At 30.9% G+C, this 60,948-nt stretch overlaps 3 protein-coding genes, 1 long non-coding RNA gene and 1 pseudogene across 7 annotated transcripts; all 5 read left to right on the plus strand.

The window, feature by feature from the left end:
- The first annotated feature begins 7,501 nt into the window (after positions 1-7,501).
- LOC114406881 (ETO1-like protein 1) lies at positions 7,502-15,298 on the plus strand. Of its 3 annotated transcripts, none has more exons than XM_028369727.1 (6): positions 7,503-7,744; positions 7,959-8,200; positions 8,285-10,054; positions 10,599-10,890; positions 14,248-14,557; positions 14,703-15,298. In XM_028369727.1, the coding sequence occupies exons 2-6, from the start codon at positions 8,067-8,069 to the stop codon at positions 14,921-14,923; spliced, it is 2,727 nt and encodes a 908-aa protein (XP_028225528.1). In that variant the 5' UTR covers positions 7,503-7,744; positions 7,959-8,066; the 3' UTR covers positions 14,924-15,298. The 3 variants fall into 3 exon arrangements, with proteins under 3 accessions (XP_028225530.1, XP_028225528.1, XP_028225529.1); XM_028369728.1 differs by having other exon boundaries at positions 7,504-7,744; positions 8,345-10,054; XM_028369729.1 differs by lacking the exon at positions 14,703-15,298 and having other exon boundaries at positions 7,502-7,744; positions 10,599-10,885; positions 14,248-14,391.
- A 6,849-nt stretch (positions 15,299-22,147) lies between these two features.
- On the plus strand, positions 22,148-25,731 carry LOC114406882 (heat stress transcription factor A-7a-like). Of its 2 annotated transcripts, XR_003665527.1 has the most exons (3): positions 22,148-22,956; positions 23,660-24,782; positions 24,939-25,731. XR_003665527.1 is itself a non-coding variant. In XM_028369730.1 (2 exons), the coding sequence occupies exons 1-2, from the start codon at positions 22,633-22,635 to the stop codon at positions 24,494-24,496; spliced, it is 1,161 nt and encodes a 386-aa protein (XP_028225531.1). In that variant the 5' UTR covers positions 22,148-22,632; the 3' UTR covers positions 24,497-24,889. The 2 variants fall into 2 exon arrangements, 1 of the variants encoding a protein (XP_028225531.1); XM_028369730.1 differs by lacking the exon at positions 24,939-25,731 and having other exon boundaries at positions 23,660-24,889.
- An 8,058-nt stretch (positions 25,732-33,789) lies between these two features.
- Positions 33,790-38,438, plus strand: LOC114406883 (protein indeterminate-domain 12-like). Its single transcript, XM_028369731.1, has 3 exons — positions 33,790-34,649; positions 34,962-35,358; positions 37,316-38,438. Exons 1-3 carry the CDS (start codon positions 34,481-34,483, stop codon positions 38,166-38,168), a joined length of 1,419 nt encoding a protein of 472 aa, XP_028225532.1. The 5' UTR covers positions 33,790-34,480; the 3' UTR covers positions 38,169-38,438.
- Positions 38,439-46,078: 7,640 nt separating this feature from the next.
- On the plus strand, positions 46,079-51,472 carry LOC114405258 (annotated as a pseudogene).
- Positions 51,473-55,699: 4,227 nt separating this feature from the next.
- LOC114406884 lies at positions 55,700-57,719 on the plus strand. The gene is made up of 2 exons (XR_003665529.1): positions 55,700-57,134; positions 57,224-57,719. It is a non-coding gene; the product is annotated as an uncharacterized LOC114406884 (long non-coding RNA).
- The last annotated feature ends 3,229 nt before the right edge of the window (positions 57,720-60,948 follow it).

Consider the following 60,948-nt stretch of genomic DNA (forward strand, 5'->3'; position numbering starts at 1 on the left):
TTATTATTATTAATTGTTATTTTGAATTTTGAAGTATAAATGAATTTTTCTTACTCAACTAATGTTAGTTATATATTTATATATAATAGATACATATGTAATTTTAAATTTTTAACGTATATCGAATCAAACTAGACCAATTGTTGACCCATTGGTTGAACCACTAAATTACTATCTCAACTGGGTCAATGATTTCACAACTATGGTTTCGGTCATTGACCCAATTAAGGTAGTGGGGTAGTGGGTTAACCGATGGGTCAGTAATTGACCTGGTTTGATCCGGTATATATTAAAAATTATATATTCATCTATTATATATAAGTATATAACTAACATTATTTGAATAAGAAAAATTCATTTATACTCAAAAAATTCAAAATAACAATTGAAGTATTAAAGTTGATAACACAAGTCCACAAACAATAATTCAAAAACACAATTACACAGTCTCGAGTTTTTTTTGGAGCATCTTTTTTACGCGAAACAAGTTTTAAAAAACGGTTTGAGTCACTAGGTTTATTCCAAACCGGTCAAATCCATTTGCGTCATTCTGAGTCAGATACATAACCGATTCAATAACTAAACCAATCAAATTATACATCCGAATTTCAGTTGGATCGGCCTAACATATCGGGTCGGACCGAATTTTTAATCCCATCACTTTTAGTCGACCACATTTTCACATCTTCTTTGTGCATTTGTCTCTCTCTTTCTGCGTTCTAACATTATACATCCAAATTTCGGTTGGATCGGCCTAACATACCGGGTCGAACCGAATTTTTAATCCCATCACTTTTAGTCGACCACATTTTCACATCTTCTTTGTGCATTTGTCTCTCTCTTTCTGTGTTCTAACATTACACTCCAAAACAAGTGAGAGAAAGTAAGAGTAAAAGAAAATTAATCTAAAGTTTACAATAAATAAGAGTATAAAAAAAATTAACAATCAATACATTTAAAAATCATCATATGTTTCTTATATTTAGGAAAAAAATATTTTCTTATTACATATATGTCCATTCTCTACCTTCCCAGTTTATTAAGTAAAAATCATCAAATCCTTTAATTTGGATGTAACTCAAAATATCTTTTTAACTTTAATTTTATATGAATACATGTGGTCATCAGAAAAATTCTCTGAACCGAATTTATTTAACTTGCAGATTTTATACATGGTTGATTTGTCTAAACTCTAAACCCATAATTTACTCGATTTAAAGCCAATAATCAATTTACAAAAAAAATAAGAGAGCATATAATAATCAGCAATATTAATCCATATGCGGATCCATGTAGTGACCTCTCATCGTAATTTTTCCTTTCATTTTTATTACGGGGACATTTTTTTTTTCTTTCAATCTTTAAATAAAAGAGAGAAGAGAAAGGGAAGAAAGAGCAATTGCATCATCTTAATTTGGGAACGAAACACCCAGAGAAAAAGAATAACGGGAGGATACTTCCTAGAAGATGCAGAAGACCTAGCTTTAAAGGAGTCTACATCATGAAAGCCTTCTTTATCCAAACTTTCTTATTGTGGAATTTGATATCGTATTATTGTTTTGAATCCAAAGAAAAAAAAAAGTTTGTATAGATATGTTGACATATTATTTCCATAAAATTAGCAAAAAAAAAAAGACATTGTTTCCATAAAATTTAGACGGACAAGAGCAAATGTATGATTCAGCAATATCAATAATTTTGTTGCGGGAAGAGATACTATGTTTAATTGTGATATTGATCCCTTTAAATATCAACGGTCACATCCTTTTAGTTAATTTTAACTTTTGGTTTTAGGTTTAATTGTATTTTTTAGTTATTTAAATATTTTAAAGAAAATAAATTTGAATTTGTCATTAATTTTTCATTTAAAACTCTCAAATTATCATTTTTAATTTTTTTTACAAATTACATTAATTAAATTATCTTTAATTTTCTGCAAAAAAAATCACTAATAAAAAAATTAATTTCGCCTGAAATGAAAAACCTTTAAATTTTCCTTTATCAAGCTTATCTATATATCCTATAAAATTTTATAAAACTTTCATTAATTTTTTTACTTTTAAACTTTGAAAACTATTTATATACCAAATTTATCATAAATCCTTCAAATATTAAGATAAAAAAAAATAATCTTTTTAAGTAGAAAATATGATATTGAAATTATTTTTCTTAATTCTAAAATAAAATAACTTAACTATTTTTTAAAAAAAAACTCAAATTGCAAAAAAACCTAAATTAAAATTATCAAAAGTATAAGTAATCAAAATTTGGGAGAAAATAAAAGCAATTTCACCTTCCACGTAAGCCATGCCAATATCATAATATTGTCCTTCTGCTTAATGAAAACTTCTAGGAGCCTAGGAGGTCACAAGTCACAACACAAGAGTGGAAAATATGCTCAAATTTGCTAGCTATGCTTTCTGCTTACTATATATATATATATATATATATATATATATATATATATATATATAAACCACGTGGCTACAATATTTTGGGAACGCATTATCCTCACGGGTGTGCCTCAATTTAGGGTGTATTTGTTGGTAAAAAAAAGAGAATAAAATTAAAAAAGAAAAATAAACAGAAAAATTATATAGATCAATACTTTTACACTATATTTTAATTTAAAACTTTTATCTCAATTCATTTTTTTCATTCTAGCAAATGGATCCTTAATTATATATACCCGTTGTTGTGAAAGGCGAATTGGTATTCAATCGATACAAAGTGATTGAACCTGCGCCTTGTACCCTTCTGTTGCATGCATGTCAATTAAAGGACTATGATCACATGCATGGACATGCTAACTAGATGATGACACGATTGGGGAAATTATATATCAAGGTGTTGTGTTATGTGTAAGAATGGGACAAGTCGTGGCCTAGGAGTAAATGAGAAGAGAAATACGATGGGTGGGTTGATCAATTATTGCCTTCTTGAGGGCTCATTTCAACGTCCTATATGTGGGTGTTAATTAATATTATAAGTTGAGGATGTACCATCATGAACTCTAGCTCTGTGCATGCATGCGCTGGTATATTCATCAAACTAGCTAGGGTATCATTTTTCAAATATGTTTCTCTCACAATTGTTTAGTTGTAATTAGCGTTAAATTTCAACTGAAACTGTTTCTTTAATTGGGATTGTGTTCAGATAGTACGTTGATTTCTGTCTCTAGGTCCAATGAGATGTACAACACAATTCTTAGCAAGTAACAGTGTTAATTAAATTTATATTTATAGTGACTATGAAATTTTGACGAAAATATGAGACTAATAACCAATTACAATATATATATATATATATATATATATATATATATATATATATATATATATATATATATATATATATATATAGACACACGCGTACGTCCTTTCATTTGACTTAAGGATTAGAGAAAGAAAACACAATAGTTCTTATGGCAAAACTAAGGAAATGTTTATATGAGATATTTTTTTCAAAATATGATTAGTTATTTAGCATTACTTTGTTTATACGTTTCTATGATTAATACTTCGTTTCCATGCAAAAAGAAGTAAAATAACGAGAAGAATGAGAGAAGAGGAAATGGGTAAAAATGGATAGATTTTTTGAATCGATTAAGAGAAGAAGAAAAAACTATAATTATCTTCTCACTTATTTGATTAAATAAAAAATAGTAAAAAGAAAATATTTTTTAATTATTGTATTGAAAATATAATTTATCATTCATAATTTTTTAGAACAAAATAGGTGTTTCACTATATATGTGACTTGACCTATGGGATGAATGCTCATCATCCAAACATCTTTTGTTAAGGTCTCCTAGCAAGTTATGTAAAAGGGATTCCTTAAAGAGAAAAGCTATCTATCTAAAGACATTAATAAAGAAAAATGAGAGACAACTTATCACTTCATCATTTTTTTTTGTTTTGTTTATCCTTTATTTATAATTGAAAATAAATAATAAAATAAAATTTATTTGGAGCTTTCAAAGGTGGTATATATAGTCTGCTTGTGTTGTGGCACAAGTCCATAGCTTATGGGTGAGCTAGCTCCTTTTAAAAGGAGATATTTTTAACACGAATTTGTGGTTTTATGTTGTGGCAAGCACCATAATATGTGGTTTTATCTTGATTTTCTCCATCATTTAGTTTCTATGTGTGTGATTTTAAAACTCATTTTGAATACTTCTTAGTTGCTCATTTTGACCCTTGTAAATATGTTTTTTTTCTTGGGATCCTTATTTTAGTTGAATTATATATATATATATATATATATATATATATATATATATTTTTTTTTTTTTTGGTACCTCTTTATAATATTATTTTGACCTTAAGTTTACATCCTTAGGATCTCTATATTTGAGATATTGTCACTTAGATGTTTGGTAGACCGTCTTGATTTTATCCTCAATAAAAGATATCTCAATTGGTTACTTAAAAGGGGAAATGTGTTTATAAATTATCATTGACCTTAAGTGGGAGCAATGATACTAGAAGAAGGACCTAAGTCATTCTTACTCCTTAGTCTCAACTGGAAGGTTTATTTCGATAGTCACAAAATCTTACATCTCTTAAAAATTTAGTCTAATAGTCATTTATAAAGATTATTCTTGTTCATTTCATTGAGATATTTTTTACTAAACACAAAATTATAATGATCCATTAAGTACTAAAGGAGACGATATATATGTCAGAATATGAAAATCCTATTCTTAATTGCCATTTCATTGACTGCTACTTAGCCTTTTATATATCTAATAATTCTAATAATTAAAGGTAAACGGTGATATCGTTTTGTGTAGAAGTATAGCATAGCTTGTGCTTGTATTGGCTAAAATTATATTCCTCTAAAATGTATGTTACTGGTAGAATAAATTCCCAAAATCTGTTTACAGTTGTTTGCCAATAAGAGTAGTCTATGATCATCTTATCTTCATTGCCATAAATATAAGGACAGATTAACTATTAGAGCTTATAAATAATTATAACTAATTGATTTTCTAAGAAAAAAATGTATCTTTAACCGATGATCATCCTAAATTCTAAAGTACAAGCTATATCTTGATCTATAACTTATAATCGATATCATTGAATTTGCACCAATTCTTATTTTAATAATTGTTTTTCTCTAATCATAATTTCCTTTCAACAATATTGACTATTTATATATTGCTTGTTCTAATTTTATAAAAATAATAAATTTAATATGGTTACTGTATATTTGACCTTTATTTCTATTATACTAAATTATTTTATTAAAAAAATACTAAATTATTTTATGAAAGAATAATAATTAAAATTTATTAGTTTAACACCTATTACTTGAGTTTTCTTCATGTAATTTTCTGTTGTGTTGCTTCCGTTTAACTCAATTTAGCAATTGTAATTTGTAAGGTTGAGTCAAATATTGATAAATTTGTAATATTAACTATTGATTAAAAATATCTTAAGCTGCTGTAAAAAAAAATCTTAAGACAGCACTTTTTCACTTCATATTATTTACGTGATTTAGTACCCTTTTCGAGTAGACATTATTAGACTTAAATCTTGAAACTGATTTGGGCTTGGAGTCTTTTTTTCTTTCTTTTCAAGCTTTGAATATTGGGGATTCAAATTAATGAAATTGTAGACACGCATGTAATGATACTATTTAGAAATATATAATGTGAGTTTAATGGTTAAGGGAGAAAAAAAAAGAAAAATCACGAGTTTATTTGTTTCTGTTAATAAAACTAATATTTTAATAAAAATTAAAATTTATAAAAAAGTGATCTAATTGTTCCCAAATGAAAATGGTGTTAAATAATTCTAATCTAAGTAACCCAATAAAATTACATAAAATTTTATCCATAAAAAAATTTAAACAAATATGTGTAATTTTATTGGGCATATGAAATGGGGTTGTTTAATTCCATTTTTAATTGGGATTAGTTACGCAAAGCCCAAAAAAAATTATAATAATGCTATCGAGCATTTGATAATTATCATGGAACTTATGGATTCAAATATATGAAATTGCCTAGTATTAACATTGGTTTCATTTTTATTTTAGTTTTTGTCTTATCACAATCTCACCTTATCAAGTTATCATGCTCTAGTGGTTGTGGGGTGGGGTTCCTTCATTCTATCATTTATGACCATTTCTTCTAGTTGCCTTGTATGAGCTAGTCAATGAATCTCTATATTTGACTTTTTGGCTTGCAAAAGTTGTTTAGGGGGAAGAGGGAGGAGTTACTACTTACTACAACTACTATATGGCCATTGAGATATGGAGGCAGAAAGAGATCGAATGATCGATAAAAAGGATTAATGAAAATGCTAAACCAAAATGACAATATTTTTGTGTAGGGTTAAAAAATATTAAAGTTTCCTTTCAAAAAAATATTAATGTCACTTCTATTAACTATTAAGTAATGTAACAAAATTAATGGAAAAAACTATTACTAAATTAAAAAATAATAATTAATGGAGTAACTATTTAGCACTTTTTCTTTGGGAGTAATTAAAAGTATTTAATAATATTAAAACATATTTTGACTAAAACTTTTCTTACAAAACTTCATCTGTAAGATTCTAAAAATGATTATAAAATGTAAATAAATAAAAGCCGCTATTTTTATAGAATTGAAATATAAATGTATATAAAAAATAATAAAGCAATGAAAAATATGGATAAGCAACTTATTCTTACATATGTGAATATACATAAGTAGCTCTAGTTTATGAACTGCGTCGCATCACAAGTCACAACACGACGCAAAAGTATCAAATCCAGATCGAATAGATATTATGCGGTTGGTGTTCATCTTTTGCACGTTATCATTTTCTATCAATCTTAATTGAGATAATGGTATCTATATAATAAAAATTTACAACATATATAATAATTAAAAATGTAAAAAGAAAAAAATATAAAATAAGATGAGTAATTAATGAAAATTATAAAAAGTATTATAAAATTATGTCATGAATGTAATGTCATTCTTTCTAATCACAGTAGGAAATTCTTAGAATAAAATAAGATAATAAAACTTATTTTCACAATAATAATTGTTTTATTTTTATAATTGGTTTTCTTTTGTAAAAGTACAATGATTAATTGTATGCATTTGTCATATGCAATTATGCATTTCCAAACCACATCATAAGATTTATCCTATAAAAAATTATTTCGTAGAATCACTCTGTTCACATTCTTTTAGAAAACGAAAGGTCCACGATGCTTACACACAATTTTTAATATATAATTTCTAGATTACACTATAAATAATAAAATAAATCATTATAATTTCCCACATGGATTTTTCCATTATTTTTTTTTTCTATTCTTGTTTCAGGTTCCAAGTATAGTTTTTCATGTCACTGTTTTATTTCACTTAATTTGTTTCATATTTTAAATTAAAATACGTTATAATTCAAAACATAGTGAGAAAAGTAAAAAAAAAAACGTTTAAATGTAAAGTAATTATTATTATTATTTAAAAAATAATCAACTCTAGTGCCAGCATTTTCAATTTCAATTTTCAACTCCGAAGGAAAAAGTTTTGAAGTGTGAAGCAACAGTGGCCGTAATTTGTATGCTCTGTCTCCGGGGAAAGGAAAGTGAGATACTTTCCCTAATCACCAAACAAAAAGCACAACATCAAAAAAGTTAGTTAGTTAAAGTCCCAATTTTTCAATTCGATTTTCCTCTTCAGATTCAATTCACAGTTGAACTCTCTCTATCAATTTCTCAGGGTCAGCTGATTCGGGTGAGTTGCATTTTTCTGCTTGAGATCTTTTCCTAGCAATTAAATTATGGAGTTTGCTTTGTTTCATTTTATGCTCAACTCAAGAGACTAAGCATAATAGAATAATAATTAAAATTAAACTTCATTTTATTTTATTGCTTGTTGAATGTTGGTTGGTGCACCAAATCCTTAGCTTGAGAATTGAGATTGATTGTGTTGTTGTGTTTGTTGGCAGTGGAATGTGCCCCCAATCTGTGAAGTTTTGATTTTTTTTTTGAAGTGAAAGGAGGAGGGTGTGGTGCCTGTTGTGGAGATCCGAGATTTGTTTCGTCTCTTACGCCCCATGAGGAGTTTCTTCCCTGCTGAATCCTGTAAAGAGGCTCACCCAAATGCTTTGAATCCTCAGTCATGGCTTCAAATTGAAAGAGGGAAACTTCCCAAGTTGTCATCATCATCACACCCCTCATCTGCCTCAATGTGAGTTTCTCTCTCTGAATTCACACCCTTTTATTTATTTCAAATTTTCAATCTCAAACTTTGCTTTTTGTCAATTTTAATTAGGTGTTGTTTTTTTTTTGTGGGGTTGGGGTGTGGTGTTTGTTTTGCTGTCATCTGCTTTAGTGAATCTCTGATCAAGGTCCCACAGCCAGCTATACTGCCTTTCTTTAAGCCTGTTGATTATGTGGAGGTTTTAGCTCAAATCCATGAAGAACTTGAGTCTTGTCCTCCGCAGGAGAGGTCAAACTTGTTTTTGTTGCAATACCAGGTCTTCAGGGGCCTTGGGGAAGTTAAACTGATGCGTAGAAGCCTCCAGGGAGCATGGCAGAGAGCCCACACTGTTCATGAGAAGATTATATTTGGGGCATGGTTGAAATATGAGAAGCAAGAGGAAGAGCTAATAGCTGACTTGCTTGCAGCTTGTGGTAAATGTGCGAAGGAGTTTGCGCCTGTAGATATAGCGTCTCTTCTTCCATTTGATGTAAATGCAGGTTCCGAGGGGAGAACGACCAATGAGAACTGCATTTCTCAAAATGTTACTTTTACGATTGGAAGTGAAAAGATAATTTGTGAGAGACAAAAAATTTCGGAACTTTCGGCACCATTTCGTGCAATGCTCAAGGGGCATTTCAGTGAATCACTCTCCGAGACTATAGATTTGTCTGAAAATAATATCTCCCCCTCAGGTATGAAGGCAATAAGTGATTTCAGTTTGAATGGCAGTTTAATTGAGGTCCTTCCAAATCTTTTGTTGGAGATATTAGTTTTCGCAAACAAGTATTGTTGTGAAAGACTTAAAGATGCTTGCGATAGAAGACTTGCATCCTTAGTTTCCTCCAAAGAAGATGCTGTGGAGCTCATGGAATATGCTCTTGATGAGCATTCAACTGTCCTTGCTGCATCTTGTTTACAAGTCCTTTTGCGTGATCTTCCAAACTGTTTGAATGACAATCGGGTGGTGGAGATATTTGTTCATGCTAATAAGCAGCAGCTAGCAGTCATGGTTGGGCCAGGTATATTTGCACTTTTCTGTTTCTTAGGTGAAGTTTCTATGAACCTTAATTCTAGTTCAGACACAACAGCTCATATCCTGGAACGGTTAGTTGAGTTTGCTGAGAATGACCAGCAGAGACTACTCGCTTTACATCAATTGGGATGTGTAAGACTCTTAAGGAAAGAGTATGATGAAGCACGTTGTCTTTTTGAAGGGGCTGTAAATGCAGGCCATATATATTCTGTGGCAGGTTTAGCTAGACTGGACTATATAAAGGGTGACAAGCTTTTATCTTATGGGCAGCTCAACTCAGTCATTTCATCTGTTACTCCACTTGGATGGATGTATCAGGAAAGATCACTATACTGTGACGGTGACAAAAGGTGGGAGGACCTTGAGAAAGCAAGTAATCTGGATCCTACTCTTATATATCCTTACACATACAGGGCTGCCTCTTTAATGAGAACTCAGAATGCTCAAGCTGCACTAGCAGAAATCAATCGGATTCTTGGGTTCAAACTTTCACCAGAATGTTTGGAAGTACGATTTTTTATCCACCTTTCTCTTGAGGACTACAAAGCAGCTCTATGTGATGTTCAAACAATTCTTACTTTGCGTTCAGATTATAGAATGTTTGAGGGGCGTGTTGCTGCATCCCAACTCTGTACTCTTGTGCGTGAGCATGTTGAGCGTTGGACAACTGCAGATTGTTGGGCACGGTTATATGATTGTTGGTCTGCAGTTGATGATATTGGATCTCTATCTGTTATCTACCAGATGCTTGAATCTGATGCAGCAAAAGGTATTCTATACTTCAGACAGTCATTGCTTCTCCTAAGGTACGTTGTGAACTTTTGGAAGTCACTAGGAGTGAGTCAGTGATCAAGGACTTAATTTTGCAGGAAGTCATAGTAGGTCCAAACCTCCATATTGTAACCCCCCTCCCCTTCCCCAAACAAAATGTTACAGATATTTGGTAACTGTCATTAATTGTTCAAAGCCTCGAACTTAACATACCATCATGTATATTAGGAATTTAAGTATCTAACATAGTACTTGGTGTTTTATGTTCACATTATTGAATCACATTGTAAGTTTCATAGCTAAGAACAGATCAATGATAGCTACTTTTGATCTGCCAGTTACTTTCACTTGAAATTCTGTTCTTAGAAGTTGCACATCTGTGAGACTGTGACAATAAACTCAACCACAAAGGAGGAAAAATCCACAAAACATAATATTTTTCTTTGAAATACAAGTTACTCCTGTGAAATTGTCTAGAAAGGAAAATTCTCTGCCTTCAGGGTCTTTATTTTTCTAAATATTGACTGAGTTTTATATGATGACTCTATAAAACTGATGTATTTTATTTATTTGACTTAGGTTGAACTGTCCTGAGGCTGCTATGCGGAGTTTACAGTTAGCTCGGCAACATGCATCAAGTGAGCATGAACGTCTTGTATATGAGGGGTGGATCTTATATGATACAGGTCATTATGAGGAAGGGCTCTGGAAAGCTGAAGAGTCTATCAATATCAAAAGATCTTTTGAGGCCTTTTTCCTGAAGGCCTATGCATTGGCTGACTCTAGTATAGATCCATCATGTTCACCAACTGTTATTTCACTTCTGGAAGATGCCTTGAAGTGTCCTTCAGATAATCTGCGCAAAGGTCAGGTATGGTTCTAATGTACTAATTTTGCAAAAATATTTCACTACTTGTTAGGAACTAAGAGTAGAGAAGTGGAAAATTAATAGAAATAATTGAAAAAAAAATGAACAATTTTATAGAGTGATTCAGAATAGGAGAGAGGTCTCTCCAAGGGTTTCCCCTTCATAAATGATTTTTCCTTTAACAGACAAACTATCAGATTCACTTAACGAATCCCTCTAATCTTATTTCTCCTATTTATCAACAACCCCTCATAACTAACTAATGGACTAACTAGCTAACAGCTGCCCTCATTCTGTCCTCTTTATACATCCTAACAATGCTTCCTTTTCATCCGAATTCACATTTTTTGCCAAAAGACTTCCAATGGACTTAGCTATCAACTGAAAGTCTGAAACCCACTTTGGCTATCTATTAGCAGTCCTTTGCCTAATTTTTTTTTGGGCCAAATGTGGCGCGGCTGGTGTCAACGGGGTCTGACCTTGCATTGAGCTGGGTGAAGCTCACCAAGCAAGGGTTGCATGAAACTTGATATTACATTCTGAAGCAAATATCCAATTTGGGTGGTCTTTGATTGAGATAGTCTTCAACAACCAGTTTCTCCTTGATCACAGTCACTTTGACCCCCATCAGGTCTTTGTGTGGGGCATCTTCAACATATAACTCTAGAGTAGTGCCTTCATCATGTGAATTCTAACTATAGCTTCTACAGCTCTCAGCTCCTCCTTAACAGAGGTGTCTTCCTCTAGGACAATTGTGTGTTTGCCGTTAGGTGGTTCTGGAGATGGTGGTGGGCTGACCAGTCTATTCAAAATTCTTAGTTTGATTCTCACTGCTAGGCACTCCTTCCCTTGGATTCTAGCAAGAAGGTGCTTCTTTTTCCTGAAGATATTCCCATAGCAATTTTTGTTCCAGTCTTTCAAAGAGTCCGTGAGTCTATTCATGTTTGTGTTTTAGGAATCACTCAAATGCCAGGCGTTTTGGACTCTAGAAGTCAATTCGGGGTGGTCAAGCCAAGCTCCAAGAAACTTGAAATATCTCTGTTTCTGGCTAGTCTAGCCATTATCCACAAATGATCCAACATATAGACTGGATGCTCCCTTTCCATTGGATGAACTATTTCAATATATGTTTCTCTCATTGATTTTGCTTCATTTTTGGTTTCTTCTCCACCACAAGGATACGGCTTGTTCACTAAACCTTCTTTACTTCTGTTCTGGCTCCAAGAATTGCAACAGGGCACCATCACACTCAAAACCGCTACCATTTGAGTTCTCATCCTCCCTCTTAGTCACATCACTCACATGCTGCATTGCATTCCTTTGTTCATTCATGTGTTCACTCTGAAGATCGATTCCTTGCTTCTTCAGCTACCTACGCATCATCTGGTTCAACTCTTTTATTACTTAAACAATTTTCTTGATCTCCAAAAAACTGATTACTGCAGTCATTGGTTACCAATTTCCATGACTTCTCTGAGCACAGAACTCTACTATGGCCACTGCTGGGTTCTGGTTTAGTTTCTTGCTTTTCATTGACTGCTATAACATTTACCTAAGATCAGAAATTCTAGACCTAGACTTCCTAGAATGAAGCTGCAATTCATAATCGCTGGTTCCCTCCTTGAAGAATACCATGGAATTCTCCATTCTTCTCCTCAACAAGAGTACTGTAGTTTCCTTCTCTCCCGAATATGGATCTGACGGTACTTCCCTTATCCTTGGAATTTGGATCTTGCAGGTTGAACCGATTTGTCAGGAACCAAGACAGAAATGGAAAATTACCTTCTCTGCATCTCCACTAATAGAGCGTTGACCTCTACAATACAATCAGCTATCTTAACCTTGTTGAGAACCAAACCTGTGTGATATCTCTGATGGGGGGAACTTGTAGCAGACAATTAATAAGATCCTTCTGTAAGGAGGGTTTGTTTGGACTTTATGCTGGACAAACTTGAAATCCTTTGATAGACTTTTATGGAGAACAATGACCATGTATACTTTGTCAATCATGTGATTCTAGACTTCCTAAAGTTACGAACATTACGCCTAAATTTTGAAGCATACTTCACTCAAGTTCTGAACATTAGGCCTAAAGTTATAAGCATGATTTATTGGAGTGATGGGTCAATAAACTACCATAATAAGGATACCAATTGATAATCTGCTTTTGCACATCAGCGTCAATCTCCTTGGTCTTCTCAGGTGCTTTGGCCCTGAAATAAAAAAACACAACATCTTATGTTGTATATCTATCTAATTAAATTTTACCATTTAGTTTCTCATGTATTATAGTTTAAATATCTGGGATCAAACTGCAAAATGATGAAGAAATTAATGAGGATGTCAAACACATTACACAAGTAAAATGGCTAAAATGGAGAAAGGCATTGAGGGTTATTTGCAATTTCAAAGTACCTACAGAGCTCGAAGGAAGTTTTATCATAGTGCTATTCATTAAACTATATTCTATGGTAGTGAATGTTGAACTTTAAAGGGATAACAAGAAAATGGTGGAAGTAGCAAAAGGGTATTGCAGAAAGTTGTTAAGAGATTTCGTGGGGGAAAATTAAAAATGTCTCTAAAGATTTGGTCTTTAATTGAGTTGAATGACATCATGTGATTCATGTAGCCGGCCTTACCTAGTGAGATAAGACTTCTGTTGTAGTTTCTCGTGTGTTATAGTAGGAATTTCCAAGAAAGCAAAGTAGATGAAGTTCTTGGAAGTTGGAAGAGTCAATGAACATTGGGAGGGTGGTGCATGTTGTGAAACTGCATATGGAGGTTTGTGGTGTTTATTCTAGCAACAGGGACCATAGGGATGGCAGGTTGGAACTTTCAGAGACACTTTTCACCTTCACTTTGCGAAGTGAAGTCGTTTGACCAGGAGATCCAAATTTAATGGTGACTAGAAGACTAGAAGTATAAGACTTTCAGGGTTCAGGACCAGAGCATGCAGGCTCTTCTATTGATATCAACCAGAGTTTTCTGATGTGAATGACGGCAAGCATATACCTATTCTACATACAATACAGAATATATCAACTACTTACAAGGAATATCAAGACATTGTATGTTGAACTATTTATCATGACTTTCAAATGAAAATGCTTATCACCCCACTCCTTCTCCCTCTGAATTCTGGATTTTTACACCCATGTATTGCGGTGGTTGTAAGTTTTGGTCACTCTGTAAAAGTCCAGAAGATGAACTATGAAGCTCTGTTGTTTGAGCTGAACTGATGAACACATAAAAGCAACAAGTTATTATACTATGTTATAACTTATAATATCGATATATTTCTGCAACTTTGGACATAATTAGTTTGTATTTTAATGAATTGTAATTCTATTTAATTTTCAGGCACTTAACAATCTTGGAAGTGTTTATGTTGACTGTGGTAAATTGGACTTGGCCGCTGATTGTTATATCAATGCCCTTAAAATCCGACACACCCGAGCTCATCATGGTCTTGCTCGCGTTCATTGTCTAAAAAATGATAAGGCTGCTGCGTATATGGAAATGACCGAACTTATTAAGAAGGCAAAAAACAATGCCTCTGCTTATGAGAAGAGGTCTGAGTACTGTGATCGTGAACAAGCAAAGGAAGATCTGGAGATGGTCACTAGATTAGATCCACTTCGGGTCTATCCTTATAGATATCGTGCTGCAGGTAAGTATTTTACCTAACTGACTTGTGTCCTTATAAATCATAATGTCTGATAGTAAATATGCATAAATCTGGACTTGTTCTGCTAGATTCTATTGAAATTCAACTAGTGCAGTAGTGCTGAAATGTTTGGTGTTTGCTGTTGCAGTATTGATGGACGACCACAAGGAAGAGGAAGCCATTGCAGAACTCTCTAGAGCTATTGCATTTAAAGCTGATTTGCATCTCTTGCATCTACGTGCAGCATTCCATGAACATAAAGAGGATGTCTTAGGTGCTCTAAGAGACTGTCGTGCTGCCCTCTCAGTGGACCCGAACCACCAAGAAATGTTGGAACTTCATAGCCGAGTCAATAGACACGAGCCATGAGTCAAAAACATGATCACTTTGGCTAGATCATGGAATTGCACTTTGAAAACTTGGCTGCACTGAAAAAGTTACAGTCATGCATGCCATGAACATGAAGAATGGATATTGGAGTGACCGGCATTTCAGCTGCCATAAGCTGAGTCATGAAAATCAAATTTGTAACATAGAAAGCATAGTTAAATTATCATCCTGTCTATAGTGATGAACATGTGAATTATTACCATTCTTTTGCCCCGGGGGAGTGGTCCCAATTTTGTAATTGTTAATCTTGATTTTTTGGGGTATATTATGAGTGTCAAATGTGTTGTTTATCTCCCCTTTTGTTTCTTGATTAAAATGGTGTGCAAGGCAATATATGATGATATTTATTTACTATATTGCCGAGCCTGTAATCAGTGCCATGCGTGCATGAAATATTGTTAATCCATAAATTCTATATTTTCAAGACCTTAAAGCCATTAACTGCAGTTTATTCTAAAATGGCTTGTGGCTGAATCCTCATTTCACTACTGCTATCTTAATAGTCCCCCATTTAGCTAAAACAAGTCCCCCCTCTAAACTATATTTTCAATTTTATTTTCGAAAATAGAATTAGCCCCTCAAATTAATGCTATCAACCATGTTTTTTTTATCCTACTCGAGTAAGATTGTTTCTTGTTAAAAATACTTATGATATGTGGAAAAAGTCATGCATTTTGATTTCTATCCGAAGTCATCAATATAATGATATAAATGAACACTCGATAGAATTTGAAGACTTTTAGTAAGACATGGTATATGGTTTGAAGAATAGGATAATTTATAATTCTTTTTATGTTGGGTGGAATTTAATATTTTAGCGAGTATGCTTTGAATAAAAGAAGTTTTAAAATAATTTAATTAATTTAATCTTTGAATAATGCGAGTAGAAAATAAAAATTTGAGAATTTCAAATAATAGCAAAATAATGGAGAGACTCAATTATAACAATAAAAAATTAAATTTATTAAAAGATTAAAATTGTGCAATAATTATAATAATAAAACGAAAAAGCACAATTAAGCTTTATAATTTTTTTATCAACAAGTTTTTAAAGGTTTAACGCTTAAGTACGAGTGAATACTGAATATTTGGCATGATCCACTAGGTTAAGCAATAATTGTCATGACCGGATACTTTTGCCTTTGCTTCCATAATTGATTCGGACCTTATTTGTATATTTTCCCAATAAATACTTATATGAGAAGTAAGTAAGAATGTAAAATGAAATACTTTTTTTTTATAAATTAAGATTAGTTTATTTGTAAATTAATTTATAAAATTTCCCACATTTAATTTTGTAAAGTTGATTTTTAATCTATGTATAAACTAATTTTAATTTATGAGAAAAAACTATTTATTTTAAATTTTAATTTTACTATTAAATTTTTATTAAGAAGTTTATGCAAGTCTTTATTAACAATTCAAAAGCATTTATATAAGAAGGTTTAGTTAGGTTGGTTGAACAGTACGTGTGTTGACATCCAAATTTGACTCCTCCCTTTGAACCTAAACAAAAAATTCAAAAGCATTTTCATGGAAAAAATAACGTTACTTTAAATTTTTTTAATTGAAAATATCCTTTTTAAGAATTTAAGTGTTTCATAATTAATATCAACCATTACTTTGAAAATTAAAAAGTTCAAATAATCCATCACGCAGGGAGTGGTTGCAGTTTATTGATTGTGATTGTGATTTAGCCATAGTTCATTCATAATAATTAATATATAATATATTCAATAATAAAATAATATAAATTATTAAAATCAAGTAAGATAAAATTATAAATTAATATGAAATAACTATATTATTTATTTCATAAGATACTCCATCACGCAGGGAGTGGAGAAACAGATGATTTTAATTAAATTAATTAATAAATATGAATAAATGTAGTTTAAATTTAAATTTAATGTAAAAGGTAAGAAATTAAGATAATTTAACAAACAAACAAAAAAAGATGACAAAGCAATGATAAATGTTTTAGAAACATAAATCCGTTCATTCTGTTAATTGGTTAGACCGACTGGCTTGTTCTTATTTCTAATATAAATTTAATTTATAAAAACTGTCTGCATAAAGTTTTTTTTTTATGCATTTAATAAATATTTACTCTGGTACTCTAACATTATTTAATAAATAAGATGATGTAATAATATGATAAATTCTTATTAACGGTGTAAAAAAAATGTATACTGCGTGTCAATATATTTTATTTATTTTAAATTTAATTCAAAATTATGCTAGTCACCTTAATAACTTTTAATTCAATATATGTTCCATAATATAAGCAAATTGTCTGCATTCGGTTGGGAACATGTTCCCTAAAAGAAAAAGAAAAAAGAAACAGAAACTATAGTTTGAAAGGCGAATTAGAAAAACAGAGACCACCAATAACGTAGCAAACAAAAAAGAACCACTAATAATAAGTGTGCCAAATTAAAAATAACATATGTATGGTGATACAAGTTTAGTACTTTCCAGAACATTCATAAGAAATAATTTATTTACATAAATAATATTCAGTAGATTTTTCTTGTTACCTGTGATTAGGATGTTCTATCCACGCCACATCTTCACAATATAATAATAGTGCCATCGCTTAAGAACAAGAACTAAGAACCGACGCTTGACCATACATGTTATTTTATTGGGTCAGAAAGTACTATTATTATACTCAATAAGGTGACGATGCACGATATATTAAAAGGAGTGATACTGTGACTGGCTTAAGAGTAAACAAATGCAACTTGGACATATAGTAATGGTGGAAGGGAAATCAAGATGCTTATGACTGACTCACTCATATTCCAAGGACATAGACATGGACTAGAGTATAGGTTACGTGTCACACTACTGTAATTGCCTACAAATGCTTCGTGTTGCAATTTTTTTGCCTACGAAATTGTAAATGCTTTAACCTATACTATATTTCATATACTTTATGCAAGTATATTTTTAGTTACATATATAGTAGCAGTAGCAGTATATACTATACGTAAATTGAATTAATGTTAACCTATTCAATGTGAAAATTTCAACACCCTTCATCACACTAAAGATTGAATATCTCGTGAAATTTGCAAAATTGATAATCTACTCGTGGTTAGGTGGTTTACTAGAGCATCTTTAATTTAAAAAATTCAAGTGGATTTTTAAGTTATTTTCTGTGGTTTTTATATTATTTTTTGTGATTCCTACCATGTTATGTAATTATAAGAAATTTATACATAAATTTATTTTAATGGTAAAAAATTTCAAAAAATTTACACTTTTATATTTTTTATTTTTACTTAATTATGATGTTATTATATGTCACAAAAATATTATTTTTTATTACTAATAAATAGTTACTTGCATAAAATATAAATCTTATTTTTAAAAAAAAAATTCCTATCACATAGATTTATTTTAATAAAAAAGATATCCTAAGAAATGATGAGAGATGCTCTTAATGGGCTGATAGAGAATAAAAATATCAATCTTAAAATTTAAATTTGAATCTAATTTAATTTAAAAACTAACTCATGAATTAAGATTATTTCATATATATATATATATATATATATATATATATATATATATATATATATATATATATACACACACACACCATATTTTAGTCATATTATTGGATAATGTAGAATCTTCAACTAACAACCAGGAAATTGGTTAAGTTAATTAAGATTTTTGTAAATATAGGGATACTGTATAATTCTAATATAAAACAATCGTCCCTCACCTGACTTGCCATGCCACTAAAAGCAAGATGTTGCATGATGTTTTGGTCAAAAGATCTTGCCTTTTTCTAGATGTGTCGATTTTTTGTCACAATGATCGACCAATGTATGAGCTCTGCTGTGTTATCAGGTAATGTATGGTAGATTAAATAAATAAATAATTGCCTTTAATATTGTCTAGATTTTTTTACATATAACTCAATGAAATGATTAGATAATGTGTGAATATAAATAACTAAAAAATCGTCTCAATGTCTTTATATCAGCTTAAGTATTGATACACGACTATTATATGTGCAATAAAAATTTAACTTCATGTCTTAAGTGTCTTAAATATATAAATTAAAAGAATTAAAACTTTAAATAATTTTTTTCTATAAATTATATTAAAAAAAGTGATGCAATAAATAAGAATTGTTGTTTTATACAATAATATAAATTATTTATTATAATTAAAACCATAGCGTTTTTCACAAGAACCATTAACTAACGAGTACTATTTTATTAAAAAAATGACATTTATGATTAAAGGGAAAACCGGTATAATTTAACCAGTTATTTATGGATGGGTAACTAATTAATTATCATAAGCTGATATTTTGTCCGACCAATGATTGATTTTCTGTTTTTGAGTACATACCTAGGATTGATTTGATCCACACTTTAAAATAAGGGATTCGAAAGGGTTTTTCTATAGAAAAAGTACTCGACGTTGCTCGTTTAGAAAAATTTCAACAAGAAAAATCGTTTTAAGAATTTGACTGTAGCGCGACTATAATAAATATCCATTTAGTTTTTTTATATATATATTTAATATGATTTAGGTTAAGAACACAACCTAAAGGCAAAAAATAGGGGGGGGGGGGGGGTAGAAACTATCTTCTCAAGGTGGTAGCTAGAGAGCCAGTGAGGACACCAATAATTTGTCTGCCAAACTAAAAATATCACATCAGATCGATGATACAAATCTAGCTATAGTAGTTTCGAGAACGTTGTAGAACATTCATCGGATTTATTTTTATAATGTTTAATAGATTTTTCTTGCTGCGTGCCATTAGGTTACTCTGTCCACATGCACCTCAACAATATAATACACGTATCTCGTAATAACAAGTAATTAATTAAGAGCCAATGCGAAACGATATGTGCTCCTTTTTTATTGGGTCATCACAAAGTAATAGCATATATTATACTGAATAAGGTGACGATGCACAATATATTTAAAGGGGTTATACTGTTTGCTATGATTCCCACAGGTAAAAGATCAAACAGCTTGGACAATTTCGTGGTAAAGAAGCTTCTGGAGTTCTGGTATCAAGCATGGGCTGTGCATGGCGCTGACTCACTTTATCATATCGAGGGAATGGATATGGAATATGGAGGAAGTAGAGTTTCCGTGGCGTGTCACACTACTTAGCTTGCCAACAAATGCTTTATGTTTTTGTTCTTAATTTCCCTACAAATATTTATTGTGTCTTCTGCTTTGCAAGTTGCAAATCAGTACGTATATTTTTATTTATATGAAATGGTACAATAACGAGAGGTTTATTTTTAGAAATTCATATAATTATACATCTAAATATCCTGGGTTTTGTTTTTAATTTTTTTAGATACTTAGACACCTTATATACTGTTCGAGATCCAGTGAGATTTAAATATCATTGATAAGTATTTAAATATCATTGTTCCTTTCTTTTTTATCTTTGATTCCAACAATTTTAGTCCCACTTGTTTTAATCCTCATTGTGATGGCAGAGATTAAATATCAATATTATTATATTTTATAAGGTTATAAATTATATATATGTATATAGAGATCATCATCTTCCTTTTACTATAATTCCTCTTTCGTCTTTTCTTTTTGTGTTTAAAAAATCTTTAATATTGTCTAACTCGAAGAATGTAACATGTTCCTAAAATTATTACTACCAAATGATAAATGCAAAGATTGAGGGAATCATCGATTTTTTTAATTAATTTGTTCAATATGACGACTCTTATGATTAGGATGATGGAAATAAAAGCCATCACATTGGGCAAAACCGACTTAAAAACTGATAATTATCTTTAGTTTTTTCATTTTATCATTTGGTAATAATAATGTTCGAGACATGTCACATTATTTGATATGATATTGTTGTCTCCGCATGATCGGTTAGATGAGATGAGAAGAAATAAAAGATTTCCCTGTTTCTTCTCCTAACCTTGAAAAGATAAATATGAAAATTAACCAATTATAAATGGGTTTATGTATTTGACATTCCTATTAATAAGCCCAAATATATAAAGAGTATTCTACAATAACTTAATGTTAAAAATACAAAAAGTAAAAGAATTTTATTATAAAAGTAAATAAATAAATTATATATTTTTAATGTAACAAATATTTTAAAATAAAACTTAATATTATATTATTAACATAAACCATAAAAATGAATACTAACATAACCGTATTCATTTTGCTAAAGTAATGAGAATTGACAAGAGAGTAAATATATCATTAGTCGTTGAAAATACTATCATTTATTTCGTTTAAATTGATATATTATATTTTCAAAGAAAGGAATATTATTTCTAACTTGGATGAAAGGTATATATGAAAGACTCAATTTTATTCTTTTAGTTATTTTTATTTCATTAAATTATCTTTTTTTCTAAAGCTAAACAAATTTATTATTTAAATATAAAAAATGACAACATACATAATATTACATGTACTTATTTTCATTTTCTGTTTTTTTTTTAATATTTTTTAGATAGTAACATATTTTCAAAATACATTAAAAATTAAACAAACAACTTTTTTTATTGTTCACACTAAATAGTTGCCACACTAAAAGTAAGCAGTGAGGTGACACTAGATATTATGTACGGAATTACTAAGCAAAGGCTTTTTTGTCGGATTTAGCGGCATAGTTAAGCTTACCGCCCTCGACCAATGAGAAATAAGTAAATAACATTAAACACTAAAATTTTGTTCTGACAACATATCTGGTGTTGCTTCATTTCATCCATGTACTTCCGAAAATCCTTCCCATAAATTCTTTGTGGTTTTGAATCTTATAATTTTAATGAAGCAAGTAGCTTCTTATATATGTTACCATCGGATTGAAGAAAGGGAATCGAATTTGCCACCATTTGGGATCATATATTGTAAAAATATCAATATTCCAATCAAAAACCACTCTTCCAAGTTCCAAAACATGTGAATCCCACAGCATTAAAAAACCAGACATCCCCCACCACCACACCATGGTGCTTGGTTGGCTGTAACTTCCAGAACTTTCCGAACCGTGTACCCACCCACTCTCTTTCTCTCTCATCCACTTGCTATTTGCGGAAAATTGTTAAATAAATCAATAAAATACAACAATATTGCTCCCAATATGTCTAGAATGTTCTAATTAATTATCCTTTTTATTTTATTATCCACACAACATTATTTTATTTTCCTATTACACTCCACTATTAATTTCTTTCTTTCTTTCTGCATAAACCTAAAGACACTTGTATACTATCTTCCTAGATAGGCATGTATGTGTTTATGACAACCACTCCATCCTGTTTTTTTAGTAACTGCTCAAACGACTTTCCAAACAAGGAAACCGAGTCCTCTGCATTCTTCAAACTCCAAAGCTTCACTTTTCCCTCCACGTTTCACTGATTTCTAACCCAAACCCTTTCCCTGAATCCCATTTGGATTAAGCTGCATTATATCCTGTTTTACTCTGTTTTTTTTTTCCTCTTCTTCTTTCTCCTCTGTTTCGATGTAGTATTTTTTACTTGCAATTTGTCTTCTCTGTTTTATGTCAAGTCCATCCTTGGTTTTTATTGTTTCTGCTTATGAAGAAACCTCAAAGACATTAACCTGAGGGCACATGATCGTGAGAAGAGTGAATTAAATTAACATATCTGTACCAATACCCATCAAGTTTGTTCATTTTCTAAAAAATGAACTACTTGTATCCTGTGAAAGAAGAGTACTTGGAATGGCCACCACCGTCGTCGTCGCCGCCAACAACGGGAGGAGTTGATGAGTCAGCAATGGTTCCTCCTCCTCGGCCAATGGGGGGGCTTCACGAAATAGGGCCACCCCCATTTCTGACCAAGACTTACGATGCAGTGGAGGATCCCACCACTAGCCACATGGTTTCATGGAACAGAGGAGGTGCCAGCTTTGTTGTTTGGGATCCACACGCTTTCTCCAGAGACCTTCTTCCTAGATACTTCAAGCACAACAATTTCTCAAGCTTTGTTAGACAACTAAACACTTACGTAAGTCCTCTCTTCACTTGTTTTGTCTCCATTCCTTCCAGTTTCATGGGATTCACAAAACTTAAACGCAGTTTCATAAGTACTTTGTTAGTTCTCTGATCAGAATTAGATTTTCATGTCGTCAATCTCTATTGACATTTCAAGAAAACTTTCATTATGCTAATTGCTAAGTAAACTTCAATTTTGATTGAAAAACAGTACCAAAAATTGCATCTCAGTTTTGTGTTGTTTCTTTTACTTGCAAAAATAAGTGGTAATCCAATTAAGAAACAATCCAATGTTTTATTTGAATGAAAAATAAGTTCTCTGTCACTTTTTTTCTGCTAGCTTTTGTAGTGGAATACCTATAGTTTCACTGTTCTATGGTTTTATATTTTCTTTACTCCTAGTCACGGGTAAGTTTTCATGTTTTATTACTAAAACTAGTTAAAAAATTATTATATGGTACTGTACTATTAAAATATTTGAAAGTCACATGTTTTCTTGTGTGGGTTTTTTTCTAGACTTCTAGATTTCTCTTTTTCTCCTATCCCATCTGTTCCTGCTGTGGCCGGTGGTACAGTTTGGCTTCACGCTCAACCACTTTGTCCATTTCCTATCATAATTATAGCAATTATGGTTTCCAATTTATTAATTGTGTGTTGAGTTTTTGTTTTTGGATTTTGGGTACTAAAAATTATGTATTGGGGTTTAAATTTCATAGGGTTTTAGAAAAATTGATCCAGATAGGTGGGAGTTTGCAAATGAAGGATTCCTTAGAGGGCACAGGCACCTGTTGGCAAACATAAGGAGAAGGAAACAACCTTCTTCTCAGCCTTCTTCTTCTTCTTCTTCATCCTCTTATTATTATTATTCTTCTTCTTCTCAACAAGCACAACAAGGTCACTGTGTTGAAGTTGGTCGCTTTGGACTTGATGAAGAGATTGATCGTTTGAGGCGTGACAAGCACGTGTTGATGATGGAGCTTGTGAAGCTGAGACAGCAGCAACAGAACACAAGGTCATACCTTCAAGCAATGGAGGAGAGGCTAAGAGGGACGGAAATTAAGCAGCAACAAATGATGGCTTTCTTGGCTAGAGCTTTGAAAAATCCAACCTTTATTCAGCAGCTACTTCAGCAGAAGGAGAAGAGGAAGGAGCTTGAAGAGGCCATGTCCAAGAAGAGGAGAAGGCCAATTGAGAGAGGGCCAAACCATGGGGTTGTTGGAGAAGAATCAAGCAGTGTTAAGGTTGAGTCTCTTGTGTTTGGTGATGAATATGGTTTTGGAGTGTCAGAGTTGGAAGTGTTAGCTATGGAGATGCAAGGTTATGGTAAGGGAAGGAGGGAACAAGAGGAGGAGCCTGATGAGGCACTAGATCAATCACAAGAGAGGCTGGAGAAAGAGCTTGATGAAGGGTTCTGGGAAGAACTTTTCAGTGAGGGTTTTGAGGGTGAATTGGATACTAATCCAACTAATTCCCAAGACCAAGATGAAGAAGAAGAAGATCATGTCAATGTGTTGGCCAATCGCTTTGGTTACTTGGGTTCAAGTCCTAAATGAAACCAACCACATATAGTACTCAAGATTATTATTGGTTAACATTGTTCATTAATTTGGTTCAAGTGGAGGCAGTCATGTGGTGAATGGAGGAGGAGGCATCCCATTTGGCATGATACATGTGGAAATGATTTACTTTTTGGTGTTTCTAACCCCCCCATTATATGATGATGCATGTCCTTATGTAGAACCTAAAAAATTTCTCACTTTTCTCTGTTTGATTAGGTAGGTTGCAGCTGTTGCTTGGACAAGAATCTATGGTAGTGATAGCAATCGTTATTTACTCAAGGTTCAGTTTTATGTGTTTTTTTTTTTAACCACTCAAATTAAACCCCCTCTCCTTTGTAATGTTCATCTTAATTAATTATATTATATATCAACCAAGCTATTGCTGTATTTGCCTCTTTGTTGTTTTGATTATATATTACCTTAACGAATATTGTAGATTATACAGAAGCCGTAGAATGGATACGAATTCGAAGTAGCTGGTCTCCAAGAATCATAACTGATTGTTGCTTTTGAACCCAAGATCCGGTTGGTGGTTAACCTTGTCGGTTTGATTTTTTTTTATCTCACTATACTTTTTCCATTGCCTGGGACTTCGTCATGTGGCTAGAAATAAAACCAGGCCACACGTCGAATTTCATGATGTTCCATTACATATGGACAATTTTGTTAGGTATCTTCATGCTTCCAAGATTCCGTTCACGTTTAAACCTTCAAAACTAAAAAACAAAAATCATATGCGGGGCTCTCTCTCAGGCCTCAAGCGAAACCTGTCAGGTGTCTAGGGCATAATCACATAAAGAAAGTGATCATTTAGTTTTTGTTTATTCATAAATATTAATTGTTAGTATTATTAGTTTTCACTAACAGGAGGTTCAAACTTGTAGTTTTTTTCTCTTTTATTTTTCTTTTTAATACTAAATTAATCTTATATCTTCAAATAATTATTTAATTATAGTTCCTCTTGCTGGTGGGTTGACAACCTTAATTCAGATTCATGTCGCAGTCTCCTCTTAACTTGTGTTAGGACATCAATCACAAGATTCCAAGAGTGAATTTTGTAACCTTCTATCGGATGCAATTTTTCCCCCCGCTTTCTGTTTGGGTATAGTGATTGAGAGTTATGAGAAGTGTTGACATTATAGTTTTGTTTTTCTTAATTTTTTTTAATATTTATTGAGTAATACTTTATATCAACAATCATAAACAGTATATTTTCTGGTTAAATTTAATCAATCCTTAAGATTAGTCGTGTACATGCCATCAACACGCACATACATGGCTAAGTAATCTTCGTTTAAGAAGAATCCTTACAGTCCATAAGTCCATTCATGCCGATTCTTTTCGTTTTGCATATAATTTGGTAAAATGTAAAAGAGTAATATATCCTCCTTCCATGAATCTTATCATTTATTAGAATATTGTTATTTGTTGTTTCACTCTTCCCCCAAATCAATAAGCTGCACATGCTATTTTTTCCCCCTTTATGTCTTTTTCTACCTACAGTACCAAGTTAATTATAACCTCTTTCTTGTGCCTATGCACTTTTAATTTTTTTTTTTTTACATTTTCCTCCCTTCATTTTTCTTTTATCTTAGATATATTGATTAAATAATATTTTTTCACAATATTTAAATACATGTTTTCAGGTATATTAGCATCTTTATTTAGAAAAAAATTGAATGTAACTATTTTTTATCATCAGCTTAGTTTATGTTTTATTTTCTCTCTCTAACTTATGTGATGTTAATTAACACAGCCATTTTGCAGTTTTTTAATTAGCTAAGTAACTTTTATATACTTTGTTTCATCAAACTTCTAATATTACATGGCACTATATCGTTCTATCAGGTAGTTTATCCTTGTGTGATCTTTTAAAATTTAATCAATCTATAAGATTAGTCATGTACATGTCATCAACACACAAATGCATGGCTAAGCAATTTTGTCTTTTTTTTTTTTTTTTTTATTGCTTGAATATAATTTTGTCATTATACATATGTATAATTTTGTCATCATACATATATAATTGAAGACCCTAAAAATTATTATAATGGTTATAATAATATTAGATGTCTTTCATATACATAACGTCTTATTCATAGCTATTGTCTTTTCCTCTAAAAAAAAAAACTATTTGTCTTTTGTTTCCTATATTTATATTTACGGGCTTTTTATTTATGCTTTTCCTATTGCTTTCTGCGTCTTTTTTCCCTCTAATTTGTTCTCCTTTCTTCAATTTAAAAAATATTGATTGATTGATATTTTTGTTAAGATACTTATATTTTTGGTGGTATGCATTAACATCTTTATTTTGACAACCTCTATCATTTTTAATCAGTATCTTTATTTGTTTTCTTTGGTGGATTTTTTATGAAGTTAGACTAGATTTTGATATTAATTCTCAGTACTCCATATAATTGTTGCGTGCTAAATTTTGGGAGAATAAAACTAAAATGTAAATATTCATTATGTATAGCAGTTCCCTATTTGTGGAGAAAATCTAATATGCAGCTAGCTAGATCAGTTAAGTTGTGATATGTGACAGAATAATTAAATAAAATTGACAATTTTATTAATTATTTATAGGCAATAAAATTGACAATAATTGCACACACAAAAAAAAACTGGCAATAAAATCTGGACCATATGAATATTTAAGAAAATTTCCCGACCATGTTTAACCATGAAAACCACACAATTTTATGTTGTGGCACACTAGTTAGTAGTTATGATACTGAATGGAGTGGATCACAAATTTGGGTGACACAAATTTCTTACAACCTAATCACATATATAGAGATTGAACGAGGCATGCAAACTTCTCATTTACCCGATGACCTTGCTCGCATATTCTTGCTTAGGGTCACATGAATACATGTGGACTTTTCTTTTTATGCTAGCTAGCTTATCTTCGTATATGTGTTGACGATTGGTTTTCTTGTCATTTTCGTTCTGCATTTGAGTCGAGCAAAGTATATGCATGGCAAAGACAAAGGGAAGCATGTCATATGTAAACAACAACATTATAAATAAACAAATCTAAAGAAAAAAATATATCTCTTAGCTGATGGATATCGACTTTGATGTCATTACAAAATAACCAAGAGATAGGAGAACCCTCCCAAATCAGAGACCCATTGTGTCTTTATCATAGGAAAGACCAAATTTTAGTAGGCTCCTGCCAACCCTCTCAAACAGAACATAATATTATCTTCCGTTAGTATATTTTTTTTGTTTCGCAAAAATTAATTTGTAATAAAAATATTATAAATTTAAACTAATAATACGATAAATCATGCTAAAACATGTAAGAAATTGTATAAAGAATATATTAGGTATTATATAATATAGATTTAATCCATCCTTAAAATATACATCTCATTTGGTCAGGATTTCTAGAATTTTTTTCCCCCAATTTTGGTCTATGTTGATTTTTTTAGTTGTGCTGCTTATCCTTGTTAACCAATAATGTGATTAAGATATTGTTTTGGTACATATGTTTCTTTTTTTTTACATTAATAGATATTAGAAAATAGACTTAATATTTCTTAAATAATAAGAAGTAAATAAAAATTTTCTAATATAGGAAGGATTTATATACCCTCTTCTTGTAATTACACGGGTTATTTTTATTACAACACATGTGATATTTAACAATTTTTTTTCTAATACTTATTAAAAATGTTTGTTAAAAACCTTTAGTAATATTTATAAAATGTTATTAAATATGAATAAATATTACTAATATGTTTTTGCGATATCAAATGTTATATGTAGTCCATATCGCTAAAGTTTTAATGACTTAAACTATACACAATATTTAATAAAATGTAGTAAAAATATATTAATAACATTTATTCATATTTGGTAATATTTTTTAAATATTATCAAAAAAAATTAACAACAATTTTAATAAGTGTTAGATAAAAAAAATGTTGCTAAAGATTAACACTTAGTATTTAGAGTTGCACCATAACAACAACCACTTAGGAGGCTTTCTCCCACCATGAGAGGGTATTTTACCTTCATAGAGGGTTTCCTCTCCACTTTAGATTTTTTTTCCCAAGAAGAACCGCCCCTGGATAAGATAAGATCGTACACCCATGAAGTAAAACCTAAATTAAGGAGGAAAATTTCTCGTTCTATGGGTAGCACACCTTGTTAGAGTAATTAAAATAGGAAATTTTCTACATAAAACGATAAAAGGTAGGCTCCATCTCAAATGAGAATCCAAGTTAAGTAGTCAAAATGAAGGGCCATCCATCCTTGAGCCATCATTATCTTCAAGAGAGTCTCAGAGTTCTCAAATTAAATTAACTAACTTCCACGTCAATTTGTCAATTCCCTGCAAGATTTTTGGCGGAGAAATTAATGCAACTCAGTAGACCAACTTTGAAAGAGTTGATATATATTACTACTAGTCAAAACTATGATAAACCACGAGTTAGGTAGGTTAATCTTTATTTTTAGGTCATGTCCGTGTTCTATGTTTAACTTGAGTTCAACGTTCATGTCTTACAACAACAAAAAATTGACATGTATATCACTGATAAAAAAAAAAAAAGAAGCATTAAGATTATATTTATTAATATAGTATTTGTCTAAGAAATTAAATTGTGGATAGAAATATTATGAGTCGACATTATTAGTGTGATGTATATTACAGTACCATTTGGTGTATTAATAATTGTTGGTATAAGTTCATGGTATATATTAATATATAGATTATGCAAAAGTTAATTAATGAATGCTAATTCAACGCTAACGAGAGAACATGACCCAATCAATTGATCATGATACTAAAGTGAATAAGCATAAACATCATCTTCCGACGCCTCGAAGAAACAAACTAAAGAGAGAAATGAAATCTAATCCTAATTCCTGCAGATTCCAAAAGCTTGGATAAAAAGAACCCACATAGGATTCCAATGGATAAATACAAGAACAAATCTGAAGCTGGACATGCATAGTCGCAAAGATCTAATTCGTGATGGGTCCTATTTCCTACACGCCTAAGGTTTGGTTCATGGAATGGTTTTTGGGTGGTATGGTTTGCTACTACGTACGGTAGTAGCCCACGCATATGCATGTATATTGTATAGCCCCTAAAGTAAGTGAACCTTACTTATTTTAGTCAACGAAATGGGTAAAATGGGAAATTTATGTGATATCTTTCATAGCTTTAGATTTGGGTTTGGAATAAAGAAAGATCGAAAAGAGGAAGTAAAAGAAAAAAGACATTTGCAAATTCTCGTTTGTGGGGGTTTTCCTTGCTTGAGCACTTTCTCTACATATACTAGTTGTAAGGCAATAGTACAAATAAGAGGGACGTAAAATCCTTAAGAATATAATGGCAAACAATTATTTGGTATTAAATTCCACAAACAAATTGACAATCTTAGGGAAAGTGTACGAATGACCGAGAAAACAAGCTACCTTGATGACTTGTCAATTATTGTTTATCATAGAAAATGTTTAAGCACGAAGCACGTGACAACTCTAAGAGAATGTATAAATAATTAAGCACTACAGTTTAATCGATTATATGTATTAAGCCAAATCATATTTTCTTATAACTTCGTAACAAATTGAAAAAAAAAGGTCGTAATAAGATCGATAATGGTCAGATTATATGGACGGTATATAAACCGAACGTCAATCAATGAATCAATAATTTAAGTTGTGGGGTTATCTCGCAAATCACCTTTCACAAGCTTTTCTAGTTTCTCACTCGAATTTTTTTATCCAAAATAATTTTACGAAACCCTGTCAATCTCATGACTCATGACTCATGAGCCTGTTGATGAGCAATATATATATGTCTGTCTTTTTTCCTAATCAATGCCTTCGTCGAAAGGTGCTTTCGGAATTCGGTTGTCTTCCTGGTTATTACGGCTAGGGATGTTGAGAATCCAATTAAATCGAATGTAAAATAAAAAATTGATCCAAAAATTTGCAAACTGCAGAAAAATTAAATAGTTTGGTTTCATTTTTCCCAAATCGCTCAATTTTCGGTTTGACATGTAAAAATTAAATCAAACTAAATTCAACTATACTCATTAGTTTAATTATTATAGGATTCATATAGGTATACGACATGTAATTTAAGTTTAAGCTTTTGTGAAAAAGATAATTACATTCAGTCATACATGACAATTGTTAAATATGAGTTATTTTTTATAAATAAAATATAATGAAAATAATTTTAAAAATATTTATTTAGGGGTCATTTATGTTTAATTGTTAAGAATTGGTGTTTTTCGTAATGACTTGCGGATATGAAAAGGAAAGATTAAGATGCAGAAAATAACAAAAATATGAAAAATGAAGATTTTGACATTAGGTCCAACCCAAGACACGTTCAGCACGAAAATAAACACATGTGCTAAGCAAGCAACATAGGCTTAGTGCGAGTATGCAGGCCAAGTCCATTCCAGGTAACTATAAAAACATAAAAAAAGGCTCAAGCTAAAGGGAAAAGACATATCTAAGAGCACTTTAACACACACTCAAAGCCTGAGAAATTCCCTTAGGAAATTCTTTATTCTCTTCCATTATTTTCTATTCCCTTTTTCCATTCTTTGTCCTCCATCAATTTCTATGCTTCTTTTATAGTGTAAAACCCCTTATGATCATGAGAGGCTAAACCCTTAGTTAGGGTAAACCTAAAAAGTCAAAAGATGTATTGTATGCTTCATATCCATCAATGTAAACAAGTGTTTTCTTTCCTATTATTCTTTCTTACTTTAATTTTATGTATCATTCATCCTTGTGGAGTTAAGTGCTCGACAAAGAATAATCCTTAATAAAAATATAAGGAAGGTCTTTCATGCATCAGTTTTAGGGATTAGTTGATCAAACAGAGAATAATATCTAATAGAACTAAAAGGAATATGTATCTTAATAACATTATTGTCAGACATAGAGTGATTGCATTATGCTCATTCATCAAAGCAAACATTCAAAATTAGAACTTTATACATTTTATCTAATGTTTGTTTGCAAAGATATTTGGGAGATATATAGGTAAAATAGGTTTTTCATCGTGAGACATGTGTGACAAGTATTCTAATAGACGTGGATAGGAAAAATTCACATAATTAGTAGAGAAAAATATAAAATAATACATTTTAAGCAAATAATAGTTACTAATAGTTATTATTTCCTTTATCTTCTATTAATAATTATTATTTTATATAGTATTCTTTTAAACTCATCTTTTATATTTCATCTCATATTCTATTTTTATAAATTAAAAATTATCCAATACAAGGAAAAATAAAGTTCCCGTAAAAATCCACCCTTGGACTTCTAAATTTTTACTACTTTAACATTTTTGATATACTTATTAAACGGTTAACAATACACTAAGATTAAAACGTGAAATTTAACACTTAACGCTTAATCTCACACTCTCTCTCTCTCTAACTCCTAAAACTGGAATCCTAAAACTAATGCCTAAATCATTCTTCATGTGGCCATACATTTGCAGCAGCGTGCTCTCCGGCATAGGCCTCTGGGCATTTACGGCGGCATCTCTCTCCAATGCTTGTCTCGGGTCTCTCTATTTTACTATTTTTTTTAAGTTTAATCATTGTAACTTAACAAAATTTTGAAAATATTGATTTGATTTGGTTTAAATTTGATAAATAATTTAAATCAAACTAAATTATATTACACCTAATTTTTTTATTTGATTCAAACTAATTTTAAACTAAAATCACACCAAATCATATTACAAATACCCCTGGTTACTACGGTAACAAAAGAAAAGCCAGAAAGTGCCCACGTTAGAACCCTACTCAAATCAACCTTAATCAAAATTATATTCCTACATTTCTTTTCCATACACCATTTTTATCCCTCCTTTAATAAGAACAGGTGATTTTTTTCATCTCTTCTTTATTAATAAAATACAAATGAAAGAATGTGAGAAAGTACAACAAGACTGAAATTAGTTTATAAATACAAGACATACAAAAATTATTGATAAAAGGGTTAATTTTAATAGAGTAGTGATAATTTTGCATTTTCTTTCTTTTTATATTATACATACACTCTTTCCTATGATAAAAAGAAGAAAAGTGAGTACTCTCTCTTTTTTATCATATATAAAAAGATGAAGATGCATGTACTTAAAAATGGTCATAATAAAAATAATATAAACTGTAATTTCATATAAACATTAGTTGCAATGTTCACAGTTTAAATTAATTTTGTAATCTTTATGTCAAGAAAGGTTTTGCCTAACCACCATTCTGATTTGAGAGTTAATCTTACGTTCATGGAAACATTTTTCCAAAACCATAAAATTTTTATATATTTAAGAAGAAACAAGTATTAACAAAAATAATAGTAATATTTTATAATAATTTTTACAATAAAGAGGGAATAAAAACAAAAAACAAATATAAAATAAACCAAATAATATAAGATATAGAAATAAATTAAAACATCATAAAAATTATGCGTAAAAATAATATTATTCTAAAAAAAGTCTGAAAAACATTTTTTATTTAAATAAAGAGTTTATAATGTACTATTATAGTATTATTGAATCATAAATTGTTACATAGCTCCTAAAACTGTTAAATACTATATAATAGTTATTTTAAAAGTTAGATATAGAATATTTTTTAATTTATTAACAGTGTAAAATTATATTTATTATGTAGTATAAAAATTAAACTGCTAAGTGTTAAATAAAAGCTGAAATTTTCCCAAGTCATGACATGGGTGAAGATACTTTTCAGTATTTGCGCTGCTGCAATGCCACTCCATATCTTCCATGTCTAGCTTTCTCTCTCCAGACTTCCACTGCCTTGCTTTTACTTACCAAAGTTTTTCCTTATTTTTATATACATACAAATAAAAATTATTTATGATGTGTTTTGAGTATATACAAATTATCATTTATATATTTTAAATATTCTATTAATATTTTACATTTTTTTATCATATACATTATAAATTTTATTACATTTATTATTTTCTTTTTTTTTTTACCGTTTGTAGGGGTCCATTTAATAGAGAAAATATAAATGAAAAGAAAATAAATTAAGTTAAGAATTTTAAAATAAAATGGAATGTGAAAATATAAATCTCACATCATTTTATTATTTATTTTTCTCATTTTTTATTGTCTTTTTCTTCAAATCGGCATAACCTAAATGTTGAATAACACATTAAATATTTATGAAACATTTTCCATTACATTTTGTCACCTCCCTCGTTAGTCTGCCACTGTCATCATCACCCTTTCTTCTCGTCTCTATTATTTACAATAGACACAACATAATAGAACTCATTTTCTCATCTCATCTTCTCTCCCATCTCTTTGTACACCCAAATAGTTTTTTTTATAAGAAAAGAAGAAAAAAAAGTTGCCAAGTCCTATTTGGGAACTGAGATTGTTGTATTTAATTAGGATATTAAATATCTTCTGCTTTCGATTGCATGCCGGATTCTCTCTTGATCAATTCCACACACATACACACATACAAAGAGAGAGAGAAAAGAGAGAGATGTGTCTGATATAGTTGTGCAGAGTTGCTCAGACAAGCAATCCATGGCTTAGATAGATAAGATAGCGACTTGGAAAATAACACACCACCATCATCACCACCATCATCATATATCCTCTCTTCACGAGATTAATTTTAGCTTTCTTTTTACCACAAAGAGAATCTCCAATTATGCCTTTCTCTTTCTACATGTTTTTGCCACCTCACTAGCTGCTAGCATGCCCCCCTCTCCTCAATAAGTTTTAGAATTTTTTGCACTTGTTTTGCTTATCGTCTTCTTGGTCTGTTCCAAGGTGCAAAAGTGACTTCTTGTGGAACCAAAATAGCATATAGCTAGGATTGGGAAAACAAACAAATAAACCAAGACAAGAGAATATAACATCGTATCTCGCTTTTTTCTTCTTTTTTTTTTCATTCCCAACCTGTTGGAGTTTTTCTTCAAATTAAAGGCAATATGTTCCCCACTGCTATTTCCTATTCAACTTCTTTGTCTGAGGATGCCAGTGTTTCTTCTGGTACAAAAGTTCAGGACTTGGGAGGACTCAATCATGGGGTCTCAAGCATTTCTCCTCAGCAACAGCCTCAAAAGATCAAGAAAAAGAGGAGCCTCCCTGGAAATCCAGGTACACTATACTTCATTATCATTTCACAATCAATTAATTGAACTCTTTGGTACCTATAACATATATATCCTACAAAATAAAGCTAAGTCTAGTTGATAACACGAGTTCGAATATGACTCACATCTCAGAAGGATATGAGTTCAAATTTTATTATTAATTTAAAATTTTCGTTGGTAGATAATCTATAACTATTTTTTGTAGGAATTGTGAGAGATGTTTGCTATGGAAACTTAACTCATCTTAAATTTTTTTTATGAAAATATATATGTCCTTCAGTTGATCAAGTTAAAATATGGAAAGTGTTTGTTTCAGACCCAGATGCTGAAGTGATAGCCTTATCTCCGAAGACCCTTATGGCCACAAACAGATTTGTTTGTGAGATCTGTCACAAGGGTTTCCCGAGAGATCAGAACCTGCAGCTACATAAGAGGGGCCACAACCTCCCTTGGAAGCTGAAGCAAAGGAGCAGCAAAGAGGTGAAAAAGAAAGCATACGTTTGCCCTGAACCTTCATGCGTTCACCACAACCCCTCAAGGGCCCTGGGGGATCTTACAGGAATCAAGAAACACTTCTGCAGAAAGCATGGAGAGAAGAAGTGGAAATGTGAAAAGTGCTCAAAGATATACGCGGTTCAGTCAGATTGGAAAGCTCACTCAAAAACCTGTGGTACTAGAGAATATAGATGTGATTGTGGAACACTTTTTTCCAGGTAATTAAACTTGTTCTTTATCACTTATCCAATTTCTCTCACAATTCTAAAATGTTCATATTTAATGTTTTTCTCTCAATTAATTCTAGCATGTTTAGATATGCTTTAAAATTATGATGATTATCTCAAAATCACAGTATTATTATATGATTTTTTCAAACAATTACATGTTACTTTTCATTCACCGTGGTTTTAGAATTGATTTTGGCTCACCTTACCGTCACCCAAACATGTTAGAAGTCGATCCAATCTTCTCTTTACTTCACTGTTTTTTTCTTTAATTTGATGGTTTTTGTATCCATTTTTTACTTCACTTATTACTGTACATACAAGCACGCATTTTTTTTAAAAAATAAAATATAAAAACACGTATAATATCAGAAGCCTATCTTTAATATTTTTATTTTTCAGTGGATCGATCTTTGGTTTTACATAAGAATGGTAAGCACTCGCCATGGCATATTAGAATGGCATTTACAGGTAGCACGAAAGTGGGACAACATAACATGCTTCTATTGCAAGAGAGATATACTTATCTTTGAATCCTGAAACTGCCAAATGAATATATGGCAATAACCAAAAAAGCACAATTCACGTATCTTTTGTTTTATCTACTGTGTAGTCTGTGACTCAATAGCAATTTTGATCTTTAATTATTATTATTTTTTCAAAAAAAGAAAACATGTGGTGCATGCACATACATGAAGGGCATGATGATGATGATATAATACTATTTCTGCATTATTATCTCCATGGAAAAGTTTAAATCTTAACTTCATACTAGTTTTTTAGACTACAAAATTTTCAGTGTGTCAGATAGTGCTCAATTGTCTTCTAGAATATTTGTAATTTCTCTTTCCTTCCCTCTTATGTACATTTGCGCGTGTGCAAGTGGCTGCATACTCAAAAAATGATGATGATGATTTATTTTTGTCTACTAAAAAACCAATATAAAAGACACAATTGGCGATGATTTCTGACTTTCTCATTCTCTTAATTTTGTTTTATTGAGAATAATACTGTGCATTGTATCTCTCGATTTTCATCATTGTGAAATCTGATAAATCTGCAACAATATCAGATGCCAAGTTGCTTTCTTTCCTCAAGCTTTCATCAGTGAATATATACTTGCATAGTTACATGAGATCGACTTCTTCAATTCCATATTTTTGTGTCTTGCATGAGCACTAGTTTCCAAAGGCTTTTGACATCACTAACAAGCTATAACCATCAACACTATGTGTCAATATATACTCATAATTTGTATAGCCATTTCTTCATGCACAAAAGCATAAGCGTGTGTCCATGCATCAGTATGTAGTAATTTCTCTCTCCTACTTTAAATTTGACCAAATGACGACATGGTATCTCGTTTGGTCCAAGCCTTTGACACTTCATTCCCTGTGGACTCGCTCTCCCATGCATGACTTCCCCATATTCCATACATTCCTTTTTCCAAACGGGACACAGTACTCCATACTCCAATCACGTATGATAGATCTCCCCCTATAATAAAATATACTCTCGACCATTTAATTACTTGTTAATGTTACTCTTATGATGAACACATCACCATTCCCATTCACATTACTCACTTAGAAATACAATCCAAAACAATAATGCAATAGTTTTTCCTATTAATTCATGTCCTCCATTTTTTCTAATTAATGCTTTCTTCTAATACAGGATAGCAAATTTAACTCACTCTAAATTAATGATAAATACTACTAACTAAGAAAATTTAGCTTACATGAACAGTGTGCACAAATTGATATAAATCTGTCATATTTGATTCTTACAATTTTTTTAAATGATAAATACTATATCCAATGTTGCTTCAAATAAACATATTTTATAAATTTATTCACTCTAAATACTAATAATAAATACTCTAATCTTGTTATTAGGCAGTGAAGATAATACAAATTGTAATGTTTTATGATGTGAAAAACCGCAGGAAGGACAGTTTCATAACACATAGGGCATTCTGTGATGCATTGGCGGAAGAAAGTGCAAGACTATCAGCAAATCAATTAGCCGCTGCAGCCGCCGCCACCGTCACCACCACAACAACAAACCCATTCCAATCTCTATATCTTTTCCAAACCCAACAACAGAACTTCCAAAACCACCAAATGACCAGTTTCAACCAATGGGACTCATCTCAAGAAAACCCTAACCCTAGCAACAACATTGCCACCACTTCCCTCCACATCAAGCCAGAGTCTCAAAGCTTCCACAACCCCACCCTCTCTTCATTTCTCCAACAGCAACAACAAGGGCAACAGCCCAACAACAACAACAGGGGCATGATAGCCTCACCATTTGGGAACCTCCACGTGGCAGCAGCAGCACCTGCCACGTCATCATACATGTCAGCCACTGCGCTGCTTCAGAAGGCTGCAACCGTTGGAGCCGCTGCCATAACAGGCCCAGTACCTGTTGGGCCACAACAGCGCGTGAGGGGTCACGTGGCTCACCACCTCGGCGCAGGCGAGTTCGGAATCGGTACAGTGAGTCAACTCGACCCGGTGGTGTTGGTGCCAGATAACAACAACTACACGAGAACAATGTTCAAGAGTAGTGACCGTCTCACAAGGGACTTTCTGGGTCTCACGGCAGATGCTAACGGCGGCGCGGTTGACGTTAGCACCAACGTCAAGGATATGCTAGCGTTCACTGGGGCCGTAGAGTACCACCAAGTCCAACCGCACCGTCAACATCATCACCACCACGCGCTTCTGAAGCCCCAACAAGGCTTTGGTTTCCTTGGGACAACCACTGCCCCCGAGACGTGGTGGAATTGTTAGACACAGACAGGAGAATAATTCCAAGTCACGAGGGTAAAATAGGCAACACAACTTTGCCATTACACTGACCCTTGACTCTTGAATCGTCAATCATCATCAATCTGTTTTGGTTTTAACACCTCGTTATAGATTTTTTTTTTTCAATCCGCTTTAGACTTCAGATCTTAGTTTTGATTGTTGTTCTCTCAATTTAAATCAAGTACAATGCTTTAGTTCAGTTTTTTTTTATTTGACTGAATATTAATATATTTGGTGCTTTGTTGTCATGAATTCCTCTCTCTCTATATATGATCTGTTATCATTAAGTTTGTCTAATTAGAATTTAACTTAGATTTTTAAAATGTTTTGAGTTTGAGCTTTGGAGTTTGGAAGAGAAAAAGTGAAAGATTTTATTAAAAGAGCGTGTTTGTTTTATAGATTAAAAATTCGTTATTTCTAGAAATTTGAAATTGAGAATATAATATTTTCATATTTATTTCAAGTTTTAAAAAAATATTTTGGGTATTATTCATTTCTGGAAAATAGTTAAAACATAATTTATTTCACTTTTTTATTTTCACGTGGAGTGGTGGAAAATTTGTATTCTTGTGAAAATGTTGAATGCTTTTATTTTCTTATTAAAATTTTATTTCAACTCTTGTTTTTTTCAATTATTTTAAAATTTAATAATACTCCTAAAAATGTTAAAATTTAATCAAACTCATTTTAAAATATTATCTAGAATAACATTTTTAGTAATAATATTTCTGAGAACATGATTCCTTAAAATTTAGGATCATACTTTGAAATAAATGTCTCTAAGATTATCAATTAAGTTCTCCAACTAAAATTAATCATCACAATTTTAAAACATGGTGAAAAAAATATAAAATACATTTATTCCATATGGATAAAAGTACTTTAGGTACTGTTTGTATTATTGTTCAATTAAAATTAAGTTTTAATTATCTCAATATAATTTGCATAATAAAAGTATGTATTAAATGATTTCATGAATTACCAAAGTGAACCTTCAATTCGCATTAGAAAACAGTAAAAGGAACACATAAGGTATTGTGTTTAAGTTTTCTCCTTCAATTAGGTTGATGCCTAACGAAGACAAGAAATGTACTTAATTTTTATTTTGATTTAAAATATTACTACCTCTAATTCTATATATATAAGAAACAAAAGATACTTTTTTTCTGTTTATAACAAATATATGATTATTTTATTTTTATTTTTGTATTTGTAATTAACTGTGAGCTCTATTTATGATTATATTCATTTTTTTCATGAAAATGACTATATTTATTAAGTTATCAATAAAATAAGATATATTCATTGACTAAAATATTATCCTTTAAAAAATAATCATCTCTTAAGTTAGTAATGTAATAAATAGTCTTAAAAATAAAATTAAAGTTTATAATAAACTAATTACTCTAACCATTTTTTATATTAATAAATTTAGTAATTGTCTTATATATAAGAACGAAAATAGTATTAATGATATTATCTAATTTCTTTTGATTAATTTTACTGGTCTAAAAAGAGTCCTAAATAATGACATGAGAAAGGAAGCTAGATATATAAATATATTCGAAAAGCATTGGCAGGCTGTGTGTCTGTGACTCTGTGTGCGTGCATGTATGGTGTTGGGTTGATGGAGTCAAGAGGAGACGATGGTGGCCTTTCTTGTCAGTATGCAAAAGCCAAAATGTCACATGCAATAAAATTATTATTAGTCTTTTGTTGTTATCGCTACCTATGTCCTATCTTTATCTCCACAGCTTTTCATCTTGAGTTACCTATATACGTACTACTAGCTTTGGCTTCACGTTCACCCACATATACACATATATGTGTATGTGGAATAATAATTAAGTGGATTCTGAAAGGAAGTTATGTGCAAAAATTGGTTTGATTTGATTTTTTTAATGCTTTTGGTATATTTGATCTCTATTTTATATTATAAAAAATTATATTCCATTAGAGGATATTTAAGATAATCTTCTTTTTAATATGGGATATTATATTTATACTTCCAACATTTTTCCCCCATTTTTCTTCTTTCTATTTCTCTTTTGCTCTCGTTCATACACCAAAAAATATACCTAAAAAATGAGCTAGGTATATGGTAATCATTTTCCTTTTAATATTTGTACTATATCACAGAAAGGAAAAAAGATGTCTTGACAGACCGTTGAAAATGAAACAGTAATGGAGAGTATATGAGGCAAACTATGAGCATGTCACTTTTGTCGAGATAGTACTTATATATGTACTCCTATTAGTGTGGGTAGTAGTCGTATATATAAAACAAACAAGAGAAGAGATTCAATGCATAATGTAGTATTTATCAAGAATTTCAGTGACTGAAAGTTGAAGATTAGCGCAGCACACACATTAAGATTCGTTAGGCTTATTGGGAGGCAAATTTCTTTGTCGACCTTTAACAAAGCTGACAATAACAAAACCAGTCATTGACTTTGAGATTTACACTATTACACACAGAGAACGCCCTGCATTAACCGTATTGGTAATATTATTGTATTATTATGTTACTTATGCGATGGGAGGGTTAGGGTAGGTAGTCGTTGATGTTCTTCATAAAAAGATTGCTATAAATATGTTGTACTTTAATTTGATTTTTTCTATATATATAAGTGTAATATTTTTAGAAGTATTAATTATTATTTTTAAATACTTTTAATATATGGTGAGATTATAACAATAACAAATTAAAAAAAAACATTAAGAAAGTAAGTTATACTAGTTAAAATATTTTTTTTAAAAAAGAAAATAATATAATCACCTTGACGATAGAGACTATTAAAAAGAGAGAATATTTATCTAAAATGGGAAATAAATGTTATTAACTTCACGTTGAAAAGTATAAATAGAAAATAACAAATGACACTTAAATATTACTATTATATACACAATTACATCTCCCAAATAAAATAAATATCATAATATTAGTATTATAAATTTTAATTTTTTAAAAAAAAGTTAGGGTCCCCAACTTCTCCTACGTCATTCCATCTCTCTGCTTCCAGTGATACCTGTGGTTTATATCAGAAAAATCTCTAGTGTAGTTAATTAAAATTAGTTATTAAAAATGCTTTTTTTATAATAATTCATTAAAATATAACGTATAAATTCTTACAATTATGTCATTCTTTTTACAGGTACAATAATATATATGCATGAACTTAATTTTGTTGGAAAAGATTAGTGAGTACTAGATGTTGTAACCCGCGTAACTATTTACACTTCTGGCATCGTGTCACGGGCAAGTCCTATGCATTGCATTTACAGAAGGGACATTACATCTTTTGAAGTTCGCACTTAGAGTTTGAATGGTATATAAAGTATCGTGCGCGTGTATGTGAAAGAGGGAAACGATCAAGTAGACAAGTAGAAGAGGATGGGAGAGGTTATCACATGATGCCGGTACTTGTCAGGAGAGTCATTTGCCACACGGATCCTGATTCCTTTCTTCCTTTGATTTTTTTCACTCATTCATGAATAATTCTGTTGAATCAGAGCTCAAACCTGATATGTTTAAATCATGGAATTGATAAAGTAGTGGGATAGTAAGGTCCTACTTTACATTTGAGAGATCCATCTAATATAAATTTATATTTAACTTTTTTTATATGTAAAATTTTTATTGAGTTAACTATAATTATATATCACGAGAAAAATTAATCTTTAACGTAATAAATTAAAAGATACTTATAATCTTTAATCTAGACAAAAAATTATATGTTCGATCTTCTTCCAAAGATTACAAATATCATAACTCCGCTAACATTACATGTTAATTGTTAATATTTGTCTACAAAATAAATGTCATATCAATGTAAATGCGTATAAATTTGACTGTACTAAGTTTAATTGGTTCACGACGCCAAGCAACTTGGAAATGACATGTCTTCGGCCCCTGACCACTATTTTCTTTCCGTGTTTTTTTTTTTTTTGAAGTAATAGTAGACAAAATAAATTCCCTTGGGAAGTTATAAATCAAGTGACCTTTGTTAAATCGTCAAATTAATCATCAGAGATTTGGCTTGTTAGAATGAACAATTCACTTTAGAATGTAAAATAATAAATCTTGATAATTTATTAGAAAGTTGTGGATTCGAAGTAGTTGTGGGGTACGTATGATACCTTGGCCAACTAAGATAATCTTAGTAGGTATACAGTCTCAGAAATCACGAGAACCTTTAAGCCGAAGTGGCTTGGTTTTAATTTAGGCCAACTAATTAAGGGTAATCCCGGAGGGTAATATGATTAATATAAATATAAAAGTATCCCTGTTGTACAGGTGTTTGTCATTGTGGTATTTTAACATTTTTTTGTTTAATAATTTGGATGAAGTCTCTGTCTGCATGGATGCAAATAACGAAGGTTGTGTCCAGCTTATGTTAAAAAAGTGACGCTGTTTTGGATTTGGCAGCTAAGCACCAGAGCTTCGTATCCATATCTTTTGTCTCTATATATGCCATGTAAGAAGACTTGTCTCCATAAGGGTCATGCTGGCCATTATTATTTGAAGTTTACAAAGTTACTTTTGTGAATGACTATATCACCAAAACAACTCATCTATGCTGTTTGTGGAATTTTAAATCCCAGCCCCGTGAGTTTTTAGGTTATAAAGAAATTATAGGTTAACACAAGCTTGTGGATTAATTAGTATTTGAGTTTGAGGTCTAGATATATAATTATATTAAATATTTAGAAGGAAAACAATTTATCGTTTATAATAATTTTATTTGATTCGAGTGAAAATTATCACTTGTAAGAAATACATATAACATCTACAAATAACAATAAAGTCTATCATATATGTGAATTCCACTTATGTTTTTTCGTAACCGGTTGAAAGTCCGGATTAAGGAGGGAAGTTGTGTTAGACCATTGGCACCAACTTAAAATTCGCCTTTATACCCAACATGGATACATGTGATATCTTAAAAAAACAAAAAGGATTACAAAAAACATATATAGGAGCTGCGATAAATATATATGGGTCACCTAAACTAAATTAGAGGTGTAAAATGTTCAAAGATAATGCAATTAAACTAAACTAACAACACACCTTATAAAGAACGAGTTTCTACGCATATGGATGTCGTTCGTCCTCCATATATAGCAAAATCTTTTTATTCCATTCTCAATGGTTGCTGCAAAATCCTAAACAAACTATGGATTAGCTAGTTTGGGAAATAGTGGGCACATTTTGTAGCCCAAGGCATTAACCAAACTCCAATAAATTCTTTTCCTCGTCGCTTTTTCTTTAGGAAAAAAAATGGAGTTTCGAAGAATTGGAGCCTTTTCTAAAGAGGAGGCTCCAAAATAAAACCTGCATTATAAGCGTGAGTGGTGTGGAAAGGTAAACTACTTAAGGTGAAGGTCTATATGTCTATGTGTATTTGTGCGGAGTGTGATGGTGGTCCATGACACATAGGGGGTACTCAATTAAAAGGAAAAAAAGGAAAAGAAGAGGAAAAATAAATAAAGGGAAAGATAAATGTCAACGGTTGCTCAATGGAGCTTTGAAAGTTCTGAATCACAATTCTCAGCCATCTTTCGTGTGATCCCTTTATCAAATTCTGTGCGCATCCCCACATTTTGATGAGCAACTAATTACAAATGCACTTCAACATTGTAAATAAAACATAAATGCAATTTACCAATGAAAGTTTGGTTCTAATAGAAGGAGTTAGTAAGAGTTTGTTTTTCAGTTAGCACACATTTCAAAGTGCGTTGAACTCAATCCATGTGAGTAGTGTCTCAATAGAAAATCAAACACCCCTTAATCTTTCACAATCTAGTGAGGTTAAAATTTGAATTCTACTAAAAAACGGTGTTCATATTTTTTACCATTTCTTGAAAAAGAGAATAGTTGTGCAAATAAAAATAAAATAATGCAGTTTACTAATTATCATGTTTTGCGAACCATTAAGGGTGTATTTAGATTGCCGTTTAAAATGCTTCAAACGAACAATCTCACTTTTCCATGCGGTAAATGTAAAAATAATTATAATCTGACATTTGAGTGAATGATGGTTGACGTTGAGACCTGAGGGCAACTCTTTTCCAAACACGCATTAATTTATTAGCATATCCTGAAGCTGAACGTATTTAGCTTGACACAGTATTCTTCGGTGTGCATAAACTCTCCAAATTTCCTTTTTATAATTTCCCAAAGGATCACCACCTTGTCAATGTACTTAATTGGATGTGTAGCTATACCTTTAGCTGATTTTTGGAAAGCTCCTCAAAATGGAATTCTATTTTGCAATTAGAAAATGAAGAGAAAGTTGGCAACAACTACTACTAAAACTCAAAGACTCATATTTAAAATTGCTAGAAATTATTGCAAAAAGAATGGAAAAAGTTTGTAGTCATTAAAATTCAGTATGTTCAGTGCAAGGGAAAAAGAGCCTGGGGAGTATCGAAAGAAGATCATGGAGTTAGTATATCCAAGCTTTTAGAAAGGATACTTATAAGTTGCAGGGTTAAGGTACAATACATCCCATTTGCCTACTAAAATAACGCCCTTTTTGCACATCCCTCTGCGCCACAAAGAGACAAACCAAAAGCCTCTTCTTTTTCTTTCCTACCCCTTCTTGCATATGTCATCTTCCACTAGAAAATCACATTTCAACTATCCCTATTTTATTTCCCTTTCTCTTTTCTAATCCTAATAATTACCATTGACATAACTTTATTTTCCGTGCTTCTTGCTTCCAATGCAAATCCCATCCATCCACAAGTATGACAGAAATACAAGTTGTCATGAAATTGCACTCTATGGCAGTAGTATCTGCGAATGTGATATTTTTGTCTACCTACTATAAAAACCAATCTTCAAATAGATACAAGATTTAATTTATAATTCTCTAAAGTAAAATCCACCATGATTATTAGGAATTAATTAATGTATTCCATCCTAAAGTTATGAAAGAGAAATTTGAGGTTTCACCCATTAATAAAGTTACACCAAATGAATGTAACTTAAAAACATCCTATTACAAAAGGTGCAACCGGATTAGGTAATAATGGTGGAGATTAATTCTTCCTTCACCTGTTTTACTACAAGTATTTTGTCCCACTGACCAAATTAAAGCAGGTCAGTAAGAAAACTGATAGTGCTGGAATATAATCAGACCACCCCTTTTAAAGCATATTTATATTCGTCCTTCGCTTGCTTTTTTTTTAATTCTACCTTGAGGGTAAACATCAAGAATTTCAAGGAAGAAACTTTATTTGCACGTTCATCAGTTTGGTACAATAAACTAGTTTAGCTATGTCCGAACTGACAATTTTGTATCTTGGTAAGGAAACAAGAATTTTGGAACTAGAGAATCAATAAAAATTTCCATCTGTTTAAGCTACATTCAATTCAATGCATTAATCAAATAACGTGTAAGCAATGGATGTTACCTTTACAACTCTGTTTATGTTAGTGATAGTCATCTACTGAACTGTAAACACTGACAAACAGAAAAGTACAAGCCAGACAATGAAAAGCTTCCAATTTCAAATATGCATCAATTTGAATGCTCTTGGGAGATACCTGGTGGGCCAATTCATCCATAAAGTTCACTTCACTGAGTATAATTGAATAAAGGGAAAATAAGAATTTTTTTCATCTCCTAACAATTCCAAAGTCATGCACATATTTCTCCTCAGAATTCAATATCTGATGTATAAATTTTTGTTCGTTTTTTTTTTTAATTATTGAATTGGATTAGCTTGATTTACACAATTTATATATAACTGTGTATTTGGCTGAAAGCTAAGAAAATGTCACGATCCAATTGCATATTCTATCTAGTGTACGAAAGAGAAACTAAAGTCTCAATACACATGCAGAGCAACTAATGCAGAGATTCGTGCACTGAAATGATGACATGATAGAGAAAACTGGAAAAGGAAATATGCCATTGTCAAAGTATACATTGAGGTAATCTGTCCCTCTCAGGAGAAAAAAAAGGCAACAATACAGTTCAAAATTGTCTAAATCAGTTGATACAAGAAAGCATAAACAGCTTGCTTGGTCAGAAAAACATAATGAATCTGAATACAAATTGAAAATGACATCTACATTGAGAATATGTTATAAATGGTAAGGTAAGGTTATGCTTACAAAAAGAAGATATAAACATAATGAAGAACAAAATGGCGCCAGAAGAGAACCTAAAATTAAAATAATATGAGATGGCATGCATATTAAAGCTTAAATAACACAATTCTTGATATGCAGATATATATGGCACAGATGAGAAGCAATCTATCAGCCTCTGTCTTGACTAATTCCTTTTTTTATGATTATAAGCTGCAATCAAAACTAAAATGGACATAGCTTCCTTGTGCTCTTAGGAGTAGCGTGTGTTTGGTTTTACGATGAGAAATATCAAAATTGATTTTGCCTCTTATAAGAAAAACATGATCTTAGAAAAGATAGATGTTAACAAGTCTCATATTGTCTGCCTCAATTATTGGGGAGAAATTTATATATTTATTGGATAATTTCATTTTGTCTTAATTGGTTTTAAACTGAAAACTAACATAATATAAGAGTTTATAACCTATCTTAGTTCTCATCTTATATATTATATATTAGAAATATAACAATACAAATATTTGGCTAATTATAAAATACAATTGATTTTGCCTCCAAATATTGGTTTAACTAGAAGTAATAAAAACTAGCTTTTGTATTAGGTTAAAAAATTTATTCAAAGTCTTAAAACAAACTTGTTTTTAGGATAAAAAGATTAAAACATAGATCTCTTGATGTATCAAATTTTGTGAAATCAATTTTGTAAACATTCACTTAAACACACACCTAGTGTAGCATCCAATTGCAATAATCGAATGAATGGTTTTTTTTTTATGTAACTTCATGCATATACAAATAAGAATTGATTTCAAATCATTATTTTCAGCACGGGCAGACTTTCACTGAAATAGCGATGAAAACAAAAGGGGCATCATTTTACCGAGTGAGGACAAAAAAAGGAATAGTAATCAACTGCTGTTGTTCACTTTTTTTTTTCACCATAGTAAACATCATACGAACTATGTGGACAAAAGAATCTTATAAGCATGACTTCAATATGTTTTTTTCTCTCTGTAAGTTAGCATTTTTTATTTTTAGTCATTGTAAGTTAGCCCAACACAAAGCATCATGGAGTTACAAAAATCAATCAAGGCAGAAAATGGTAAAGGAAACTGCAACTACAAGAAATGGAAAACAAAGATTAACTATATATCATCCTAAAAAAATAGTAATGTAATATTGGAGATTGGAGAATGTACACCAGAAAAGCATGCAAATAATTTCCCTCTCATATGCACACCAAGTAACACCACCACTTTTACATCTGATAGTGTGTACAGTGTACTTATTATCACAATTCGGTTTAATAATTTTCTTGCTTTAGAAAATCCAAATTAACAATTTGTTAAAAGTAGTGGTCACTGGTCAAGGCCTTCATGAGAAGTGTATCCGAGACCTTTCATTGCATTCTGAAAAGTCTATTCTAGAATGTAAATTTACATTTTAAAATGAGTTTTCCAAAATATAATGAGAAGTGTATGATGCAATAATGAGGGGTACAAGATACTGTAGCCATTCAATGATGGTGAATGGCAACGTTCAGTTTTAATTGGGCCAAGAGACAGTCCAATTTAAGCAATTGCTAAAAGAAAGGGCTTAAAAACAATCTTGGACGGTAAGGACCAAAACAAAAATGCCCAAATAGTGAATTCTTACAGACAAAAAAATGGTAGTTTTTTTTTTCGTTTGCACACCATGATCCACCCAGCAAAGGGACTAGCCGTAGTCCAAGAAAATAGAGAAAGATAGGAAGCAAAAAGACAGAAGCAAGAAACGAGAGATAATTAGAATAATAAAAAAATAAGAAAATTTAAGAAATAGATAATAATTATTTTCCAATAAAAATTTTGTACTTTTGAATTCTTAACCATCACGCTAAAAATAATAATTAGCAGAATTTTTTTTTATACACCAGTTATAAAAAAAACAACAAAAACGCTATTTTTTTAATTTCATTTACCATTACATTGAAGATGTATAATTTACTTTCCTATGGCATGAAAAAAATATTTATTAAGAAATGACCAACAAGATAAAAGTTTTTTTAAAATTTTTCCATTTAATCACAGATTTTTTATGTATTGTAAACTTGTTGAATTTTGTAATAATTATTTTAAAATTTGTATTTAGAAAATTTTCTAACTGATTTTCATTATAAAAAAATTACACTAATGATAAATGAAAATTAAACTCATATTAAATGTAAAATCGTTAGTATTTTTTCCATATTATTGCACTAGTTTATTATAAAAATATTAAATTTATATCTTAAAAATAAAAGTAATTGGTAGGCTTAGATTAAAAGAAGTAAAAAAAAATTAATAATAATTAAAATTTCAATCTATATTATGTGGAGAAGACTAAATTTTAAAGTAATACTTTATCATTTATATTAATTGGAAATAAATATGACCGAATTTTTAATTAAAATCTTGCTTTTTTCAAAAATATTATTTATTATTATAATAAAGATATCCACGATAAATTGTTAATATATATTTGATGTAAATCAGAAAATAATTATTTAATAAATATAAATAAAACTTGAGTTGCTTTATTTAAAATTTATTTGAGCTTATAAATAAAACTCTTAGTCTTACTGTTATGACTGAAATTTAAATTGAATTATAAGATTTTTTTAATTTATAATAAAAATACATGAAAAACATACATTAGTTTTTCCCTTTAATTTCACTCACATTTGACGTAGTTTTATTTTATAAATGTCTTAAAATGTAATTAAAAGCTTCGAATTGGATTTAAATTTCATTCATAACAAGTAATTGAAATTAGACATCCATCACTAGGATACATAGTTTATTATATATATATATATATATATATAAAATATACATAAATGGATTTCAATTATTATATTCCCAAAAATGTTATTTTTAGTAATAAAATTAAATAATTTAAAATGATTTTCATGATTTACATGTATGGTCAAAAAAGATTTAAATAACTTAAAACATTTTTAGTAATAAAATTAAGGTTAAATTATTCATTTGGTCCCAATAATTTCACTATTCGTGTATTTTAGTCCCTATAGTTTGAAAGTGTTTTTTTAGTTCATATAGTTTATATTTTAATTTTCTTTTAGTTCTTATAGTTTAAAAATTATATTTTTAATCCTTATAGTTTGTATTTTAATTCTTTTTTAGTTCTTATAATTTGAAAGTGATAATTTTAGTTCCTATAATTTGTATTTTAATTATCTTTCAGTCCTTACTAAAAAAAACATATAAAAATAATAAGCTACAAATTAATTATAAATTATCCACTATTTTTTTATTACAAATTATTTGTTAATATTTTTGTAGTTAATTGTAATTGATAATAATATTCATATTTTGATGACAAGGACTAAAAGAAAATTAAAATATAAAGTATAAGGACTAAAAAAATCACTTTTAAACTATAAAAACTAAAAGAGAATTAAAATACAAATATTATAAGAACTAAAAAAAATACTTCCAAAGGACTAAAAAAGAATTAAAATATAAGTTATAAAAATTAAAAAATTACTTTAAAATTATAAAAATTAAAAGGTAGAAATAATGAAACTATAGGGATGGAATGAATAATTAAAACTAAAATTAAATAACTTAAAACGTTTTTCATGATTCTATAAATAGAAGTAATATTTCTGGGAATTTTGTAGTCATTGGCTATGATATTTTTTGGAGCCCAGACCATCCGGGAATTGATTTCACTGTAAGCTAGCCAAATGCTTCCCTTTTTTTCATATTTTTATTGATGTGCCAACAAATTAAATACCTCCAAATCCATTTGTCGAATCAATTAAGAGCATGATCTCTTGAGCATTTTGCAATAGTTATTAATCGTATGTTTGCACAAGTTTTGTATATTTTGTGGTTAATATGTAGGTGACATCTCCACGAGGGAATTTGGCGTACTCTTTGAAGGGAACATCAGGGGGAAAATTTCAGTTCAAAACCTCAGAGTGGAATATACAAGTTTTGCTTTCACAACCCTGCTTCAACGCCAGAGACTGTATCTTTTTACATTCACGTTGGTCACATCCCAAAGATGGTCAGTACCAACCAAATTTTGGTGTCTCGCTATAATTAAATTAGCTAGACTTAAATTATTGGAAATGGATTGTCCAACCAAGTAGTCCAATTAGGCATAGCAATTAGCAAGCACTCACGTTTCATGATGGGCTATGGATTGTTTGGTCAAGTAGGCTGACCCTGAACAATAAATCAATCATAACGAGATAATTGGATCTCAAACCTTTCGCCTAATCACATTTTATATATAAAAATGTCTTTTTTTTCACTGATTCACACGCATCCAAAGTTTGATTAAAGGCTTTAGAAAACATTTAGACTGAAATAAGTTCAAATATCATTTTGTATTTACAAGTTGAACTCAATTCAAATATATAGTTTATAAAAATGAAATCAATCAAATCATTATAATTAAGAAGTATTTTACTAGCATTATTTAAGTAAATTATGATATATTAATGTTATTATTAACATGCATGGATATACACATTTGCCAATGAATTTATTTACTCAATTTTACTTTTGGGTTCAGAACATTTGGATCCCATTAATATGAACATCGCGGAGTTGAGAGAAGCACTAGAGTCTATCATATCAGAACAAAAGTACTTGAAAGCACGTGATGCTAGACATCGACACAGTAAGTTAACCTAACTCGTTAGTTGTTACTAAAGATCATCTGAAAGTTTAATCAATTATGTGTTGTTGGTAACTTTTTTGAGGTGAGAAAATATTTCAATAAAATTTTCTAATTAAAGTTGTTAAGAAGATTCATGTTATTAGGGTGCAGTTTTTTTTTTATGAGATTATTTGGGTGCAGTTTAAATAGCTTTTAGACAATTTTACTTATTGCTAATTAGTTTTAAGTTCAAATACCTTTTAATGTTAGTTATTGTTAAGATAAAACCTAGCGAATATTAACTCAATGTGCCCTTATTAACCTATGCATCTAGGTGGATTGTAAAATGCTTTTAATTAATTCATTTGATGTATTAAATTTTGCAACTACAGCAAGCGAAAGCACCAGAAAGCGTGTTGTCTTCTACACAATCTTGGAGTATGTTTTGTTCGCTGCTACAAGTTTATTACAAGTGGTATACATTCGACGTCTATTCAGCAAATCATTTGCTTACAACCGAGTGTAGGCTTCATATTGAATCATAATAGAACTCCTTTGATTATTTCACTTTTTATTCTTCTTGATTACTTTGTAATTCCTCCATGCATAACCAACAACTAAATTCACCATTTGAGTATTGGCCAAGTAGCATCATAATGTGTTATTAAACTTTTCGTAATTATCTATACAAGGAGCATCTTTAGATTTTTTTCAGAAGTAATTTTAAAAGAAAAAATATATAAAAAACAAACAAATACTTATCCGCAACCAAAATTAAGTTATGCATAAATTAAAAGTCAATTTTTAGAAAAGCTATCAGAAAGGTTTAACAAATTAACTATCCATAAGCTAATTTAACTTGCATAGGATTTTTTTTTTCATTTTATTTTATTTTCTTATTTTATAAGTGTTTCTAGAAAAGTTTATGCACACAGATCCATATTTCATAATTTGGGAAATTAAGATTAAATTTCTTATGTGGAAGACAACTTGATTGTCACAATATAAGTGTATAATATAAGTTTAATTTGTATGAAGCACACCTTAATTAGGATGCAAAGTGGACCATTTATCCATCTTAATTCACAAGCATACACTACCTTGGAGCTATATTATTATTTTACTAGAGAATTAGGACATACTTCATTGCTTCTTTCTCTTCCACGATATAAAGGATGAATTAGATCAACATTACATCATCTGTAAGAATGCATGTGCTGTGTGAAAAAGGTAGTATTTCCAATTTAAGTCACAATATAATTGTAGACCAGCATCAACATGCAGGATAATGTTCTGTGTAAATTTATTTTAAGATAATCCACTACTCGCATTGTTGCCTCTTAATGATCTTTGGGTGTTTCGAAAACTAAGAAAGCGGACGAACACAATACCTAAGTTTGAGTCAGATTATATATAATGAGGTATGTAAGTCATCGATACCAACCATCGATACTACATAAGAGTTTTCATGACAGTTCCTCTTGCCATTGTCAAATGATGATTCTGTTCATGGAAAATGTTGTTGGCATTGCTCTTAGTAATACAATTTCAGAGACTATATAATGCAGACTTCCATCGGCTAAGAAAATATTAGTATTTTGAAATTGCACCCATCATTGAACTGGTATAAATATTATTACCTCCGTTTTATATACATGAAACAATTATTTAATTTATTAAGATAAATAAAAATAGTTAGATTAATTAATTTATCATAAATTTTAATTTTATTTTAAGACCATCTATACATTAAATTATTTAAAATATGATTATTTTTAAGAGGATACTTTTTCAATTGATGATGGTGTCTTATTTTTGTTAATAGTTCAATAAATGTATCAATTTTCATGGAAAAAATAAAATAATCATTAGAGGTAAAAATAAAATTTATTAATAAACTAATTATATGTTTCTTATAATTAGAATTAAGAAAATATTTTCTTTTATTTCTTATATATAAAAAAGATGTAATAAAATTAAAGGTTTAATGATTCGTTGTGAAATTATAGTTGAATCAATCATAATTAAATAATGTTTTTTAATTTAAGTATAATACATTAAATAATATTATAAACTTACAACTTATAAAAACCTTAATTACATACTCAAAATTAATTTTGGTAGCTACTTTTCAAACATCATTTAACGTGATAATCATTTTTTTAATATATATATATATATATATATATATATATCCAAACAAGAATCATATTATTTTTTAATCGCATTTACTTAAAATCTATTCTATAAATTTATTAATTTTACAAACACTAATCCAAATACACACTTAAGTTGTTGTCTTATAAATTGTTGTCTTATGTATAATTTTATTTTTCTTTCAAAATTACATTACAGTCACTACTGAATACTGATCCTGTCGATGCAATGGTGCAATGGTGCTTCTGCCTTGTTACCATCCACGTTCTTGTAGGATTAACGATGGTCCTAATCTTTCTGTAACGAGAAAAAAACATTTATGTATACAAGTTAAATAAATTAAATGAATAGTTATTACAATTTTATATCCCGTGATAGTGTGTAAGATGTTATAGGTTTATTCAACCACAATAACAGCAGCATTGATCACAAAGGAGAATTAATATTTAAAAGATAGTACAATTTAAATTCGGAACTCCATCGTATCCAAGTAGATATTTAATTGGATTGTCCATATGTTACAGGCCTACGAGGCAGCCTACACTAACAGCTTAGCCTGAATCAGACACTACAGAACTTAGCTGTCACAAAATCACCAAACTTTACAACGCATGCAAAGGGTCACTGAGAGAATCGCCAGAGGAATAGACCCTAACCAATTACCGATAAATAATGAATCATCATACATATTTTACATCAATACATTTTGTCATTTTCTTACCAATAAATATTAATTTATCAAAATATTAATCTTTATTAACATATAAGATCAAATCTATGCGATCAAATCTATATTTTTTTTTTCCTTTTTTTAACATCAAAACCATCTTATATTTTTTTGTCCTAAAAGGTAATTGTATAATACTATAATTCTGTAAATATATTTATAAATTATTTGAAGTAATATTATAATATGTATGAACTACTTTTATAATCATATCAGAATAAAAATTGAATTATTATAGTACTGAGGTGTTACTCCAAAAATTATATATCAATCTCCTAATAAAAACTATATTGTAATCGTATGATAATTCATGTGCTGGTAGATTATGGATTATGGATTATTGTATCTTTTAGATCAGGTAGTATTTTGATTTCTATACACTTAGCTTCTTTATACTTTATGTTTATACTTTATGTCCAAGGTTATGGGGCTCGATCATATCCTTTGGATTGGTCGTATTTTGATTTCTACACATAGCTTGCTTCTAATCAGACCTTAAATTAATCATTTTCTTATTGAATTAAAGCCAAATTCATTTACTTCCAAGGCACAAAATTATCATGGACATAATTACATACCAAAATTCTTGAAATATGATAAAACATTCTATGAAAACTCAACCAATGAATGCCAAATTGACATAGACACATTTGTATATTAAGATTCTTACAATATGTTGAAACATTCTTATATGTCATAAACACCTTATTCTAAGAATATCATAGGAAATGCGTGCAGCAAATAAAAATAAATAATCTTCATTTTGTCCTGGAAAGAAAGATTAAATAATACATTTTACTTTTATGTTTTGAATTAGGTCTCCAATACGACAAAATCTTTTATGGAACAATTATATTATGACTCGTTGACCCCTAAAAATTGATACAAACTTACGAAGGGGTCGACACTGTGATGATAACGGTACAAAAGGAAAAGGATGTGCAATTGTTTTGCTAGTCTTTTTTTTTTTTTTTTCTCGATGGCTGGGAACTGGGAAGTTACATTGAATTGACAACTGAGGATGATCACGCTCACACTTGTGCAATGAGAGAGAGAGAAAGGGAAAGTTAGAGGAATGAGCAAAAACAAATAAAAACATACGCATGAAAATTCTAAACCAAGCCCCCTTCTTTTCTTTTTGCTCCGGAACCCAATAATTGTAGGTCCTGCAACTTTTTGTCCCTCGTCAGTGTGTGAAATTAATTGAATTCTTTGAGAGCAACCCTATCTTTGTTTTTCTCATCTTTATACCACAACCTAATAACGCACACAGACACAAAAACTGGTACTATGCAGAGAGCAATTATATTATTCACTATATGTCATTTATTTTTTTGTATTGTTAATAAAATTGGTCTTATCAGTAAGGATCATATGAACACAAATTAATTCGAATTCTGTCATGTGAGAATTTTGTTATTAGATAATTAATAAATATTTTTGGGACTGTTTTTTCACTCTTAAAATTTATTTTGACATTTATAAATTTTCAGTACTCAACTTAGTTAAAATTTTAATTACAAATTAATTCTATCAATTAATTTTTCATTATTTTCCCATTTAATTTTGAATTATAAGAAAAGTTAGTTTTAACTATATGAATCAACTTCACTCGCATGAGATTGTTTTAATTTAGTTAATGATTTCAGAATTTCTAAATATATAATTACACTAACTATTTAAAGAACATTTTATCATTTTTAATGATGTTATCCGATTCCAATAGGTTTTAATTTTCATAATGATTTATTTATCTTGAGAAAACAAAAATACATGAGATATATAGTATAAAAAAATTATAAAAAGGTTATCACATATAAATTGAAATTCTCCAAGTAGAGAAAGGTTCCCTGCTAGCTTGCTCTGACCCTATATAGCTAGCTAAGACAACTCCTCATCAATCATCATGCGTCTGCTCCTCCTCCTTCCTTTTTAGCCTTCTTAGCTGTGTCTGTGTATGCCTTTGAATTCCCTCTTCAATTCCTTGACTCCGCTGTGCATGTATGAACCTTCCTTTAATTAATTCACTGTTACACTCGGTGGGATATGTACGGTCTGACTCTTTAATTATGATTTATGATATTAATTAACCCTTTTCCCTTTTTATTATCCATCTACATCTCTCATCTCCGTCCCATTCTTCTCTCACTATATATTCATTCCACTCTTGTTTTTCCTTTCTGCCCTCAAGCTCAAGCTAGCCCCTCCTTCATTCTTTACCTCTTCCTCCTTCTTTCCTAGCTTACTTACAAGTGTTAAAAAAATGTAATCAGCATAGCATGCATGCACCTTCTTCCTTAATTTTTCTTTAAGGTTTCCAACCCTATCTTAATTAATTATGTTATTTAAGTTACGTACATGCTCTTCTCATTTTTCCAATCCACTTGCTTTTAAATATGCAACACACAAGTCTTCTCCAAGCTTTAAGTGTGCAAACACTCCATTTGGGTGGTGTTCTATATATCTTTTTGTGGTTCAGGAAGTGTGTTGCAATGTTTCTTTTCTTCTTTTAAGCGTAGTAGCTCACATATATGCACCTGCAGAGATAGTGGAATTGAGCCGAACATGCATAAACTGTCTGGATTGGAAGTCTACAAAGGAAAAAGTGAAGCTGCCAGCATGATCTAGCTTTGGTTAGAGAGCTGAAGAAGAGTGTTAAATGCTAACCCTTACTAGGTCATGCTGTAACAGCCTCACTCCTTCCTATTTGGGGACCCAGTACAGTAGTAGATTCTTCAACAATCTGAAAGACACACAACGCTTAAAAAGCAAAAGGTAAGAAGTTAGTGGGCATGAGAAAAACCACTGTTAGCATCGTATATTCCTTCTTTATTATTTTCTGAGTTTCTGTTCTGGAAGGCGTGCGTTATATATATTAAACTTTTCCCTTTTACCCTTTTACTTGCTTTTGTCTTTTTCTTTTTTCTTGCTACTTCTTTCATCGAACTAGCCAGTTCACTGTGTTGTGTCTTTGGGACGAAAGTTTTAATTTGATGGCCGTAGATTGCTCCTTATCTTTACTTAATTAGGGTTCCTACAACCGAAGGATGTTTATATGTCATTCTAGTATCAAATTTATTCATCACTATTTTCTTTAGATTGGCTTGAATTTCTAAACCCTAGAGGTAATTACTTCGACGACCTTTAAGTTGCTGTGTATGAGTGCTATGGAATCATAGTTATGCAGCATGTGCAGAGGACGTTTTACTGGTTATTTATCTCCATAAATGTTAAAATATATTGAAAGACGCAGTTGTTGAGATCCAAAGCAGTGATGTCGGGGAAGATAAACACTCTTTTGCAGGTATATGATTCTGTGCCTTCAATTAGCCATTAGTGTTCTAATCTTGGAAGCGTATTTTACTGATTTTCATTGAACTGTGTATAAAGTAGGTTCAGAAGATTGATGGTTGCTAAATATGCTCAATTTTGGTTTGAAATAGTGGGATTTGCGACCTATAGAACTCTCGATCACTATGTTTATGCTGAACACCTACAAATAGTGATCCCCTTCCAGATGCGAATGGAATACTAACGCTGATCCAGGCTTAACGGAGTAGAGTGTATAGTGAAGAATGAACATTCTTGTGTAGTATTTTACTCTTTTCAACAAATTTTGATCTCTTCCACAGACTTCAGTGATTTGTCCATGCAGCGTTAACGAAGTATACACATAAGTATCCAAGCCTGCTGATAGAAAAAAAAAAAAAAAAACAAGTATCCCAGCCTGTTATGTAGTATTTACTAAATAAGTAAATATTAAGTTTAAGTGGTGTTTGATAAGCATTACTTGCATGAATTTATACAATTAATTGTTTTAATAGAAGTTGTATGTCACAAGTCATAACTACTTTTTTTGAGTATTTTAAGAACAAAAATATTAATATTCTTTTTAATTATCGCCGTTGTTTATCATATGCTTTTATTTATTCTTGTTATCTCTCGTTCTACACCTAAATGATTGTATAGTAATCATTTTTCCTTTAATAGGTAGTACATGTTAGGATAACTTTTATTGCAATTGGTTAAAAAAATCTTTTACATAACGTATTTTGATTAAAAAATGACTTGGTTAATGGCATACGTGGTTTAAGAATTTTTTGCTATTCACTTCATATTGAAAAATGGAATTTGGTCGATCATTATTGGTCCATTGGGAAATAAGGAGGCAAAGGAGTAGGGTAGATGTTTAGCGGATAGAAAATAACAATAATCATCAATCCTTTTAGGAAATCAAAGTGAAAAGAAAGAGATCGAGAAATAAACACAAGATAAAAAAATGCAGTAAATGAGATGAAAGTGAAAAGAAAATAGAGATAGAAAGAAAGAAAAAAAAGTTATAGTTATAATTATGAGCAGTTATGTGATAGGGATTAAGAAAGAAATAAAAAAAAAAAAAAAAAAAAAAAAAAAAAAACGAGTCTACTACATTTATAATAGTAATTCTTAATTAGTGGATGGTGATAAGTTAGTATTAGGACATTTGGGGAAGCTGTGATCAGTAAATTTTGGTGACTTTGGAAGCTGAGGTTTATGGTTAATGGTTGTGATCATGGTAAGGGGTGCAATGATTATGGTCTCGTGGTTGGCTTTAAAACATGAAGACGCAGTGATTTCTCGCAAGGTTTTGATTAGTTTCTAGGACGTTATCGGAGGAGATTTGAGAAAGTTAAGGTGATCGAGGTTGTGGCTGAATGATGACGGTGACAACACGCATGGAGGCCAGATGAACACGATGACAAGTTTGTGATGAAAGACCTTGATTCATGGACATGTGTTAACTCATTGACATGTGTATCAAATTTATTAGAAGTAATAAAGTATTCGGAAGTCTGAGTGTCGAATTTACAGAGATTTTGTTTGTACTTAGATTAATGCAAACTCAATTTATAAATAATAGATAAATAATTTAAAATAAAGATAAGAAAATATAGGAGATAAGATAAAGATTTAAAAGAAAGGATAAAAGATTTAAAGATAAAAATAAAAGATAGAGAAGATAAAATATTTAAATTAAGATATGATATAGAAAATAGAAGATAAAAGATAAGATAAGAAAATTAAAAGATAAAAATAGAAGATAAAAATAAAATAAAATTAGGATTTGATAAGGTTGGGACCTGGTCTGCCTTGTTTGCCTAGGATGTATGAGTTTATGATTTTTCTTTATCAATTTAGGTGATTCTATTCTACTCACATCTATTCAAAGACGCAACAAATAAAATACATGAATTATGAATTCTAGATGTTTGTAAAAATACATGGACATAAAATTATCATTCTATTCCTAGCAATGATTTTCTTATGAAATCCTTTCTTTTTGTTCGCCTCTTAGCTAGAGACACCATGAAAATCGTGTATTCTAGAAGCACCTTCCACATTATTGCAAGAGAAGTGGTGGCGATCAAGGAAAGAATGACATTTAAGGCTTTCTCATGTTCTCCATGTCTTTCTTCCTTGACAATAAGTTGATGATGAGGGATATTGACTTGATAATGCTTTCTTGTTGAATTTCTACTTGTGAGTATTTCTCCCATTATTGTGCTTTCTCCTCATTTCTTTCTCTTTCTTCCTTCTTTTCTCTTTTTTCTTCTTTCTTCTCTTCTTCTTTTCTCTCTTCATCTTTGTCTGTCCTTCCTTCCTCAGGCTGGTTTTTTTCTACTTCTGCCTCTCCTTGTGCTCTCTTCTGGCTTCTGGTCAGCACGACCTTGCACTCTTCCTTGGGGTTCTTTTCCGTGTTGGCTCCAAAGCTACTAGAGGGTCTTTCAGCCATCTGTTTGGCCAATTGTCCTACTTGCATTTCCAAGTTTTTGATCGAGGTGTTTATGCTGCGGTAATTTGACATTGAAAACTGTATGAATTGGTTCAATGTCTCCTCGAGCTTGTTGGTTTTCTCGTGAATATCCACCCCTTGGTTGAGATTCTGGGCAGGCTGACTTTGTTGCTCCTTGTTGTATTGATTCCCTGGGTGATTCCTCCAACTTGAGCCTTGTGTAAAGTTCCTTCCTTGGTTGAATCCAGATGGGCCACTATTAAATCCGGTTGATCCTTGATTGAATCCAGACGGACCTCCTTGGTTGTAACCTTGGAATCCGTGGCGATTTGGTATACCCATGTAGTTGACTTCCCTGGGAGGGTCTTCTTGGATCGTGCATTGTCCAGGATCATGTATTCCTCTACATGTAAGGCATCCCCCTACCTGCATCACAGAAGAGTGAGAAGGACTTATCGCTTGTAGTTGCTGTGGAAGCTTGTTGAGGGTCTCTGTTAGGGCTTCTATTTGTCGGGACAATAGCTTGTTTTGAACTAAGGTTGCATCTTGAGTGGTGAGTTCTAGAAGGCTTCTCTTTGTTGGTGCATATGTGCGATCACGAAGAATGGTGTGATCACTAGCTGCCATGTTTTCTATGAGTTCCATTGCCTCCTCCGGTGTCTTTAGCTTGATCTTCCCTCCTGGAGATGCATCTAGTAATTGTTTTGATTGGGGTCGTAGGCCATCTATGAAGATGTTTAGTTGCACTGATTCACTATATCCATGTGTAGGTGTTTTCCTTAGCAGTCCGCGAAAGCGGTCAAGTGCCTCACTGAGGGATTCATCGAGAAATTGATGGAAGGAAGAGATTTCCATCTTCCTTTCAACAGTCTTTGATTCTAAAAAGTATTTCTTTAAGAATTTCTCTACAACTACTTCCCATGTCCGCAAGTTGTTACCTTTGAAGGAGTGTAGCGACCTTTTTGCTTCCCCTGCTAGTGAAAAAGAGAAAAGATTGAGGCGTGTTGCATTTTCAGGAACCCCGGCTATCTTCACCGTGTTGCAAATATCGATGTATATGGCCAGATGTTCATATGGATCTTCACTTGGTAGGCTGTGAAATAGATTCCCTTGAATCAGTTGGATGAGAGAATATGGATATGAGAAGTTGGCCGCCTGTACCTCTGGTCTGGCTATGCTGGTGAAGTATTGAGGTATAATAGGACTAGAGTAATCATCTAGCGTCATCTTCTGTGGACGATCTTCTGCCATGATGCATTCTTTAAAGAAGGAATGTGCACTGTTCACAAAAGAAACAACTACTGTGCACGTTATCACAGAATAAAAATTAAACTTATTTATTTAT

Source organism: Glycine soja, chromosome 3, assembly GCF_004193775.1.
Source record: "Glycine soja cultivar W05 chromosome 3, ASM419377v2, whole genome shotgun sequence".
In the NCBI taxonomy this organism is placed as follows: Eukaryota; Viridiplantae; Streptophyta; class Magnoliopsida; order Fabales; family Fabaceae; genus Glycine; species Glycine soja.

What these genes read in the sequence shown, in the direction of transcription:
- LOC114406883 (XM_028369731.1), top strand. Translation starts at nt 34,481, where the DNA reads ATGTTCCCCACTGCTATTTCCTATTCAACTTCTTTGTCTGAGGATGCC. An exon ending in GAGCCTCCCTGGAAATCCAG is followed by an intron (nt 34,650 to 34,961) that starts GTACACTATACT and finishes TGTTTGTTTCAG; the next exon opens with ACCCAGATGCTGAAGTGATA. An exon ending in TGTGGAACACTTTTTTCCAG is followed by an intron (nt 35,359 to 37,315) that starts GTAATTAAACTT and finishes GAAAAACCGCAG; the next exon opens with GAAGGACAGTTTCATAACAC.
- LOC114406881 (XM_028369727.1), top strand. Translation starts at nt 8,067, where the DNA reads ATGAGGAGTTTCTTCCCTGCTGAATCCTGTAAAGAGGCTCACCCAAAT. An exon ending in CAGTCATTGCTTCTCCTAAG is followed by an intron (nt 10,055 to 10,598) that starts GTACGTTGTGAA and finishes TATTTGACTTAG; the next exon opens with GTTGAACTGTCCTGAGGCTG. An exon ending in ATAATCTGCGCAAAGGTCAG is followed by an intron (nt 10,891 to 14,247) that starts GTATGGTTCTAA and finishes TTTAATTTTCAG; the next exon opens with GCACTTAACAATCTTGGAAG.
- LOC114406882 (XM_028369730.1), top strand. Translation starts at nt 22,633, where the DNA reads ATGAACTACTTGTATCCTGTGAAAGAAGAGTACTTGGAATGGCCACCA. An exon ending in TTAGACAACTAAACACTTAC is followed by an intron (nt 22,957 to 23,659) that starts GTAAGTCCTCTC and finishes TAAATTTCATAG; the next exon opens with GGTTTTAGAAAAATTGATCC.